We start from the raw sequence: 72089 nt of genomic DNA on the forward strand, positions 1-72089 counted from the left end.
TTTTGTTCCGGTCCCAAAGGCTACTGCAGTATCAATGGACATCCCTGCATACGAGTCTGAGTTTGCATTGCCCAGAACAGGCTTTCATTCCCAGTCAGGAAATGAAGATTTAATTCTCTTCTTGGGAATTATCCGAAGGAAAACTAAATCCTGGTTGCACCCGGAACACACACACGGATCCTGCCAGAACAATTCAGTGATCGATCAGCATCTGTCTGGAAGGACAATGGCAGCAAATATAAGCGAAAGCTATCACGCAATTACCCCTCCAAGGTTTTCACGTTTCCCATTCGAAAATACTTCGCTGCTTCTTCAATGTCACTACTTCTAAATCCTTGCCTCATGGCATCATGCCTCTACCCCGCTACTGAGGACATCCAGAGTTCTGCGGAGTAACTCAAAATCTCAATCTCTCGAGTAATTAGGGATTGACGGTGCATCCCATCACATTGAGCAATGACTTTGTCCCACTAATACGTTTCCAAAAGCTGCAGTTTCTAAGGGAACACTTGCAAGCTGTCGAGAATAAATTGTGTTTCGGAGATGCCGGTGTTGGACTGGGGTGTACCAAGTCAAAAATCACACAACACCAGGTTATAGTCCAACAGGTTTAATTGGAAGCACACTAGCTTTCGGAGCGATGCTCCTTCATCAGGTGTTTGTGGAGGGCTCGATCGTAACACAGAATTTATAGCAAACATTTGCAGTGTGATGTAACTGAAATTATACATTGAAGAATTGATTGTCTGTTAAGCCTTTCAACTGTTGAAAGAAGTGAAACTATCACTGTATTCTATGTGTAAATCACAAAACCCTTTTTATAAAAAGTTGCATTCTCTGGACAGCTGTTAACAATGGTAATAGCGAGACAATATGTTGAAGGTGTTACCCCCCCTGAGTTATGTATCTATGACCTTATGCTTATATTGATTCCAATCCAATAAGTGAGATAACAGAGTTTTACATAATTTAATGCAGTTTTTGAGCTCAGAGTTCTACATGAATGTATGTGGTTTCTGAGTAAAGTGCAATGTAACCCTGAAAGTACCAAAAAAATTCATCACACAAAATATATGTGTGCATGTGGGTCTTTGTCTGTGTGTGTGTGTCTCCAGCGAAACCAAAAACTGACAACTCATGAACAGAAGCAGAACTGACAAAGAGAACATATTTTCAGACACACGGACTCATGAATGCTGTCTGTGAGGCAGAGCGAGTCGTCTGGGTCATGAGCTGCTCACACAAATTGCAGGGAGGCAATTCCAAATGGTGCTTGCAACGTACTGGCGCCTTAGAGCACCAATACTTCCAGGAAAGTGCTCAAGTAACACGAATCAGAACTGACTAACAATGAACCATGAAAAGTGAAGATTATCAATTACAGTCTCGATTAGATGAGGTTAACAATTGGGCTGATGTCTCCACCGGATCGAGAGGACCAATCACCAGCCTCTCTCATCAGGACAGAAATTAAGGAAACTAGGGATAAGTAACCAAGTTTCATATCGCAATTTCCCTCCTTTTGGTAACAACAACAGAAAACTGCGAGCGAATTCAATGTAGAACCAAATTTCACATCAACAGGGAAATAAATATCTCAATTCACGTGGCCGCGTAGGGATACAAACACAAGCCTTCTTAAGAAGTGGAATCTGAAAACAGAGTCTCAGCTTGCTAAGCCACGCGAGCACACAGGCCCAAACCGGAAACCCAAGAGCATGTACCTGATGATACCCTGCAGCATACTCACACCAACTGTACCAGTTCTGCAGAATAAGCGGTGGGAAGGAATTGCTCTATCTGAGCGGTCGTGCTTGTTGTTCTCATCAGCAAATCTGGCTTTGAATTTGCTAGCCCATATCTGCTGCCATGCTGAAACAGAATGCAATTCCGATTAGTCGCTGTGTGAAACTTTGTTCACTCTCTCTCCTCAGATAACGTGATCACTGGAGATGATGAATTCTGCTCCTGCCAGAAACGCCGACTCTCCTCCTGCTCAGATGAATTGAAAAACTGGTTTATCACTGGAATCCAAGAATGGCAGAACACGTAGCAAGCTTATTCGAAACCCACAGCCAATAAGAGTTCAAACTTTCATTTTATTTTTCCATAATAGTGCATTATCCAGCAGAGCCATGAGCAACTGCCACCTGGCTGCAAGCTGAGTTGGAAACCTATGTGGGAATCAAGGACATGTGACTCACTTATGGTGGGTAGATCAAACAGTTCTCACTTTGAGGTGTGCAAAAATTAGTTTCTATACATATTCAGGGAAGGTCAAAGGCGATCTGAGATGTCAAAGAGGTGGTCACTGTTCGTGATTGTTCTTTGTTCGATTGTGAAAAGGTTTCCCGCTTTAGTCACATTCACGTTTCTTATTGATGACTGAATCAAACAGAAGGTGTTTCACCAGAGCTGCACGTGACTTGCATTCTTCTCCCTCGCTGTCATATTTTCCTGGAACTCTGTGAGAACAAGAAAACAAAACACATACTGTCATTTGGCAGCCTGTCTGTGATTTCCTCATTTTCCATTACAACATGGCTTAGACTTCAGGCCACACGGTAATATTAGGAACAGTATGAGAACAAGAATCGATAGTTCATCTGTGCCTGTAAATCTTTTCATTCTGACTGAACTGTATCCGTGTCTGCTGCTTCGAAACTCGAATATGTGAACTGCTCCAAACTATGATCGAGGATTTCTGGTTTTGGTTGACACACGTTGAGAAACGCCAGACAGCGTTCAAATGAAACTTTCAGAGCACATTTTCGGATGCATTTGACAGAGACTAACATCATGAATCCAGTGTTCGCTGTGACAGGAGGAAATGAATGTTCTCCTTGTTACTGATCCAGGCCACCTTCGCATGTCAAGCAAATGCGGTACTGCTGTTGCAGAAAGGATCAGTGCCCGGTATCTGTGTCCTTAAAGTGGACATGATCGAAAAAATAAAGAATACCATGTTGAAATATCCAGGAAATATTGGCTGAAAAGGCGCAGACAATTTTCCCTGCAGTGCCAAGACAGAGGAACATATGTAACTGCACTCTTAAACAGGATGGCCAGCAGTGATATAAACATCGCCACATATGAAGGATCACTGCGAATAGAAATTTGAAAATGAAATTCACGCAGCAGGTGTTTGGAATTATATTCTTTCCACCGCTACAGTAGTATTGGGCGAGTAAATTCAAAACAAGGCTTGCTGATGAGTATGCAACAAAGCCCCATCGATCATGATATGAAAGACTGTCATCCGTAAAGAGGGAACAACAATGTTTCTTCTAAGCTTAGTACTGGGCCACTTTCGCACAAACTGCTACTGCTACTCTCCAGAAAATATCAGGGCTCGGGGCATGCACTCTTAGAAATGGTGACCATCAGTGCTGGAAACATCCCTGCATATTCAGAACAAGGAAGAATACATATCGAATGAAAGCGTAGACGGCAATTAATTGGACTTGCATTCCCTTTCACCACAGCAGCTAGAATGTGCGGGAATATACAGAGTAAGGTTTACTGACCAGGTCAGAAAGCAATTACCTCCACATATCTTGACACACAAGCCTATCTTTCTTTCTGTCGGTTTTTTTTTGAAGCGCCGATCCTTTCCGTAGGAGATGAAGATGATTACTGCTCCCCCGCAGGATCACAGTGGGGCCAGAGACCCGATCGAGCTGCTCAGAACAGTTCGTGTTTGCCGAGAATCATTGAAACTGAGATTGATGACACGTAGACACGGTGTAACAGCTGCCAACAAATGTGGAGGGTTTTGGGATGGATTAGGAACCACTCTGGGAAAAGAACGATATTAGCCAAATCGAATGGCGGAGCAGACTAGATATTCTGAAAGCGCTAACCGTCCTCCTCTGTCTTCCAATCTCTGGCCATCTGGTATCTAAGGAAATTTTAGAGACTGGGAAAATGTTTGGAGAGGAAGCAATAAATGTGAAGCTGAATATAAAGTTTGAAGTCAGGACAAGTTCAATAAAAAGGAAGTTTGTAGAAAGGCAGAGGAACATGGAGATGGAAAAAGAAGTGTCACCAGTCCCGAAATCTCATTTGGTTTTCATTTTCAAGATGCGACCGGACCTGCTGAGAATTTCCAGCAATTTCATTTGTTGATTCTGAAACAGAAGATGGGAGTGATCCTGGACCAATCAGCTCTCCAATGTTCTAGGAATATTTGACTTACCCGTTCGATCAGATCACGTTTGTCCCACACTGAAACCTCAGAATCCTTCGCAACCACCACCCTCGTTACTGGCAATAAACTGTTCATTACATAAACTTACAGGAGCACACACAAGAACAATTGCAAAACGTTCAGGGAGAACTCCGTTCCGTTCCATCAGCACATTCTGAATCAGTTAATTGTTGTTCAGGACCCATGAGACATTAAGCCGTCTCTGTCAGACCACTAACAAATGGCCATTCGCGTTCTGTGTCTTTGAATACTTTGGAGAGTGCACGGATGTAGTGGAATCTCACGTTTTGAAATGGATATCATTCATAGTATTTTCAACTGCACTGATAAAGTTGACTCTGGCGCTTCCAGTGAAGTGCAGAGAGTTTTCACTCAGAAACCGGCATGTGATCAAAGCAGGAGGACATATGTGTCAATGAAAGCAACAGGAATGCTCCATCAGCGTTGGTTTGCAATTCTGCATGTGGAACGAAGAGCTGGAACTCGATTAAACCGTGAAAACGACTATTATGGGGCTTGGACGCACGACTCTCTGATTAAACACCTCACATTTCATCGAACTGAGGTATGCAGGCTTGGCACACGACGAATTAGTTTGCTGTTTCATTCTGAGCACAATTCACCTGGCACAGCAATTTGCAAAGATCCAGCTCATTCCTCCCAATCACAAAGAATATAATTTACATCTTTCACTTTTGTTATTTCTTCAAAACATTACAATCTATTTAGCACTTGTCCTGGTATTTAAGATTCAACCCGAATATTTTCGTACGAAGTGATTTCCAGTCACTCTGGCGAACAGTAAATCAGTCAGAAAGTTACCTTAGGAAACCCAATCATTTCCGTTTACAGTGTTGGGAATTTCCCATCTGCTGACGAGACAGAGTCCTCACAATCAACATTTTCTTTGTTCTTCATTTTTAAAACGTTTACCACTTCTTATTTTCAAGACAGGAGTTTTGTTTATAACACGTTCCAAATACAGGAACAACCTTCCAATCTCCTGAAGCCGTTTCCAATTTAAAATGGAAGTTTTCTTCCTTTCCCACAGGAAGAGCAGTTAATGAGAAAGGAGTTTCCACGAGCTGTGTCCCAGGGTTTGGCAGGAAGCCCTGATTGAAGCTGCAGTGGCCGCTTTGAGTTGGCATCGGGGGATTGGAGAACATGGTGTCGTATTCTGATGTGTGTAACCGTCTTACTCCCTATGTACTCGGGGTGAATCATGGATGAGTTTTCGGAACAATGCTGCCTTCCAGTCTCTGGCCATCTGCTATCTAAGGAAATAGAAACTATTATTTGTTAGTTCGAAGTCCTGGGCAATGTGAAAGATTGAACAGTTCTGATTCAAAACTGGAGACTGGGAAAATTGTTGGAGAGGAAGTAATAAAAGAGAAGCTGAATATAAAGTTGGAAGTCAGGAGACATTCAATAAAAAGGAAGAGTGTGCAAAAGCAGGTGGAGATGGACATGGAAAAGAAGTGCCACTAGTCCCGAAGTCTTAAATCAATTTATATTTCCAAGATGCTACCAGACCTGCTGAGATTTTCCAGTAATTTCATTTGTTGATTCTGAAACAGAAGATGGCAGTGATCCTGGACCAAACAGCTCTCCAGTGCTCTGGGTATATTTGACTTACTGTGTCTATGTCCCACACCGAAACCTCACGATCCTGTCGCACCTCCATTCTCGTTCCTGACAATATACTGTTCATTACGTTAAACACAAGAAGAACAATTGCAAAACGTTGAGGGAGAGTACCCTTCGGTTTCTATCAGAACAATCTGAATCACTGAAAATTGGTTCAGGACCCATGTGACATTGATCCGTCTCTGTCAGACCCCTCGCAAGTGGCCATTCGCTTTCCGTGCCTTTGAACACTTTGGGTGGTGCTTGGTTGGTTTGGAACCTCACGTTTTCAAACGGACATCATTCATTGTATTTTCGGCTGCATTGATAAAGTTGTCTCTGGCGCCACCAGTTAAATGGAAACAGTGTTCACTCAGAAACCGACGTGTGATCAAAAGCAGGTGGACAGGTGTGTCAATGAAAGCAGCAACAATACTGCACGTGGAACGAAGAGCTGGAATTGTATGAAGCAGTGAAAGCGCCCATTGTGAGGCTTGCACCCACCACCCTCAGATTAAGCATCTCACACTGCACCAACTGAGCTAACCCAGCACGTGCGCTGTGGATTAGTTTGCTATGACATTGTGAGCATCATTCATCAGCAATTTGTTCGAATCCATTTCATTCCTCCTAATCACAAAAATATCATTCTCACCTTTCACTTCAGTTATTCCTTCAGAGCATTACAATCTATTCCCCACTTGTCCCGGGATTTAAGTTTCAACCTTAATATCTTCATATTTTTACCCTCACCTTTCTGTCGCTGATGTGAATTCCAATCTCTCTGGCAGACAGTAAATCAGTCGGGCAATTACCGAAGGAAACCCAATCATTTCCCTTTAAAGTTTGGGGCATTTCCCATCTGCTGACGAGACAGAGTCGTCTGAATGAACACTTTATTTGTTCTTTCTACCTAAAACCTTTACCACTTCTTATTTTCATGTCAGGAGTTTTATTTATAACACGTTCGAAGAACTGGAGCAACATTCCAATATCCTGAAGCCCTTTCCAATTTTAAGTGAAAGTTTTGCTCCTTTCACACGGAAAGAGCTGTTACTAAGGGAGCAGTTTCCACGAGTTGTTTCCCATGGCTTGGCAGAAAGCCGCTGATTGAAGCTGCAGTGGCCGCTTTCTGTTGGCATCGGGAGCTTGGAGAAAGTGATGTTGTATTCTGCTGCGTGTAACTGTCTCGCTCCCTGCGGACTTGGGATGAATCATGGATGAGTTTTCCCGGTTATAATATCAATACATTGTCGGGGTAAATGCTTGTGCCGAAATATTTGAGGCTTATTCCCTGGGTGGGCTCGAACCACCAACATTTCAGCCAAATGCACTGACCATTTGAGATACAGAAACTGGCAACGCAGATATCCAAAAGCAAAGTTATCGACGGGATGTGAGGATCTGTCCGACAGCAGGAACTTGCGTTGTTTTCAGATACGGTCGCTGATTTTATCACCGAGAGGGTAAGCTCACTGAGGAGCTGCAAACACTCAAATTAAAAGGCATCCACACATGCGCAGTTCTCTCACATAGTTGCTCACTGACAATGCTGGTATTTGAAGCCACCATTCGATAGAAACTGAAGCTTAAAATCCAGCATATTAGACGGCTCGACCACGCTATCACGTAAAAGCCAGCAATCAGATTTGTTATGACTAGTGTTTCAGCATGGATTCACTTCAGACACTTAGACCTCGCAAATTTTGTTCTGAAATTGGCGTAATTTGAGAAGAAAGAACAAAAAAAATGTACAGACAAGGAACAGGCCCTTCATCCATTCAAGCCTGAGCCGATCCAAATCTACTGTTTAAACCTGTCACCGAATTCCTAAGCATCTGTATCCCTCTGCTCCCCACCTACTCATGCATCTGTCCAGACGCCTCTTAAATATATCTACCGTGATTACCTCTCCCGTCTCTGCTGGGAACGCGTTCCAGACACCCACCACCCGCTGTGTCAAGTCGTTGCCGCGTGTATCCCTCTTAAACTTATCACGTCTCACCTTGAAAGCGTGACCTGTCGGTATTTAATCCTTCAACCTGGGAAATAAAACTTTTCTCTATCTACCCTGTCTGTACCCTTCATGATTATGTAAACCTCAAAAAGGTCTCCCTCAAACTTTCCTTTTTTCTAATGAAAACAAACCTAATCTACTCAACCTCTCTTCCCAGATTGCACCATCCATATGAGGCAACATCCGCTGAAACCTTTTACACGCCCTCTCCAAAGCGTCCACATCCTTTTGGTAATGTGGCGACCACAAATTTACACAGTATTCTAAGTGTGGTCAGACCAATGTATTGTTCAGTTTTAACATGACTTGTTAGCCATTTTATTCAATACCCCATCCAATGAAGCCAAGCATATTCTATGCCTGCTTGACCACTCTATCCACCTGTGCATCAAACTTCAGTGTATAATGGACCTGCACTCACAGATCTCTCTATCCATCAGTTTTTTTCCCCCAAAGCTGTTCCGTTCATTGTATAACCCCATCTAGAATTAGACTGACCGAAATGCGTCACCTCACATTTGTCTGTTTTGAACCCCAGCTGCTACTTTTCTGCCCAACTTTCCAGTATATCTATATCCTCCTGTATTCTTTAATAGTCACTTATAATTTCTGCTAGTCCAGAAATCTTCGTGTCATCTGCAAACTTTCTGATTATTGCAACAGTGCTCTCTTCCAGATCATTTAAGTATATCACAAACAGCAGTAACCACAACACTGACCCGTGTGGAGCACTACTGGTCATCTTTCTCCATTTCCAGAAACTCCATTCAACTGCCACTCTGTCTCCTATTGCTCAACTAATTCTTTATCCACCTGTCTAGAACACCCTGCACACCATGTTACTTTACGTTCTGTATTTGGTTACCATGGGGAACCTTATCTAACTCCTTACTGCAGTGCATGTATATGACATCAGCAGCCTTTCCTTCATCTATCAACTTAGGCACTTCCCCGAAAAACTCAATGCCTCTCACTGAATTGCACATTATTTTCTAAATATGAATAGATCCTGTCACTCAGTACCTTCTCCAGCAACTTTCCCAACACTGATGTTCGGCCCATTGTTCTGTAGTTATCCGGAATATCCCTATTATCCTTCTTTTACAGGGGACAATATGAGCAACGTCCCAGTCGGCCAGAACCTCACCTGTGCTGAAGGATGCCACGAAGATATCTGTCAGGGCCCCAGCTATTTCCTCTCTCACATCACTCAGGAACCAGGAATAGATCCCATCCCTTCCTGGGGATTTGTCCACATTAATTACTCCTAGCCTGCCCAATACAGCTTCCCTACTTATGTCAACATGATCCAGATTAATCAAATGTCTTCCTCTAGACTCAACATTCATCATGTTCCTCTCCTCAGTGAACACTGATGCAAAATAATCATTCAGAATCATACCCACTCTCTCAGATTTGACATACAGCCTTCCTTAATTTTCCTTTAGTGTACCAATCCTTTCTCTGGTTACCTGCTTGCTTCTTATATATGAATAATAGGCTTTAGGATTCTCCTTAATTGTGCTAGCGTGAGGTTGTTTCATGACCCCTTTTAACACCCTTGATTCCTCGTTTAAGACTTGTCCTACTCTTCTCATGTTCCTACAGGGACCATTATGTTGTTAGCTGGCGAGGCGTTATGTGTGCTTCCTTTTTCCTCTTGGCGAGTCGTACAATTGTCCTGTCATCAACAGTTCTCAAATCCTTTGCCTTCAACGGGACATGCCTATCCTGCACTATATTTAACCTAGCTTTGAAAGCCTGACACATATGAACTGTGGACTTTCCTACAAATAGCTGTGTCCAATCCACATTTCCGACCTCCTGCATAATTTTGATATAATTAGCTTTGGCCCAGTTTCGTACTCTTTCCTTAGGACCACCCTCATCTTTGTCAATGAGTATTCTAAAACTTATAGAATATTGGACACTTCCCAAAGAAATCACCCACGGCAACTGCTATCACCAGCCCCGGCTTATTCCCCAATATCAGTTCCAATATGGCCTATTCCCTCGTCTGACTATTGATATACCGCTCCAGAAAATTCACCTGGAGGCTTCTTACAAATGGCATCCCATCCAGACCTCTGAAGCGAAGAGTATCACGGTCAATGTTGGGAAAACGCAAATCTCCAATCAACACTAAATTATTGCCTCTACGTCTTTCCATGATCTGTTTAACTACTCTTTCTTACACCTCACGCTCACTGTAATACAGCCCCAAAAATCTAACCTCACCCTTCTTATTTCACTGCTCCATCTCACGACAAAAGCCCTACATGGTGTCCTCCTATCGCACAGCCATGATATCATCCCTGACCAGCAATGCAACTCATTCCCCTTTTACTTCCCTCCCTGTCCCGTCTGAAGCGTCTATATCCTAGAACATTTGGTTGCCAACCATGCCCTTCCGTCAACTAAATCTCTGTGATCGCAATAACGTCATATTCCCAGGCACCAATCTAAACCCTAAGTTCATCTGTCTATACTCGACGCATTAAAGTAGATGCATTTCAGGCCACCAGTTCTTTTGCATTCATCTGCTCTCTGCCTACTCTTCCCATTATTAATGCTGGCTTCCTGATTCTTGGCGTTTCCAGTTTCCACCTCACCTACCGACCTGTTTAATCTTGTGCTTCCCAGCCCCCTGCCACATTAGTATAAAACCTCCCCAACAGCAGTAGCAAAAACTACCGAAAGGACATACGATCCCGTATGGTTCAGATGTAGATCGTCAATTTTCTTATAGTCCCACATTCCCCAGAATTGGTCACAAAATCCAACAAATCTGAAACCCGCCCTGCAGCACCATTCCTCAACTCACGTGTTCATCGTGCCATTTTTAAAAATTCATTTCTACGCTGGCAGTCACACAGCACCGGCAGTAATCCTGAGATTACTAGCTTTGTGGTCCTCCTCTTTAATTTCTATCCGAGCTCCCTGAATTCTCCCTGCAGGTCCTCATCTCGTTTTTGTTTTCGTCAGTGCCTGTATGCACCAAGACAACTGGCTGTTCACGATCCCCTTTTCGAATGCTCTTCAGCCGATGGGCGACATCCCTGGCCTGAGCACCTGGGAGGCAACATAACTCTCCAGAATTGCTGACACTCCACAGTGAGTCCAACCACAGCTCCAGAGTGGCCACGCGGTCAAACAAGTGCTGCAGCTGGACACACTTCTTGCAAGTGTAAGTTTAGAAAACCTTTGCAAGGATTTGCAAGGTTTGCCGTGCTTGGACATGAGAACGAAACTGAATAGGCTTCGTCAGATTCCCAGGAGCTTCAGGGCTTAGATATGACCTCACAGAAGCTTATAAAATCATGAGGAAGACAGACAGAGTAAATAGTCAGGGAGCACTTCTTCACAAGACACGCGAGTTCAAATCTACATAGTAAATGTTAAATGTGAGAGAGGAAAGATTTAAAAGGGATGTGAGGGACACATGTTTTTCACACAGAACCTTTGTGTGTGTGGAATGAATCGCCACATTTAGTGGCAGAGTCTGGTGCACTCACAACATTTCAAAGGCATCTGAATAGACAGGAAGACCTCGGAGAGAAAAGGCACAAATATTGGCAGAAATGTATGGATTAATTTCGGTTATCTATTCAGCAAGGGCAAGTTGGATTGCGGGATTTGTTTCCATGCTCGACAAGTCTGAGATGCTCCAGCCACCGGCACCGGTTTGAATACACCATTTGCAAAAAACCGCATGATGTTTGTTACTCAGTCAGCGAGCTTGGCTATTTTGTTTGGAGGGTGGATGAGCCTAACCGATCCAGAGATGATGGTTTTCCGGATATTTCCTGCCAATGACCATTCTTCTTGACACTTTCCCAAGTTCACCATCAAAGATTTTGGCTGAAGAAAAATACCTCACATATCGCATTATCCACTTTGCTCTCCAGCGAATCCAAAAACTGACAGCTCTTATCGAGGAACAGAATCAAAACTGAAAAGGCAGTACCATGATCAGACACACCGAAGCTGAAGTGCTGTCTGTGAGGCACTGTGAGTCGTCTCTGACATGAACTGCTCGCACAAATAACAGCGAGGCAATTCCAAACCAACTGGAGATTTAGTGTATTGCCAAGTCCCAGAAAGTGCTCAAGTATCATAAAACAAAACACAACAACGAACCATTAAAAGTGAACATTTCCAAGTATATCCGTGATTAAATTCGGCCATTAATGCGCCGGTGCCCCCATCTGATCGAGAGAGCCAATCACCTTTCTCCCTCACCTGGACAGTAATGAAAGAAATGAAAGCATAGCAACGGTTCACATCGCGATTGCCCACCTTTTCGCCACAACATCAAAAAACGGCGAACAGATTCAATGCAGGATCTTCTTTCGAAATAACGGTGAAATAACTATGTCTATTCACTTTCAGAGTAAACAGGGAACAACGCAAGTTGTCTGGAATATGAATAACCAACATAGACTACTTTGGTCCCAGATTCTACTGATGCACAGACTTTCATATGAAAAGGTACCTTGGGTGATTGCCCTACACCCAGAAATCTTCTGGCTGCCTTCTGTTTGCCCTGTCAGATTAACCTTGTGCTGCTCTAATCGAATTTGTAGTTCTTGCCATTTGTCCGTATTGCTACTAGGGATAGCTGGTCGTGGAAACTCGTGAATGCCACACAAATTCTTTGCCAAAATTGGATAGTCCCACAACGTGATTCGCAGTGCACAAACTTTGCAATGAGTATATGCCACACGGCAAGTTAAAACGCACGCTTCCATTTATTAAAGTAAGTTTCTAGGAACTGACAGCCAGATTCCTCCTTACACTCGGAATTATGACAACACATAAACCAACAGCCTCTCTCAGAGACAAGTGACCAATGCCCATCTTGTGCCGGACAAACGTAGTTGACAAGATTGCACGCAGGGACTGCACAGAAAACTATAGAGGAGAAGCAGACAGACGACTATCGAGCCTCATTCATGCAGTTCAGTTACCCTGTAAACCCCATGCACAGCTTTTCCTTGCAGGGACACACAGGGATCTGAGTGTCTCTGACTCCAGGACTTGGATCTCGGATTATATGACCGTCTGCAGCACTGGTTACTTTCTTGTGTGAGGTACCTCCCGATGGAACATATGTAACACACGATAGTTTATTGAGAAATACATCCAAAATAGTACCCAAGAGACGTATTTCTGTTGTGTTTCTCGTCCTGTTCCGGAAATGACATCCAGCATTGCACTTATTGTGTGCTTCCTGACGGTTTGGTGCATGCTTCCGTGATCGCATTGTGTGCAGTAACCTTCGTTTTAGCTGCAATTACGTGTGTTTGAAACCCAGGATCACCGGCCTCTATTTTGTTTTCCTCTTCTCGTGCGCAATTGCAATACAGTAAACGATCAATTAATATTGGAAAATGACATACACAGGCGTGTGAAAAGCCCAGTTTCCGTGGAAATTATGCAATGGTTAGAGATTACTTTGATTCAGGAGATAAGGATGGAAAGTGTGTTTGGGTAGAGATGAGGAACATTGAGGAAAGAGTAAACCAGCCGGTGTGGCTGACAAGAACACTAACAGTAAACACAGTGTTAAAAAAAAGTAGAGGTAAAAAAACCGCCTGTGAATGATAAAAGAAGGCAAGAATTATGGGAGACATTCATTTCCCTTCTTCCTCTCCTGTTTGAATTGGAAGAAACTTTGAAGAAAAACAATCAAAAAGTCATATTTGCCCATCGAACAACGTGCGCTGTACCTTGGTCATTGATTACTGTAGATTAGAATACTTACAATGTGCAAACAGGCCCTTCGGCCCAGCAACTCCACACCGACCCGCCCGAGACCAAATGCATTCCTCTCCTTTAACCCCGTCAATTTAGCACGGCGATTTCAACTAACCGGTACATTTTTGGACCGTGGGACAAAACCAGAGCAAGCGCACGCAACCACGGGGACAACGTGCAAACTCCACACATTAAGTTCCTTGAGGCGGAAATTGACCCTGACTCTGTGGCATTGTGAAACAGCAGCGCTTACGATGGTGTCAGCGTGAGATGGGACTTATTTTCCTCTTTAATTGGGAAAAATCTCTGTCATTGTGAGCATCTGGAAAGATCGGTTCCTTCGCCAGAAAAAGAAATGAATATGAAATTAAACTTTGTTTGTTTCATATGAGCGTGTCTCTTGGGCCAGTGGCGTAATGGATAACGCGTCGAAATTCGGATCCGAAGTTTGCAGGTTCGAGTCCTACCTGGCTCGAAGGGGCATGTCTGACTTTAATCGTGATCCACGTTGACGCTCCCCTGTGAAGTCCTGCTGGGCCTTTGCATCTGTACGTCCACATTTGGAACTTGCATTTGTCCTATTATCCATTTCAAATTCCAGCTCACCACAACGAGACCTCTGTCGCTTTGGGGGTATCTTTCTGTGTGTCTCCCTTTGTGGGTGAAAATGAGCATGAGTTCCTCAAAAGAGTTCCAAGTCGTTGTGCAAGTGTCATACATTTACCCCATTATTGTGCCATTTAAGAACACAGGATAAAGTCATTGACATTTGCCCTGGGAACATTAGAACACACGAGACTTTGGGCCAAAGTTGGAAACTGCGACTGGAATGATTGGCTCTCTGATTAGCCGCGATGCACAGAGGTGGAATGGCCTTTTCCCATTTTGTAAATTTACGAAGACAAGTTGAAAATAATCTGCAACGAAAATGTTCATAAAGGGTGTTTTATTTTCACCAAATACGATAGTATCTATCGCCTAGTCTTGTTATTTACTTGTGAGGATTCCATACTCTCAGAACCGTGGCCCGGATCGTATTCCGGCTCATGGAATGCTGGTATTGTTCAGCTAACATGTCGGTGTCCCAGTACTTCTGCCGATTTTCCGATGCTAGCATGTCATTGGTTTTGTCCAAAACATTATGAATGTTAACATAATACGAATAGCTGCAGTTGCTGGAAATCTGAGCCAAAAACGAAAATTGTTTGCGGAACGCAGAAAGACTGGCAACAGAAACATCGACTTTCCTGCTCCTCGGATGCTGCTGTGCTTTTCCAAAATTTTCTGATCTAAAATCAGGTTTCCAGCATCTGCAGTCCTCACTTTTGCCTAGTTCCTTCAGTGTCGCTGGTTCCCAATTCAAGAACTCCATCTCTAGCGGTTTCATGTCTGTACCTCCATGCTGTCGAGTTGAAGAGTGAAGAAAAGTAACTCACCCCCTCCATCTCTGGGGTAATTAGGGGCTGAAAGTGAATCGTATCGCATTGAAGTGTATCTACAAGCGACTTAATCTCTGTCTTTTATTGGGAACCATCTCTTTCATTGTAACCATCAGGAAAGACCATTTCGTTCGCTAAAAAGAGAAATGAATATGTCACTAACCTTTGTTTGTTTCATGGCCAAGAATACTCAGATCAATAGCTCCCTTGATTACCTCTGCTGGTCATGTTCGCAAAGAGGTCTAGCAAATTGCCAAGTGTGATTTTCCTTTCAATAAATAATGTTGAATCAATTTTGCTGCAAATATCTTGTCCTAACTTTGTGCTTTTCTTCTTTTACATTGGTGTCTCGCACCTTACAAATGACAGCAAAGGTATGAATGGAGATGGAAACATGTAACTCAAGTCAGCGGCAGCTTTCAATGAAATCACGGCTGATTTGGTCAATGCTCAGGGGGCGGTGCTCTCTGTAGTCATGGCCGAGTGGTTAAGGCGATGGATTAGAAATCCATTGGGGTTTCCCCACGTAGGTTCGAATCCTGCTGACTACGTTATGAACGGTTCCCTGCTGGAACTATTCAAAGTTCAGTACGCCTGTTTTGCAAACCAGGCCTGTAATTTGATTAGACTTGAGAAACTCGAGTTCTTCATCAGAAATGCTCCACATTTAAAACATGATCTCTGTTTCTCTTTCCAGATACACTGCTCGACACATCGGGTTTCTGCAGTTGTTATTGAACGCCCTGAGCAGAAGTGCTGCTTTTCATTAGATTCCTTTCATCCCTTGTCCTCTGTTCTCTGACTCTGGTCATTGGCAACACTTCCTCCTGCTCGTCAGAGTGCTCATTCCCCACCGCTCCCTCTCCCATCATTACAAACGACCGCAGGAAATTGCCACTTAACCATCTTTGTTCCAAAGTGAAACTCACCAGCCTAGGAACTCTCTCCACCAAACGGGACTTCTCATCCCTGGACATGGTGCAAGCCAGAGGATTGTGAAGAGTTACTGTGAAAATATAGTCAGTTGGCAGTTGGAAAAATGATTAGGAAGCAAACCATATAATTTAGGCCTCAGCTTTGGAAATCTTGAGAAACCCTTTGGGAAATGGAATCATAGGAGATTGAAGAAGTGTAAATTGTCAGTCCGAGTAGAGGAAGGGACATTGACTCTGTTCTTCTCGGCACAGGAACTGATCTGAGACTTTGAAAGAATTCTCGCTCCCGTACGCGAGGAATACAAACTTCATCTGGACTGTGGGATAATGAAAAACTCTGGAACACTCAAGACAATATCCAAATATTGACTGAGATCACTACAGTACGAGTACTATAGATGGGTCAGTTTTTGTCCACTGTGTGCGGGAGGGCTTCCTGACACAGTATGTAGACATGCCTTCAAGGGAAGAAGCCACTTTCGATTTAGTACTGGGTAACGAGCCTGGCCAGGTTTTAGATTTGGAAGTAGGTGAGCACTGTGGAGACAGCGATCACAATTCTCTCAGGTTTACTTTCGTGATGGAGAGGGATAGGTGTACTCCACGGAGCAAGAGTTTCAGCTGGTGGAAGGGAAATCACGATGCAATGAGGTAAGATTTGTGAATCGTAGAGTGGGGTAGGAAACTGTAGGGGGTGATCACATTAAAAATGTGGAGCTTATTCAAGGAAAAGCTCCTGTGTGTCCTAGATAAGTATGTACCTGTCAGGGAGGGTGTAAGATATAGAACGTGTCAGCCGTACTTTACTAAGGAAGTGGAAACCCTGGTCAAGAAGAACAAGAAGTCTTATGTTAGGAGAAAACGTGAAAACTCAGTTCGAGCGCTCGAGGGTTCCAACGATATCAGGAAAGACCTAAAAAGAGAGCTGAGAAGAACCAGGAGGAGACATGAGAAGTTGTTGGCAGATAGGATCAGGGTTAACCCTAAGGCTTTCCATAGGTATGTGAGCACTAAAAGAATGACGAGAGTTAAATTTGGGACAATCAAGGATAATAGTGGGAAGTCGTATGTGGAGTCAGTGGAGATAGAGGAAGCACTAAATAAATATTTTTCGACAGAGTTCGCTATAGATAATGAAACTGTTGGCGAGGAAGATAGAGAGATACTTGCGTCTAGACTAGAAGAGATTGAGTTTCACATGGAAGAGATATTAGAAATACTGCAGAGTGTGAAAATAGATAAGTCAGCTGGGCCGGACGGGATCTATCTGATGTTGTTCAGCAAATGCACGACAGGAAGGTACAAATCAAGCTGATGCTAACAACGGCTCGTTCTGAGCCGCTAATTTGCAGTGAAGTGGCGGCGCCAATAAAAGGTGTCACGCAGCTCGTCTAATTCCACATCCTGAGCTCGAAATGACCCGATGTCTCTCGCAGAGTTTCGGCAGGGTCTTGCTTACACGACACCATGACACGTTTTCACTGGAGTGGGTCATGAATTCGCGTCGGGACTGCGAATAAAACGATGGAAACTTCCAGCAGAGAAGGAGGCGACCCCGAAGCAGGCAGCTGAGGACAATTGTTTCTCCTTTGCCAGTGAAAGTCACTGCTTCACAAATTGGAAACTTCGAAGTGAAGCAGTGTTGGTGATTTTCTTCGCTGCTTGTTCACCTTTTTAATTCTGATTCCGTGAAAGTCATTGGCATTACATATTGACATTCTGCCAGCGATGCGCGTGTCTGTTGGGCCAGTGGCGTAATGGATAACGCGTCTGACTTCGGATCAGAAGATTGTACGTTCGAGTCCTACCTGGCTCGAGGAGAATGTCTGACTTTAACCGTACCCCACGTTGACGCTCCCCTGGGACGTCGCTTCTGTGCTTCCACATTTGAAACTTGCATTTGTCCTATTATCCATTTCAAATTCCTGCTCACCACAACGGAGACCTCTGTCGCTTTGGGGGTATCTTTCTGTGTATCTCCCTTTGTGGGTGAAAATGAGGATAAGTTCCTCAAAAGAGTTACAAGTCGCTGTGCAAAGGTCACACATCTGCCCCATTTTTGTGCCATTTAAGAACACAGGATAAAGTCATTGACATTTGCACTGGGAACATTAGAACACACGAGACTTTGGGCCAAAGTAGGAAACTGCGACTGGAATGATTGGCTCTCTGATTAGCCGCGATGCACACAGGTGGAATGGCCTTTTCCCACTTTGTAAATCTACGAAGACAAGTTGAAAATAATCTGCAAGGAAAATGTTCATAAAGGGTGTTTTATTTACACCAAATACGACAGTATCTATCGCCTTGTCTTGTTATTTACTTGTGAGGATTCGATACTCCCAGAACCGTGGCCCGGATCGTATTCCCGCTCATGGAATGCTGGGATTGTTCAGCTAACATGTCGGTGTCCCAGTACTTCTGCCGATTTTCCGATGCTAGCATGTCATTGGTTTTGTCCAAAACATGATGAATGTTAACATAATACGAATAGCTGCAGTTGCTGGAAATCTGAGCCAAAAACGAAAATTGTTTGCGGAACGCAGAAAGACTGGCAACAGAAACATCGACTTTCCTGCTCCTCGGATTCTGCTGTGCTTTTCCAAAATTTTCTGATCTAAAATCAGGTTTCCAGCATCTGCAGTCCTCACTGTTGCCTAGTTCCTTCAGTGTCGCTGGTTCCCAATTCAAGAACTCCATCTCTAGCGGTTTCATGTCTGTACCTCCATGCTGTCGAGTTGAAGAGTGAAGAAAAGTAACTCACCCCATCCAACTCTGGGGTAATTAGAGGCTGAAAGTGAATCGTATCACATTGAAGTGTATCTACAAGCGACTTAATCTCTGTCTTTTATTGGGAACCATCTCTTTCATTGTAACCATCAGGAAAGACCATTTCGTTCGCTAAAAAGAGAAATGAATATGTCACTAACCTTTGTTTGTTTCATGGCCAAGAATACTCAGATCAATAGCTCCCTTGATGACCTCTGCTGGTCATGTTCGCAAAGAGGTCTAGCAAATTGCCAAGTGTGATTTTCCTTTCAATAAATAATGTTGAACCAATTTTGCTGAAAATATCTTGTCCTAACTTTGTGCTTTTCTTCTTTTACATTGGTGTCTCGCACCTTACAAATGACAGCAAAGGTATGAATGGAGATGGAAACATGTAACTCAAGTCAGCGGCAGCTTTCAATGAGATCACGGCTGATTTGGTCAATGCTCAGGGGGCGGTGCTCTCTGTAGTCATGGCCGAGTGGTTAAGGCGATGGATTAGAAATCCATTGGGGTTTCCCCACGTAGGTTCGAATCCTGCTGACTACGTTATGAACGCTTTCCTGCTGGAACTATTCAAAGTTCAGTACGCCTGTTTTGCAAACCAGGCCTGTAATTTGATTAGACTTGAGAAACTCGAGTTCTTCATCAGAAATGCTCCACATTTAAAACATGATCTCTGTTTCTCTTTCCAGATAAACTGCTCGACACATCGGGTTTCTGCAGTTGTTATTGAACGCCCTGAGCAGAAGTGCTGCTTTTCATTAGATTCCTTTCATCCCTTGTCCTCTGTTCTCTGACTCTGGTCATTGGCAACACTTCCTCCTGCTCGTCAGAGTGCTCATTCCCCACCGCTCCCTCTCCCATCATTACAAACGACCGCAGGAAATTGCCACTTAACCATCTTTGTTCCAAAGTGAAACTCACCAGCCTAGGAACTCTCTCCACCAAACGGGACTTCTCATCCCTGGACATGGTGCAAGCCAGAGGATTGTGAAGAGTTACTGTGAAAATATTGTCAGTTGGCAGTTGGAAAAATGATTAGGAAGCAAACCATATAATTTAGGCTCCAGCTTTGGAAATCTTGAGAAACCCTTTGGGAAATGGAATCATAGGAGATTGAAGAAGTGTAAATTGTCAGTCCGAGTAGAGGAAGGGACATTGACTCTGATCTTCTCGGCACAGGAACTGATCTGAGACATTGAAAGAATTCTCGCTCCCGTACGCGAGGAATACAAACTTCATCTGGACTGTGGGATAATGAAAAACTCTCGAACACTCAAGACAGTATCCAAATATTGACTGAGATCACTACAGTACGAGTACTATAGATGGGTCAGTTTTTGTCCACTGTGTGCGGGAGGGCTTCCTGACACAGTATGTAGACATGCCTTCAAGGGAAGAAGCCACTTTCGATTTAGTACTGGGTAACGAGCCTGGCCAGGTTTTAGATTTGGATGTAGGTGAGCACTGTGGAGACAGCGATCACAATTCTCTCAGGTTTACTTTCGTGATGGAAAGGGATAGGTGTACTCCACGGAGCAAGAGTTTCAGCTGGTGGAAGGGAAATCACGATGCAATGAGGTAAGATTTAGGAATCGTAGAGTGGGGTAGGAAACTGTAGGGGGTGAGCACATTAAAAATGTGAAGGTTATTCAAGGAAAAGCTCCTGTGTGTCCTAGATAAGTATGTACCTGTCAGGGAGGGAGTAAGATATAGAACGCGTGAGCCGTACTTTACTAAGGAAGTGGAAACCCTGGTCAAGAAGAACAAGAAGTCTTATGTTAGGAGAAAACGTGAAAACTCAGTTCGAGCGCTCGAGGGTTCCAACGATATCAGGAAAGACCTAAAAAGAGAGCTGCGAAGAACCAGGAGGAGACATGAGAAGTTGTTGGCAGATAGGATCAGGGTTAACCCTAAGGCTTTCCATAGGTATGTGAGCACTAAAAGAATGACGAGAGTTAAACTTGGGACAATCAAGGATAATAGTGGGAAGTCGTATGTGGAGTCAGTGGAGATAGAGGAAGCACTAAATAAATATTTTTCGACAGAGTTCGCTATAGATAATGAAAATGTTGGCGAGGAAGATAGAGAGATACTTGCGTCTAGACTAGAAGAGATTGAGTTTCACATGGAAGAGATATTAGAAATGCTGCAGAGTGTGAAAATAGATAAGTCAGCTGGGCCGGACGGGATCTATCTGATGTTGTTCAGCAAATGCCCGACAGGAAGGTACAAATCAAGCTGATGCTAACAACGGCTCGTTTTGAGCCGCTAATTTGCAGTGAAGTGGCGGCGCCAATAAAAGGTGTCACGCAGCTCGTCTAATTCCACATCCTGAGCTCGAAATGACCAGATGTCTCTCGCAGAGTTTCGGCAGGGTCTTGCTTACACGACACCATGACACGTTTTCACTGGAGTGGATCATTAAATCGCGTCGGGACTGCGAATAATACGATGGAAACTTCCAGCAGAGAAGGAGGCGACCCCGAAGCAGGCAACTGAGAACAAATGTTTCTCCTTTGCCAGTGAAAGTCACTGCTTCACAAATTGGAAACTTCGAAGTGAAGCAGTGTTGGTGATTTTCTTCGCTGCTTGTTCACCTTTTTAATTCTGATTCCGTGAAAGTCAATGGCATTACATATTGACATTCTGCCAGCGCTGAGCGTGTCTGTTGGGCCAGTGGCGTAATGGATAACGCGTCTGACTTCGGATCAGGAGATTGTAGGTTCGAGTCCTACCTGGCTCGAGGGGAATGTCTGACTTTAACCGTGCCCCACGTTGACGCTCCCCTGTGATGTCCTGCCGGGACGTCGCTTTTGTGCTTCCACATTTGAAGCTTGCATTTGTCCTATTAACCATTTCAAATTCCAGCTCCCCACAACGGAGACCTCTGTCGCTTTGGGGGTATCTTCCTGTGTGTCTCCCTTTGTGGGTGAAAATGAGCATAAGTTCCTCAAAAGAGTTACAAGTCGCTGTGCAAATGTCACACATCTGCCCCATTATTGTGCCATTTAAGAACACAGGATAAAGTCATTGACATTTGCACTGGGAACATTAGAACACACGAGACTTTGGGCCAAAGTTGGAAACTGCGACTGGAATGATTGGCTCTCTGATTAGCCGCGATGCACACAGGTGGAATGGCCTTTTCCCACTTTGTAAATCTACGAAGACAAGTTGAAAATAATCTGCAAGGAAAATGTTCATAAAGGGTGTTTTATTTACACCAAATACGACAGTATCTATCGCCTTGTCTTGTTATTTACTTGTGAGGATTCCATACTCTCAGAACCGTGGCCCGGATCGTATTCCGGCTCATGGAATGCTGGGATTGTTCAGCTAACATGTCGGTGTCCCAGTACTTCTGCCGATTTTCCGATGCTAGCAGGTCATTGGTTTTGTCCAAAACATGATGAATGTTCACATAATACGAATAGCTGCAGTTGCTGGAAATCTGAGCCAAAAACGAAAATTGTTTGCGGAACGCAGAAAGACTGGCAACAGAAACATCGACTTTCCTGCTCCTCGGATGCTGCTGTGCTTTTCCAAAATTTTCTGATCTAAAATCAGGTTTCCAGCATCTGCAGTCCTCACTTTTGCCTCGTTCCTTCAGTGTCGCTGGTTCCCAATTCAAGAACTCCATCTCTAGCGGTTTCATGTCTGTACCTCCATGCTGTCGAGTTGAAGAGTGAAGAAAAGTAACTCACCCCCTCCATCTCTGGGGTAATTAGGGGCTGAAAGTGAATCGTATCACATTGAAGTGTATCTACAAGCGACTTAATCTCTGTCTTTTATTGGGAACCATCTCTTTCATTGTAACCATCAGGAAAGACCATTTCGTTCGCTAAAAAGAGAAATGAATATGTCACTAACCTTTGTTTGTTTCATGGCCAAGAATACTCAGATCAATAGCTCCCTTGATTACCTCTGCTGGTCATGTTCGCAAAGAGGTCTAGCAAATTGCCAAGTGTGATTTTCCTTTCAATAAATAATGTTGAACCAATTTTGCTGAAAATATCTTGTCCTAACTTTGTGCTTTTCTTCTTTTACATTGGTGTCTCGCACCTTACAAATGACAGCAAAGGTATGAATGGAGATGGAAACTTGTAACTCAAGTCAGCGGCAGCTTTCAATGAGATCACGGCTGATTTGGTCAATGCTCAGGGAGCGGGGCTGTCTGTAGTCATGGCCGAGTGGTTAAGGCGATGGATTAAAAATCCATTGGGGTTTCCCCACGTCGATTCGAATCCTGCTGACTACGTTATGAACGCTTTCCTGCTGGAACTATTCAAAGTTCAGAAAGCCTGTTTTGCAAACCAGGCCTGTAATATGATTAGACTTGAGAAACTCGAGTTCTTCATCAGTAATGCTCCACATTTAAAACATGATCTCTGTTTCTCTTTCCAGATACACTGCTCGACACATCGGGTTTCTGCAGTTGTTATTGAACGCCCTGAGCAGAAGTGCTGCTTTTCATCAGATTCCTTTCATCCCTTGTCCTCTGTTCTCTGACTCTGGTCATTGGCAACACTTCCTCCTGCTCGTCAGAGTGCTCATTCCCCACCGCTCCCTCTCCCATCATTACAAACGACCGCAGGAAATTGCTACTTAACCATCTTTGTTCCAAAGTGAAACTCATCAGCCTAGGAACTCTCTCCACCAAACGGGACTTCTCATCCCTGGACATGGTGCAAGCCAGAGGATTGTGAAGAGTTACTGTGAAAATATTGTCAGTTGGCAGTTGGAAAAATGATTAGGAAGCAAACCATATAATTTAGACTCCAGCTTTGGAAATCTTGAGAAACCCTTTGGGAAATGGAATCATAGGAGATACAAGAAGTGTAAATTGTCAGTCCGAGTAGAGGAAGGGACATTGACTCTGATCTTCTCGGCACAGGAACTGATCTGAGACATTGAAAGAATTCTCGCTCCCGTACGCGAGGAATACAAACTTCATCTGGACTGTGGGATAATGAAAAACTCTGGAACACTCAAGACAGTATCCAAATATTGACTGAGATCACTACAGTACGAGTACTATAGATGGGTCAGTTTTTGTAGACTGTGTGCGGGAGGGCTTCCTGACACAGTATGTAGACATGCCTTCAAGGGAAGAAGCCACTTTCGATTTAGTACTGGGTAACGAGCCTGGCCAGGTTTTAGATTTGGAAGGAGGTGAGCACTGTGGAGACAGCGATCACAATTCTCTCAAGTTTACTTTCGTCATGGAAAGGGATAGGTGTACTCCACGGAGCAAGAGTTTCAGCTGGTGGAAGGGAAATCACGATGCAATGAGGTAAGATTTAGCAAGCGTAGAGTGGGGTAGGAAACTGTAGGGGGTGAGCACATTAAAAATGTGGAGCTTATTCAAGGAAAAGCTCCTGTGTGTCCTAGATAAGTATGTACCTGTCAGGGAGGGAGTAAGATATAGAACGCGTGAGCCGTGCTTTACTAAGCTAGTGGAAACCCTGGTCAAGAAGAACAAGAAGTCTTATGTTAGGAGAAAACGTGAAAACTCAGTTCGAGCGCTCGAGGGTTCCAACGATATCAGGAAAGACCTAAAAAGAGAGCTGAGAAGAACCAGGAGGAGACATGAGAAGTTGTTGGCAGATAGGATCAGGGTTAACCCTAAGGCTTTCCATAGGTATGTGAGCACTAAAAGAATGACGAGAGTTAAATTTGGGACAATCAAGGATAATAGTGGGAAGTCGTATGTGGAGTCAGTGGAGATAGAGGAAGCACTAAATAAATATTTTTCGACAGAGTTCGCTATAGATAATGAAAATGTTGGCGAGGAAGATAGAGAGATACTTGCGTCTAGACTAGAAGAGATTGAGGTTCACATGGAAGAGATATTAGAAATACTGCAGAGTGTGAAAATAGATAAGTCAGCTGGGCCGGACGGGATCTATCTGATGTTGTTCAGCGAATGCACGACAGGAAGGTGCAAATCAAGCTGATGCTAACAACGGCTCGTTTTGAGCCGCTAATTTGCAGTGAAGTGGCGGCGCCAATAAAAGGTGTCACGCAGCTCGTCTAATTCCACATCCTGAGCTCGAAATGACCAGATGTCTCTCGCAGAGTTTCGGCAGGGTCTTGCTTAGACGACACCATGACACGTTTTCACTGGAGTGGGTCATGAATTCGCGTCGGGACTGCGAATAAAACGATGGAAACTTCCAGCAGAGAAGGAGGCGACCCCGAAGCAGGCAGCTGAGGACAAATGTTTCTCCTTTGCCAGTGAAAGTCACTGCTTCACAAATTGGAAACTTCGAAGTGAAGCAGTATTGGTGATTTTCTTCGCTGCTTGTTCACCTTTTTAATTCTGATTCCGTGAAAGTCAATGACATTACATATCGACATTCTGCCAGCGATGAGCGTGTCTGTTGGGCCAGTGGCGCAATGGATAACGCGTCTGACTTCGGATCAGAAGATTGTAGGTTCGAGTCCTACCTGGCTCGAGGGGAATGTCTGATTTTAACCGTGCCCCACGTTGACGCTCCCCTGTGATGTCCTGCCGGGACGTCGCTTCTGTGCTTCCACATTTGAAGCTTGCATTTGTCCTATTATCCATTTCAAATTCCAGCTCACCACAACGGAGACCTCTGTCGCTTTGGGGGTATCTTCCTGTGTGTCTCCCTTTGTGGGTGAAAATGAGCATAAGTTCCTCAAAAGAGTTACAAGTCGCTGTGCAAATGTCACACATCTGCCCCATTATTGTGCCATTTAAGAACACAGGATAAAGTCATTGACATTTGCACTGGGAACATTAGAACACACGAGACTTTGGGCCAAAGTTGGAAACTGCGACTGGAATGATTGGCTCTCTGATTAGCCGCGATGCACACAGGTGGAATGGCCTTTTCCCACTTTGTAAATCTACGAAGACAAGTTGAAAATAATCTGCAAGGAAAATGTTCATAAAGGGTGTTTTATTTACACCAAATACGACAGTATCTATCGCCTTGTCTTGTTATTTACTTGTGAGGATTCCATACTCTCAGAACCGTGGCCCGGATCGTATTCCGGCTCATGGAATGCTGGTATTGTTCAGCTAACATGTCGGTGTCCCAGTACTTCTGCCGATTTCCCGATGCTAGCAGGTCATTGGGTTTGTCCAAAACATTATGAATGTTAACATAATACGAATAGCTGCAGTTGCTGGAAATCTGAGCCTAAAACGAAAATTGTTTGCGGAACGCAGAAAGACTGGCAACAGAAACATCGACTTTCCTGCTCCTCGGATTCTGCTGTGCTTTTCCAGCATTTTCTGATCTAAAATCAGGTTTCTAGCATCTGCAGTCCTCACTATTGCCTAGTTCCTTCAGTGTCGCTGGTTCCCAATTCAAGAACTCCATCTCTAGCGGTTTCATGTCTGTACCTCCATGCTGTCGAGTTGAAGAGTGAAGAAAAGTAACACACCCCCTCCATCTCTGGGGTAATTAGGGGCTGAAAGTGAATCGTATCACATTGAAGTGTATCTACAAGCGACTTAATCTCTGTCTTTTATTGGGAACCATCTCTTTCATTGTAACCATCAGGAAAGACCATTTCGTTCGCCAGAAAAAGAAATGAATATGTCACTAACCTTTGTTTGTTTCATGGCCAAGAATACTCAGATCAATAGATCCCTTGATTACCTCTGCTGGTCACGTTCGCAAAGAGGTCTAGCAAATTGCCAAGTGTGATTTTCCTTTCAATAAATAATGTTGAATCAATTTTGCTGCAAATATCTTGTCCTGACTTTGTGCTTTTCTTCTTTTACATTGGTGTCTCGCACCTTACAAATGACAGCAAAGGTATGAATGGAGATGGAAACATGTAACTCAAGTCAGCGGCAGCTTACAATGAGATCACGGCTGATTTGGTCACTGCTCAACGTTGCAGCTTTGTCTGTAGTCATGGCCGCGTGGTTAAGCTGAATGATTAGAAGTCCTTTGGGGTTTCCCCACGTAGGTTCGTGTCCTGCTGACGTACGTTATGAATGCTTTCCCGCTGGAACAATTTCTTCTCGAAGTTCAGAAAGCTTATCTTGCAAACCAGGCCTGTAATTTGATTAGACTTGGGAAACTCGAGTTCTTCATCAGAAATGTTCTGAATTTAAAGCATTATCTCTAAGAATGACGAGAGTTAAATTTGGGACAATCAAGGATAATAGTGTGAAGTTTTGTGTGGAGTCAGAGGAGATAGGGGAAGCACTAAATTAATATTTTTCGACAGTGTTCGCTATAGAAAATGAAAACGTTGGCGAGGAAGATACAGAGATACTTGCGTCTAGTGTAGTAGAGATTGAGGTTCACAAGGATTAGGTAATAGAAATACTGAAGATTGTGAAAACAGACAAGTCCCCTGGGCCGGATGGGATCTGTCCAAGGAATCTTCTGGGAAGCAAGGGAAGACATTGATGAGCCTTTGGAATTGATCGTCAAATCATCGTTGTCTACAGGAATAGAGCCCGTGGAATGGAGCATAGCATATGTTGTTCTCTTGTGCAAAAAGTTTCGTAGAGACAACCCTGGTAATTACAGACCAGTGAATTCACTGCAGTTGTTGGTAACGTGTTGGAAAAGGTTATTATAGATAGGATTTATGACCATCTCGCAAAGAATAATCTGATCAGGGACAGTCAGCACAGTTTTGTGATGGTTAGGCCTTGCCTAACGAATCTCGTTGACTTTTTTGACAAAGTGACCAAACAGGGAGATGACAGTAACCCGGTTGATGTGTTGTATATGGGTTTCAGCAAGTTGTTCGATAAGTTTCCCCACAATAGGCTATTATACAAAATGCGGAGGAATGGAATTATGGGAGAGTTTCCAGCTTTGATCAGTAATTGGCTTGCCAATAGAAAACAGTGTTGTCGTTGATGGAACATGTTCTTCTTGGTGTTTAGGTCCTGGCGCCGTAACACAAGGGTTGGTGTTAGGTCCACTGCTGTTACATGAGATCTAACCTTGCCAATCAGTCTCCCATGGGAAACATTCTTGAACACCTTACTGAAGACCGTATGGATCACATTTACTGCTCTGCCCTCATCAATCTTCTTTGTTACTTCTTCAAAAAAATTATCAAGTTTGTGAGACATGATTTCCCACGCACAAAGCCATGTTAATAATCCCGAATCAGTCCTTGCCTTTCCAAATACATGTACATTCTGTTCCTCAGGATTCCCTCCAACAATTCGAATATTCTTGGCAGATGCAGTTTCATGTAGGGAATGCGAGGTCATATACTTTGTTGGGAAGAATCAAAAGACACACTAGTGTTAAAATCGATAGAAAAAAAAAGAAGTGCGGTGCAGAGGAGTCTCAGTGTCCTTATACATGAAACGAACAAAGGTTAATCACATATTTATTTCTTGATGGCAAAACAAAGCCTTTTCTGATGCTCACAATTAAAGAGATGGTTTGCAAGAAAATAGGAAAATTAAGTCACTAGTAGAGTAATCAATTACCAAGATACCCCTCGTGATGTTTTATGGGACATGTGGGATTTTTTTTTGATTTTGGTTCTCCAAACGTTTTTACAATAGAACCGAGAGTTTTAGATGGGAAGTGAAGATCACGCATGACTACTGCCATTTTTGTCACTCACACGCATTTTTCCCCTTGTACGATTTATTTCACTTTGTGGTTACTGCTAGTGGGCTTGTAAACTACACATGCTTGTGAGTCCATTCCTCACTGTTCCTCAACTCCAGCCAAACAGACTTTACATCCTTATTTCCTGAATCAAGGTAATTCTCTAACCATTGCATAAATGTCATTAAAACTTCGGTATTTCACACGCCTCTGTATATCATCTTTCAATATCAATTGATCTTTTACTGTATTGCAGTTGTGCATAAGAAGAGAAAAATGAAATGGAGAATGGTGGACCTACGCTTCATACACCCGTTATTGAAGCGAAAATGCAGATTTCTGCCTATAAAACGATCGTGGAACCATGTGCTGAACCCTCAGGAAACACAGATTAAGTGCAGTGCCACAGGGCATGTCAAGTACAGCACTAGAAGGACAACAGAAATGCTGCTCTAAGCTCCTATTTTGGATGTATTTCTCAATGAGCAATCGAGTGTGACATGTGTTCCATCAGGAGTTACCTCACACAAGGAAGTAACCAGTGCTGCAGACTGTCATATCATCCGAATTCCAAGCCCTGGAATAAGAGACATTCAATATTCTGTGCATAACTGCAAGGAACAGCTGTCCAAGGCGTTTTTACAGTCCAGATGAAATTATGAATGCAGCTCTCTAGTTGTCAGCTTCTTTCTCCTATGTCGTGTTTCGTGCAGTCCATGCGTGGAATCTCGTCAACCACGTTTGAACTGCACATGATGGGGTATTGGGCCTTGTTTTCTCGTGAGTTGTTGTCTGAGTGAGTCCCTCGGTTTCTGTGCTGTCATATGTCCGAGTGTTCGGAGGAATCTGGATATCATTTTCCAGAAGTTGTTTTTAACACAGGGAAGCATGATTTAAAAATTACCTCATAGCAAATCCACGTTGCAAACTTTGTATGCCATGCATTTGCGAATGAAGGTGGGTGGATATTGGTTCTTGGCAAAGACTTTGTGTTGGCGTCAGTCCAGCAGTCCCTAGTAGCAATACGTACAAACGGCAGGGGCCACACATTCGGCTAGAATAGCACAACAAGAATAGGACAGGGCAAGCAGAAGACAGGCAGACAATTCATGGAAGCAGGGCACTCTTCCACGGATTCCATCCGTTGGACCCAATCTGCAATCCCAACAAACGGCAGCAGCAGGAATGAAACCAAATGCATTCGGACCAAAACATGAGAGCAGCGCTTCACAGGAACCTCTGCAGCGCTGAGAATGTCACCCAGAAAGGGACGAAAAGTCTGCAAACCATCTTCCTAGCGTCACCGAACTTTTCAACAAGAACTCCAGAAGCATCCGAACTTCACATCTTTCTGCTCCAAAACACTCCGCTTTTCCACAACAGAGAATTGCACACTCAACTACCGCGTGTAAGATGAGAATTGCAGCCCCTACACGACCAAGGGCGGCAGTAAGAGCGAGGGGAAACAGCTGCCACTGTCATTCCACAGCTCCAAACGCTCTCTTTGAAAGGTACATTATCGTATGAATGTCGGGGCAGCATAGAATACGGGAACTCAACAGCGTGCGCTGTGTATTCATATTCTGGATAATGTGAGTTGTTCACAGTTTTCCCTGAAAGTGAGTGGACGTCGTTATTTCACCGCTGTTGTGAAGCCAGATCCTGCACTGAGTCTGCTCCCTCGTTTTTTGTTGTTGTGGCTAAAAGGTGGGCAATTGCAACGTGAAACTTTGTTATATTTCTCTCATTTCCTTCATTACTGTCCTGGTGATGGAGGCTGGAGATTGGCTCGCTCGATCAGTTGGAGGCACCAGCGCATTGTTGACCTAATTTAATCGAGAATGTAATTGGTCATATTCACTTTGCATGGTACATTTTTCTGTTTTGTTTAATGTTACTTGAGCACTTTCTGTTACTTGGCAATGCACTAAATCTCCAGTGAGTCGGGAAGCTCAGTTTGGAATTGCTTCGGTGTTATTTGTGAGAGCAGCTCCTGACATACACGTCTCGCACTGCCCCACAGACGGAAGTAATGAGTTTGTGTGTCTGATAATGACTCTGCCTTTTGAGTTTTGCACCTGGTCCACGTTAAGAGCTGTCAGTTTTTGGATTCACTGGAGAGTTAAGGGGATAACACGATTTGTGAGGTTTTTTTTAGTCAACGAAATTATTTGATGGAGAACTTGGGAATGTATCAAGGAGAATGGTCATTGTCTGTAAATGTCTGGAAAACATTCCTCTCTGTGTCATTTCAAAACATTACGCCTCAAGAAAAAAATAAAATTCAAGCACGCTGACTTAGTAACAAACAGCATGCGTTTTTGCAAGTGATCTATTCAAACTGTTGTCAGGTACTGGAGTGTCACAGAATTACCGAGCACGGAAGCAAACCTTCCTATCCACCTTGCACCTGTTGAACAGATGACCGTAACTAATCTAAACATATTTGTCAATATTTGTCCCTTATCTCTCCGAACAATTCCTGTCTGCATACCCATTTAGATGCCTTTGAAGTGTTGTGCGTGCACCAAACTCTGCCACTAAATGTTGCAATTTATTCCACACGCACAAAAATGTCTGTATTAAAAACAAGTGTCGCTCACGTCCCTTTCAAATTGTACGGCTCTCATATTAAACCTATGCTATCTCACTGTAAATTCATGTGACTTCTGAAAAAATGTAGATTGACTATGTTCTCTGTTCGTCTACCTCATGATTTTGTAAACTTTTCCAAGAACATCCCTCAGGCCTGAAGCTCCGGGGAAAACTGTCGAAGAATATTCAGCTTCTCAATAATGTCCACACCGTCCAAACATTTCAAATCGTTGTAAATATTTTTTTTAATAATGCTAAGGTATATATAGAAAGTGCCAGGGGAAATTGCCTGAAGTGAAGCGATGCTGAAACATTAGTCTTGAAAGGTTTGGCGCTTAATTATCGTCAGGGAGCGTCGCTGAGTGGTTTAATGTAGGTAAAAGCAACAAATGCAGATGCTGGAGACCAGATTCAGGATTAGTGGTGCTGAAGAGCGCAGCAGTACAGGCAGCATCCGAGGAGCAGTAAAATCGACGTTTCGGGCGAAAACCTGTATTCCTGATGAAGGGCTTTTGCCTGAAACGTCGAGTTTACTGCTCCTCGGATGCTGCCTGAACTGCTGTGCTCTTCCAGCACGATTAATCCAGAGAGGTTTAATGTGCTGCGTTTAGGATTCAGTCTCTATTGCGTCGTGGGTTTGAAACCCAACTTTGCAATAGAACAACTGCAGGCAGCTTTTTATGACAGAGCTACGCAGGTCCTGATATTGCTTTATGGGTGTGTTTGTTACTCCTCGGGTCTCTCACCCTCTCTGCGATAAACACGGGAACATGAGCAACTGATTCTTAAAATAATGAGAACTACTGCTGTCCACATCCTCTCGATCACTGTGCGTTTGGATGTGTACACGCACAATTTTGCTGCCAGTTGCTGTGTCTCAAATGGTCAGAGCATTTGGCTGAAATGTTGGTTGTCCTCGCCCAAAAAGAGCACAGAACATCAAATATTTCACATCAAGTATTGAGAGCGACCATGTGCTGACAATACAACCACGAGAACGCATCCATGATTGACCCTGAGTCCGCAATGAGTGAGACGGTCACGTGCAGCAAAATGTGACCCCACTCTCTACAAGCCCCTGCTGCCAACAGAAAGGGGCCACTGCAGTTTCAATCAGCGGCTTCCTGCCCAGCCCTGGGACACAGCTCATGGAAACTCCTTCCTCAGGAACGGCTGTTACCGTGTGAAAGGGTAAAACATTCTAATTCAAACTGGAAATGGCTTCAGAAGATTGTTCCTGTTTTTAAAACATTTTATACTCAGAATTCCTTTCTCGAATATTAGAAGTGGTAAACTTTGTAGGCAAGTCGAACAAAGAAAGTGTTGATTGTGAGGACTATGTCTCTTCAGCAGATGGGATTCCCTTCACTCTAATCAGAAATGATTTGGTTTCCTGAGGTATTTTCCCGATTGATTTGCAGTCTGCCAGAGTGTCTGGGAATCACTTCGGTGACCTAAGGATCAGGCTCAAAATTTGAAAATATTAACAGAGAATCGTAAATCCAGGGGCAAGGCCTAAATGGATTGTCATGGTCTGAAGGAATAAATCTGAGAATTGAAAGACTTGGATAATGTTATTTGCAATGGGGAGGAATGAACGAGATTTTTGAAAATTGTCGTGTCAGCTGAATGAAACTCAGTATGAAATGATAAATTAACCAACACCAATCCTATCCTGGTACGCTCAGTCGGTAGAGCTTGAGACCTTTAATCTCAATGGTGTGGGGTCGAGACCCACGCAGGGCGCTGTTGTTTGTTAATAGGTTTGCCGCTCTCCTTTAATGTTGCAAGAGCAAAATCGCTCGCTGAAGCTTGTTTTGTTTACACATTTTTTCCTCCGTTTTTGATCATCTCTTGGTTTCTGAGTGAAAACTGTCTCCACTGTACTGCAGGTGCAAGAGACAAGGTTATCAGTTCAGCTGAATATGCTATAAACGATGTCCCTTCCAAAACGTGAGGTTCCATTCCAAACGTGCCCCAACCAAAATGTCCAGAGACGTCGAATGCGAATGGCCACATGACAGTGACAGCTGCATGTCAAATGGTGCTGCAATAGAATTAAGTGAATTAGAATGCTCTGATGGAAACCGAATGGAAATCTCCCTGAAATTTTCCCAGTTCACTCGGTAAATGATGCTGTTGTGTACCCACATGTGTTTACGTAATGGACAGCTTATTGTCAGTAACAGGGGTGGGGGTGATGTGCAGGATAGTGAGGTTTCTGTGTGAGTTAGAAGTGATTTGTTCGAACAGGGAATTCAAACGTCCACAGAGCAGACATAGCTGATTGGTCCAGGATCAGACTTTTCCCTTCTGTTTCAGTACCAACAAAAGAAATTGCGGGAAAATCTCAGCAGGTCTGGTAGAATCTTGGAATGGAAAACCGAGTTAAGTCTTCAAGACCAGTGACACTTATTACTCCATGTCCATCTCCGTCTACCTTTTCATTGAATATCTCCTGACTCTCAACTTTATACTCAGTTTCTCTTTTATTATTCCATCTCCAAACATTCTTCCAGTCTCAAAATTTAATAGCAGAACTGTTCCATCTCTCACCTCGCCGGGTTATGAGAGGAGGATTTCGAAATGCACGATTAACTCTGTTTCTATTTCCTAAGATACTGGATGGTCGGAGACCAGAAGGCATCGGAGGACTGTTAGAGCTTTCAGCCTGTCTGGTCTGCCCGCCATTCGGTCATGACTCATATCGTTCCCAAACCAATTTTCAGCCTTCTATTTGTGACACTTAGCTCCCCTGAATTTAGGATCCAGTCTTTTTGCCAGAGTGTGAATGAAACTGTCCCAACCGTCTCCACATCTGCTGGCAGCTGTTACACCGTATCTGTGTGTGATCGAGCTCAATTTCAGTCCCACACAGCAAACACGTCTGTTCTGAGCAATGCAATCCCCGCTGCATGTTCAGATCGATCGGGTCTCTGACCCCACGGTTTTTCTGCGAGGCAGTAGTTAGCTCCCTCACCACCCACGGCAAGGACCGGTGCTTCAAAATGTGGGGACAAAGGACGATAGGCACAAGAGTTTGTACAGGTTAGGTCGAAAGGGTTATTGTCAACTTCAGTGGAGTCCCTGCTTCAGAGTATGTGTTTGAATCGCCCAGGCCTGGATAAAATTCCAAGTCAGGAAATGAAGATTTATTTCTCTTCTTGTGGCTAATCTGAATGAAAACCATTTTCTGCTTCAACAGAGAGCACAGACCCGGTTCTGCCAGAAGGAATCCAGTGATTGATTGCAAACAACTGGAATCATAGAGTCATAGAGATGTACTGCAGGGAAACAGACCCTTCGTTCAAACCTGTCCATGCTGACCGGAAATCCCAACCCAATTTGGTCCCTCTTACCAGCATATGGCCCATATCCCTCCAAACCCTTCCTACTCATATACAATTTCAAATGCCTCTTAAATGTTCCAATTGTACGAGCCTCCACCACATCCTCTGGCAGCCATGGCAGCACATACACGAATAAATCGTCACTGCAAATCCCCTCTAAGGGTCTCGCCTTTCTAAGCTGAAACTATCTCGCTGTTCATTCAATGGCGCTACGTCTAATTCTTGGAACTCCCTCCCTATCGACATCATGGCTGTATCACTGTGTTGAGCACTTCGAGGACTATGTAACGTAACTTACCATCTCAATCTCTTGAGTAATTATGGTTGGGCAGTGAAGCCTATCCCAAAGAGTGACGTGCATTCTCCAGAATTGCGTTTGAAAAAACTGCAGTTTCCAAGTGGACATCCGAAAGTGGTCGGGAACAAAAGTAAAGTATCGAAGGGAAAGTAGGATAAACTGAAAGTCAATGATGACTGAGATGAATGAGGCTGAAAGTGAGTGAGGAGCTGTTGGTACAAGGATCAATGTCAGTGCTAATGGTTTAGCCCTTACTGCCCACTGTTAACACCAATTCACAGACCACTCCTGGTAAATTCACCACAGTTACCCTGGTCTCTTGGTATGAGTTTCCCTCTGTGCATATTCAGGGGTAAATCGGCCCCGAGAGGATGAACGCATACTGTTTATCCTGTCAGGTTAAAGAGGTGAAAGCATCAGTTTGAAATCAAAGCAAGAAGAGATTGCCTCTTCCTGTACATTTTCAGTGGACAGTCACCAGCTGTTAACTTCTTTCCTGCACAAGCGGACGTTGATATAAATTATCATCGAGCAGCTTTATTACAGAAAGGTGGTCCGAATAACTGTGATCAAATATTTCATTAAATGCCCTTATTGATTTGAAGAACCGTGTCTGTGGTTTCGTCAGTTAAATCATATGGTAATAAACAGACGTTAATGGTGTCAAATGTTCTGTACATTGAAAGTTCATTGTTTAAACTTCTTGTTAAAGCCGTATTGTTTTTCTAACATCACGAAAGTAACGGCTCACCATGCTTCTTGTGTTTGATCTCAGACCGTTTTTATTTCGTGCTACCAAGCCCTACCTCCTGATGTGGACCCATTAGTCTATGTTCTATCCTGCTAATTCAACGCAGAGTTCTTTTTACTCTGTTCGACAAGGATTTGTCTATCTCTTCTACTATTATTCTCCGTCCGTCTTTTCAAGTTTTTTGGGAATAATGAAGAGACGCAGGAGACACTGCAGACTTGCAGGACAATGTTGTAGTGATAACGCATCCAATGAGATAATAACTCTTATTGTCCGCTGTTACCATTCATTGATTTTTGGCAAACGGCAATGGCATCATAGAAATCCTATAATTGGAGTGAAACTGCTTTTTTTTCTGGTCTATTATCAATACTATTTAGAATTGTAAAAGCTAATAACGTTTTGAGTGAACAAATGTCACCTGATCTCAGACCTAAGTAACACAGACATTATTTGGAGTCTGTGAGCCCAGTTCTACACACTCTGGCCGGGGGTCGGAGAAAGCCACGGAACAGCCTCCGATTTTAACACTTTTCCAAGAGTAGAAATGAAAAATGAGGGATATTGACAGAGGAAATCCCCCATTGCTACAGCAGTGAGACCACTGAGTCCTGAAAAGTAGACTTCCACGGAAAGTGAAGTATGGTGCTGTATGTTTTTTTCATTTGTGATCATTTTAGCTGCACATTCAGTTTATTTCTTTCTTCCATTTCTGTCAGCTTGGAAAATGCCTTTCCGCCCATCTGCAGTGCGGGTCATTGGACATTCATCTTTTCGAGTCCAGGAGCTACTATTTCTTGGAGGACATTCGCACTGCATCTCGGGTGGGGTGGGTGCGAGGCTGTACCACTATATTCACCTATCTATAGATATCGGAGAAGGGTCTATCTATTCCACACCACCAGGCTTCCTCGTCGCTCTTCTGAATCTTGGTTATTATTACCCTTGCCAAGGCACCTCCTTCTTTGATAACAGGAAACCGAGATCCCGTGTCAGGCGTACCTGTAGCCGTGATGGATACTACTCAATGCCAGTAACTGGGTACACAAGGATCTCTGTGTAAATATTAATTACCTTATTTATAGTCGTCCTGGTTACCAAACGGGCATGGGTGGCATGTAAAGGTCAACTTAACATCCTTGGTTAAGATTACCGTCTGCTGTTGTATCCCAGACACCCCTGCCTTCACGACTCGTCCTGCCATGCAGTCCCATATTTCTATGAGTCTTCTAATCATTACTTACACTTATTTGGATCCAGTGTTGTCCGATGTCTCCTCAAGGTCAACTACACGTTTGCAACGGCTGGCGTGTATCAACGTGGCTCTTTCGGCGATCTTAACAGCTGTCTGTGTTGTAGGGAGACCTTGGAACGGTCCCAGCCAGCTCTTCGCCTTCATGCTTTTGCTCCTGAAGTCTTTCACCACTATCCAGGCTTCAGGTTCTAGATTGTGCATCTTCCCTTCTGCTGATTGGGGTAGTTCTGCCCTTCTTTTGATTCTGTATTTGAGACAGAATGTGGAGAGATTTATACCGTAACATAATATTTCGTCCTCACAGTGGGTTGTTATCTGTTTTACAATCGGTCTTGGCCAATTCCTGCATTGGGCCACCTTCCAAACAAAATCTCAAACGTCCTAATATTTCCTCTTCCTCTCCTTCATATATATTAGCACAATTGGAAATGCCTTTGTCCATGTCACCTCTAGTTCCTCACAACATTTTGCCAATTAATTTTTAAGGATAGTTTTCTCTCTTTCCACGGCCCCACCGCTCGCTCGGTGGTAAGCACAATGTTGCCTCACCTTTATTCCCAAGTAATCACTGATCTGCTGTAGGGAAATATTTATAAATGGCTTTCCATTGTCGCTGCTTCGCCTTTCAGGATGCCACATCTCGGAATTATTTCAGTTAGCAAAGCCTTGGCTACTGCACTGGCATCCTGTTTAGACATGGGAGCAATTCCACCCCATGGGAAAACATCAAATATTACCAGACAATGCCTTTTCCCTTCGCTGGGTGTTAGTTGGGATTGGGGGTGTTCTGCCTGATTCATTTGTATTCCCCTGCCCACATTATTAGTGGCACAGATAACACATTATTCACCTTATTTTTATGAGTAATGAGTAAATTCCTTTCTGTACCAGCATGCTGAAATATTGTCGTACATCCCCACTTTTGACACATGGTCCTTACCGTGTGTTACTTTGGCATAGAAAGGGAATAAAGATCGTGGTAGACAGGGTTTCCCACTGGGGCCACACCACACCCATTCCCTCATTCTGCACCCTGCCCTTGTCCATTCACGCTTCTCCTTCGATGTGGCCTGAGACTGTAACTCCCATAAGTCTGCATTGGATTACAAATATGTGACATACACATGTCAAACTCATCACTTGGCGGCTGATTGGCTGCTGTGTCCTTGCCGCTCAGTCTACATTTTCATTGCCTTGAGAACTTGAATCATAATTATTCCTGTGGGCTTCACATGTACATACAGTGATTGATTTAGGCAATCGGACTGCTTTGAGGAGGTCAGAGATCAGGCCATATTATGTGATTGGCTTTCCAGTGGAGGTCAGGAAGCCCTTGTTTTTCCACAGGGATCCAAAATTATGTACAACCCCGAATGCATATCTGCTGTCGATGTAAATATTCACTGTTCTTCCTTCGGCCAATTTACATGCCTCAATCAAGGCAATCAGCTCTGCTGCTTGCGCTAACAGATGAGAAGGAAGTGATCCCGCTTTGACTACCTCGTGGGTAGTTGCTACAACATACCAGACACTGGCCTATCTCTTTGCTTGTGATTTCTGACCTATCCACAATAAAACCCCGTATCCAGATTCTAAACTGGTGAATCCTGCACGTCTGCTCTCGGGCTTCAAATGTCATTAATTACAGCGACACAATCATGTGGGTCTCCGTCTCCTTCTGTGGGGAGAAGTCAAGCAGCATGAAGGACGTTACATCGCTTTATTGTCAGGTTAGGCTTCTCCAATAGCATAACATTGTATGTGAGCCAACGTGCAGCCGACATGTGTGCTGTGTTTTGCTCAGAAAGCAGTAAGGATACTGCATGTGGGACCAGTCAGTTTAATTCAACAAAGCCGACTATATCCCTGGAAGCTACAACAGCCTTTTCAAATGCAGGCACGACACAGAGGCATTTATGCAATCCTGCCGTTACGGGATCTAAGTTGAGGTGAAAAATAAGCTACTGGCCTCAATTTTCTACACACAATTCTGCATCAGCACAAATGTCATGCAGGCACACTATTCATCCACTGTTTGTACAAAAGGCTTGTTTGGATTTGGAATCCCAGTGTCGGTGGAGTTTGGAGTGCCATTTCAATTCAACAAAGGCACTCTAGGCCTCAGGGGTCACTGCAACGGACTCTAGCTCTGCAAATCTGAACCATGAACTATGACACTTTGAGGCGCCTAAAGGTTTGCGTAATGCAGGTTAAACATTCTAAGTTGGATCACATGACCAAAAAGGATAACAATTGTTTCTTCATGTGAGGATTTGAATTTTGCTGGTTTGCTTGAACTCTGTCTTGACCAATGGCCTTTCCTTGTTCAGATATTAAGTGACCTAAGAACTTCAACCGTTGTTCCACAAGTTGTAGGTTTGCGAGACGAGATGGCAGAGCATCGTAAGCCTACCTTTCTCGCATTGTTTCTCTGTTGATGCTGCAATTAAGCATTCGTTTACATACTGCAGAAGCGCTGATATCCCCGCCCCCCCCCCCCCCTTCCCCGGTTAAAACAAGAGTCTCCAGACTCCTGTGGAGAGCCTCGTTAATTATGGTGGGGACTCACAGTAATCTAGAAAATGTCACGTGAAAGTATACCATTTGCCTTTGAATGGAAAAGTGAACTAGAATTGACTGTCGGCGTGTAACGGTACACAAAACAAGGCATTTGCTAAATCCACAATAGACAGCAATTTACATCCAGCGGAATTTGAGCCAATATAATATAGGGGTTGGGAACATTTGGGGTGTGCGGAACAACAGCGTTCTTGATAGCCTGCTGGTCATGAACAAACCTCCCGATTCCCCCGATTCAGCTGGAATGTTTGCCTTTTTGAACGAAAAAAATGGGTGTTCTCACCAGTGATTATTCACGGGGGATTATCACTCCAGCCTATAAGAGAGATTCAAAGACTGGAGTAATTCCTTGCACAGCCTCGGGCTTTAACGGCTCTTTTGCTTTGCCAGGACTATACTCAGACTTCGGGGTTATTCTTAAGGATTCGTTTGAGCCACACATCGTGTTTGCCTTTTGCCCTGAAATCATTTGGGACCCTTCTTAATCTTGGGTCCGAGACATCTACCATAGGTAAACGCCAGACGACACTCCTGCCGGGGATTACCTGGACTGCCCTGTCTGCCTGAGTTAGCCAATTTAGTTTCTTCCTATACGTCCTTATAACTGCATTGAATCAGACACCCACACCGATCCTGAAGATACAATCTTGCGTTTTTTTGTGCCTTTAGTACCCATGGTCCCAAATTCTGACACCTGTCGCTGGATGCCTTCGCCAATGATCCGTGAGGAAAAGAGCCTTCCACATGAAAAAAAAGGGTCTACTTACCGTCACAGATACTTAAAAAAGCTTAAAGTGACAGCACATCTGTGATCATTCCAATAAAATTCGCACAATAACAACTGATCTGGTTTCACCAATCTCCTGAACCAATCCTTCTCTTATGATTTGTCAGGACCATCGCGGTGTATGTTTGCTGTGCAGTGCAGCATAGCTCCAGCAAGAAAATCTGTGTTAATGGGATTAACATGGCTACTTGCTTCCTGGGTGAGTGAATCGCTCACGGAAACTATCGCTCTCTGACATGCATCAGGGGTCGTGATTCGTATTTTCCAGCCTGCACTGTTAAATCTTCTTTTTGTATTACCTGCAAGCCCGTCGGGGAACTGTGCAAATCGGACCCCAGTCTCACTATGAGATCCCGAGACATCAGATTTAAAGTACAGAATTCCGATAACAGAAATGAGAATTGGAATGTTTCCCCATTACTGGTTTTGCACAATAGGGGTGAGGTAAATCTCTCACGTGGCACGACTCCTGATGCGCCCATTAAGTTCAGGAAGCTTCCGTTCATCTTTATTTGCGTTGACTCTCTGAACTGCCTTGATTTATGAACTGAATATGTTGCCCTTGTATCTTCCAAAAAAGTAAGAGGTGCACCTTCCACATATAACATAGATGTAAGCATTGATTTATATGCATCATCGTTGTACTGAAAATATAGTCCATGCTTCGCAAACTCAGTGCTCAGTATAGAAGTGGGACATGTTTCAGTGCCCATAAGGTTAGTAGTAGAGATGAGCATAAGCGAGTATTCGTTGCAAAGCCTACAGCAAAGAGGTTTACCTGTAACTTTGGGCCTGCCCACCACCTCAGCCTTCCTCCATTCGTCACCTTGCTGCCCAGCCTCCAGGGCAGATTGAGGCTCTCTGGGCGTGCGCTGCCTCACTCAGTGGTCCAATGCTCTGCAAACAAAGCACCCGCCAGATTTACCTCTGCCAGCCCTTCTTTTCACGCAGCACCTCCTCCCAGCTGCTGGGCGACCATTTGCATCATAGTAAGCTGAGCTTTAAATGTTTGCTGTTCCATCTTTAATTTCCGTTTTTCCTTCTCTTGGACAAGAAAGTTTTCAGCATGGAGCGCGTGGAGTTCCATCAAATTCAGGTTTTCCGTGTCCCAGCTAATACATTGGCAAGACGCCTCATGTAATGGGCGCCTGATAGCTTTTGCATATTCCCTTTAAAGTACAATTCGCTTCTTCTTATCAACACTTCAAGGTCAGTGGCCTGAAACATTCGAGTTCCTTTCCAGATATGGAGTTGTTTTTTTCTAATTCCTTCGCTGTTGATATGGTAGTTTGCTGGCCTTGTAAGTCTGCTATTAGTTCGGTTTAAATATACATCGATTTTCTTTCTGTCTGCAACACTTGCCCTCTGCAAAGTCAGGCCCTTACTTTTTTTGTTTCCCTGTGCTTTTATTGGTTTCAAAAGAAATATTAATTTTCCATTGCAATGGACATCACATTATTTTCACAGGTCGGTGCAACATCGAGGGTCGAAGTGTCTGTACTGCACCGCAATGTTCTATGTTGTGAGATACATTTCCTGCTGATTTCTGATGTCTCTCCTCACTGTGGAAACTTCCAGACACATCTTCCAGTGATTCGTGTGCACTTCATTCAATCCAGAAAACTGTAGTTCCTGCTGAGAATGTGATCACTCTACAATGGAGAGAGGAAAACAGAGTCGGTGACAAAGCTGAGATCACTTTAGTTCTGTCCAGAATCAACAAAAATTACCCCAGTCTTCCAGTGTCATGCCACTTTAAGATTGCATTGTGTACCCAAGCCATCATACCAGTCTCTGGTCTGCTGCAGATCTTCTTCATGGCACAGCGCAAGGTGGAAGATCGGGCAACTCATTTTCTACTGAAAGACCATGCAGATTTCAGGACCCAACATCGAGTTCAATCATTTTGGATCCTGTCCGCCCTCTTCCACATTTTTCACCCACCCATACATCCCATCAGTTCCGAACACGAATCATTGGACTCAAAGTGTTCACAGTCCTTTCTCATCATAGATGGACAAGAGCTGCTGAATTTGGTCAGACATTTTGGCATTTCTTCAAAGAGCATTTCTTTTTCCGATGTAATCGCAAGACCGCAGGAACCGTCTGATTGCAGGAGGAGAAGTTCACAGGAGATGAAAATAATGCCAAAGGCTGGACCATTCCCATTGTGAAGGCAGATGAGCTAAGCTGGGACTGTGTAATTAAGCACAGAGAAGGCTGAGTGAGAAACTGATTAACATGCACATATTATGAAGAGGATAGATATGTATGACAGGAATAAGGCTTTTCGGGAAGGAATAATAACCAATGACATAGATGAAAAGCAGGAGAAAAGCGCTTTCGAGGAGGTTTAGGGAGAACGCTTTCACCCATAGAGTGCTGTTCATCTGGAATTTCTTATTTGAACTTGTGGTCATGCTAAGTGTGATGAGGACATTTCAGCGGTATGGAGCCGAACACTTAAAGATCCAGAGCACACGTGGATAAGGACCAGATACTGGAAAGTGTGACGAAGTCAGACAGACGTGAGATGGGTGTCCCAAACGAAATGGTTCTAAGGCAAACTATTGTCGTGAAACCTGGGTGAGGCCGCGACTCTGTGGTACTTTGGAAAGCGCGTTGAATTTCTAAGTCTTTCTTAAGACTGCCATTCAAAAGTTGTGGATGCAAATCTCATCAGAGTCGAGTTTTAGTTTATGGTTTAAAAGGTGTTCAGACCAGACTCGGCTGCTCATCTGCAAAACCTATAACATTCATGCAGAAACCCAACTGTCTCGAAGTGCAACATTTTCCTCACAGCGATGAATAACTTGGATGTCTATTTATGATAGAGATCGATAAATATGTGTTAGCCACTTGGCAAAACGATGATATTGATACGCTGGAAAAAGACATAAAAGTGCTGTGTGAGCTATGATGGTACAGAATGGTGTGGCGGGGCAGGAGCGGTGTTAAGAATGGCCTACTTCTGCTCCTTTCTGCTTGAGTCTTTTCTGGCCCAGGTTTTTAAACAACCACAATGAGAATAATGTGAATCTACACCAAGTAATATTTTCTGTCTCACCTCCAATCTGGAATAGATAGCTCCTGTTTCAGCTTTAGATCAGACAGTGGAGGATTCTCACAAGTTCTCTGTCAGGCTGAACATCCCTTCATATAGGTTTCCAAGTGGACACATGGAGCAAACGATTGCATGGATGTTGGGAATTGAAGGACAGGTTTCCCTCTTGCTCGGCTAGAATTCTGGCCAAGGTAATGAACGTGAATTTCTGACGTTTTGAAACTTACTCTGGATTCTTGCGACTTTACTAATTAAACTAAAATTCAATTTGCCCTTGCATAACATGATTAATTTTTCACTATTTATAAAAAAAACCATGCCACATGCCCTTGGATGTAGTGATGTAGAAGATTGTTGACGTTGTGTACAGTGTGGGTCATTGTGCCGTATGAACATTCCAAAGGATGCTGGTGAAGTACCGGTGAATCGAATTCTCTGATGAAGTGATACCGATAGAAGGAAAATCCCAGCACAGTAGCGACATAACATTGCCTGTGATCAACGCAGGAAGCCACGGTAAACGAACACAGAATTCAATTCTGCCTATTTTCATCACATTTTACTATTAATTTTCCTAAACCTGATGCTCCATAATCGATGATCCATCATCAGTATAACCTCCTCTGCGCTGTGTTTCATTTCAGATCTTCAGTAAAAAAGGAGTAATTGGTTTGAGGGGCCCAGTGGTAAGATCAGTAGCCATTGGTCATCAGTACACGGCAGCTTCAGTGGTGTAATTCGTCAGTTTGATGTAATTGCACGACAGACTGGAAGTGTGTAAGGTGCCAAAGTTGCACATTTGGTTCTCGCCAGGTGTTGGTTTTACTGATAGTGACCAGAGATGATTGCAACTTCAAGCTGAAGAACAGTTCAAACACCGAATATTACACCGCAATAAAGTTCATTTTGGCCCTAACGTTGTATTGACCTGTGATACCAATCTGACTAGTATTTTACCATCATAATCCGCAAGTTTATACAATGACCATTTCATTGCCCTGAAAGTTGTTGAGTCTACGAGTGTTGAAGGCAAGGCGTTCAGCACCCTTACAACTCACTGATAAAGGAAGCTATCTCGGTATCTATCACCCTCAATTTACATCGATGTGCCCTTGTGACAAAATTACCATTTGAAGAAAAATGCCTTCACTGTCCACCTTATGGCAACCTCTGATTATCTTCTATGTCTCTCTAAATTCACCCCTCAAACTTCTTATCGCTATCAAAAACCGCCTCAAGTCCCTCAAACCTTCCTCGTAAGACCATCTGCCCATAGAAGGCAACATTTTAGAAAATGTCCTCTGCACCCTTTCCAATGCTTTCACATCCATCGTATAATGTGTTGACCAGAAATGCTCGCAACTCTACGAGTGCGGCCACCCCAGTTAATTCCTGGAGCTGCAAAGTGATAATTTCACTCTGAAACTGAAACACTCTCCCAAGAAAAACTAACACACCGTACTCCTTGCAAACGAACCTGTCTACGTGGGTGGTAACTTTCCGAATTTTATATACATGGGCACCGAGATCGCTCTGCACGTCTACACTTCCAAGAATATAACAATTAGTCAAGAAATCTTTATTCTTGTTGCTCCTTCCGAAGTAAATTATCTCACACTTTTCCACATTAAGATCCATTTGCCACTTCTGAGGTCAGCTCGGCAGATTGTCCATGTCCCTCTGTGACCGTGAGCAGATATTGGCACTATTGACAACATTGTTAATCTTAATGTCATCTGCAAACTTATGAATCCATCATTCCATGCCCGAATGCAGGTCATTTATAAATATGACAAACAACAGCGGACACAAAATGGAACCTTGTAGTACACCATCAGTTACTGAACTCCAGGATTATCATTTCCTATGAACTGCCACACTCTTTCTTCTTTCAGCGAGCCAATTTCTGATCCAAACTGCTAAACCGTCCTCAATCCCATGACTCTGTATTTCATGCAACAGCCGACAGTGCCTTACTGAAAACCATATCCACCACATCAACCACTTTACTCTCATCCACCTGTTTGCTCACCTTCTCAAAGACCTCAACAGGATTTGTGAGGCACAACCTGTTATTCATAAAATCGTACTCACTATCCCGAATCAACGTCTTCCTTTTTCGATGATCATAAATCCTGTCTCTCATAATCTGTTCCAAAAAGTTAGCTGCAAGAAAGCTAAGGATCACTGTTCTATAATTACCAGCATTCTCCCTACTCCACTTCCTGAAGAAGGGGACAATATTTGCTAAACTCGGGTCTTCTAGCACAAATGACAAAAACACTGACGAAATAAAGCTTATAGTCAAAAGTTCTGCAATCTCCTCCCACGATTCGCAGAGAATCCTCGGATACATCCCATCAAGTCCAGGGGACAAACCTATTTTTGACTTTCATGAATTGCTAAAAACTCCTCTTTATAAATGTCAATTTCGTTTATTCTAATAGGTTGCATCGCAATACTCTCTTCGACAACATTGTCTTTTTCATTTTTGATATGATAAAAAAAATACATTCAGCGTCTCTGCTATCCTTGAACTCCGCTGACAACTTTGTACTTCTGTTCTTGACAGCCCATAATCATATGCTAGACATTCTTTTATTCTTGAACTATCAATTGAAAGCTTCAGGATTGTTCCTGCCAGACAAAGACCTCTCCTGCCTCCTTTTCTCTCGATGTAGCTCTCTCTTTAGGCCCTTCCTGGTTAGCTTTTAATTTCCAAGCGTCCTACCTCAGCCTTCATATCTCATGTTTACATACGCCTCCTTCTCCTTCTTCTCAAGAGATTCAACTTCTTCAGTAAGCCCAGCTCCCTGTGTCGACCTCATATTTCCTGCATGACGCATACATACTTACCAAGGACATGCAGTAGCTTTTCCCTGAACAAGCTCCATATTTCAGGTGTGCACAATCCTTGAAGTTACTTTCCACAGGCGGTGCATCTTAACTCTTGCCTAATCGCATCATAATGGCCTTTCTCCCCGCGATACCTCATGTCTGCAATAAATATCTATGCCTATCCATCACTAAATAAACAGAACCGAATTGTTGTCACTATCAACAAAGTGCTCACATACCTCCAAAGAGAACAGCTTTCTGATTTCATTACACATAAGCAAATCTCATGTAGCTTTGCGTCTTGTTGGCCTGTCTACATGCTGCGTCAGGAAACCCTCCTGCACACATTGGACAAAAACTGACCGATCCGAGGTGCTGAACCGATAACATTTCCAATCAATATTAGGAAAGTTAAAGCTACCCATAACAACTACCCTGCCACTTTTGTTCCTATCCAGAATCATCTTTGCAATCTTTTCCTCCATAAATCTAGAACATTTTTGTGGTGATCTCTCCATTACTGCTTCTAATCTCAGTACATTCTACCTCAGCAGATTCAGTCGCGTCCTCACCAATATCCTTTTTGCTACCATATTACTGTCCTTGACGAATAATGCCACATCTCCCCCTCTGAAACGACCCTCCTGTTCTGACTGAAAAATCGAAACTGTGGTACCAGGAACAACCATTCTCTTCAGTCCTCCGTTCATGTCTCTGAAATGGCCACAACATCGAAGTCCCAGGTAACAACCCATGACACCTCCCTTATCCCAGATGCTTCTGGCGTTGAAGCAAACACACTTCAACCCACCTACATCCTTGCCAGTACACTCTTGTAAACCTGAAACGCTATTTATGACAAAACCACTCACAACCACCTGCAAACTGGAGGTACAATTCAGCTTCCCACTTCGCGGCTGAATTCGTTCAAACTCTCATGAAGAGCTTTGGCAAATTATCCCCTCAGGGTATTGTTACTGTTCTAGTTCAGGTGAAGACCATCCTGTTTGTAAAGGTTCATCGACTCCAGTATGAGCCCCAACTATCCAGGTATTGGAATCTCTCCCTCCCGCACCATCCTTCCTACAACATTTTCAAATGCTCTCTCCCTACACTTCACCTCACTACGACGTAGAATGGGCAACAAATCACAGAGAACAAATCTGTTTGTTCTAGATTTAAGATGTCACCCTCGATCCCTGAAATTCTACCATACATTCACATCAATTTTATTACCGATGCTGGTGCATATGTGGACAATGACTTGGGGTTGCCCACCCTCTCCCTTAAGGATCCTGAAAACACGATGTGAGATATCACAAACCCTGGTAGCTGGGAGACAACACACCAATCATGAGTCTGCCCGATATCCACAGAATCTCAATCTGTTCCGATCGATATGGAGTCCCATTAACAAATGCTCTCCTCCTCTCTTCCTGACCCTTCCGAGAAAAAGGGCAAACTCTGTCCCAAACACCTATACCCAATGGCTTTCCCCTCGGAAGTCATCCCACCAAAAATAACAAATATGGTATACATGTTACTGAGGGCCACGACCACAGCAGATGCCTGCACTGTCTGTCTGTTAGCGTTTCGGTTCCCAACTGTATCCCATCTATCGATTTCTTGTACCTGAAGTGTTACTGCCTCCATATAACTTCGCTCAATTCCACTTAGTCTCCAAATGATCTGACATCAAGCTACAGTTCCCGAACGCAGTTGCCGAGGAGAAGGAGTTGGGTGCACTTCCCGCAGATGTGGATATCTGGGACATTATTGAAGACCCTAACCTCTCACATTCTACAGAAAGAAATTTCAATTGTCCGGCAATCCATTCCTGATATTGCAAACATATATACATGTATATAAAAATTTGTGTGCACTTGCATGTATGCGTGGGCACATATATAAAAGTTGCAAAAGGAAGTTGATTGAAATGGCATTTGTTTTTTAAAAAATGATTTTGTGGAGTGTTCTGTCCTTAGGAAATACCTCAGTTACTTACAACCAGCAGAAATGCTCCCTGAGTGAATATCCATCTCTCAATAGAGATACAGAGGTGAGGTTTGAAGATGTTGACGTTTCTAACATCGCTGATCCTGTGCTGTTTTAAATTCTGGAAAGGACGTTTGTTTGGTTCATGTTACTTATTTTGTTGCAACCTTGCACAGGCCATTAAAACAATCCAAAAATTATTAGATTTATCTCCTTGGACAATGTTGTCGGCAAAACTGGAACAGAAATGATAAAGATTTTTGAAGTACTGCTTTAAAGATAATAGGATTCAAACAGGAACATTTTTCGAGTCTTGTCACTGGACACTTTGGGGGAGATGGGTGAGCAGCAAATGGTCTCACTCCCTTCACTGTGATTGCAGCCAAATGTCCAAGGCAATAGATGAAACAAAAAGGTGCATTACATCGACAGGTCAGTTCCCACTCACTGTAGTGTAATTTCGCTTTGATTGTCGCCATCGTATAAAGGGTTAGGTGAGTGGGGAGCTCGTGATTCTGATGGTAAGCTGAGACATTGCGATAATTAATCCCACACTGTTGGCATCACTTTATATCATAAACCAATTATGCAGCAGACTGAGCTTACCGACTTCCCTTTAATGCTGAGCTAACAGAAACAGCTCAGTTCTTTTACAATTTATGGAAGTTCACGTAGAACAAGCTTTTAAAACCTTTCTTCAAAACCAGCACTTTCTACACTTAGTCGTACTAAGTTGGAGGTGATATGTGGTATATTTCCAATTAACGTTAACCAATTAGAAATTGTGCACCTAACGCTTACCGGACCCGGCCGACCAGGCTCCATGTCTTGGTGAAATTCACTCATTATGTTTCTGCACGCACTTTTACAAATACTTTAGAGTCAGCTTCTGACACATTTTTCCTGAAAAATAATCATTTTCGATTTCAATTAGTGCAGAATGAAAGAAAAGTGCTCCGAACTTTTCCTTATCATTCATCGCTGGTTTTGAAGTTCGAAAGTTTAGTTATAGATCCATCTGAATGAAGGATTTTCCCTCCTGTTTACTCTCAGCAAATTCACATCATCAGGGAAACTGCCATATGGACGCAACTCAGTTTTACCTGGCTTCACGCCACATGATCTATTCATCTGTTCCACCATCCCATGAAACCCCACCTTGTCTTTTCTAATGGCGTTATGCCCCAGTAGTTCGTTGGCTTCCTTTCCATTCTTTTTTGTTTCTCAGCAGACGCTGTCCATTCTTCCTAACTTCTTTTGATTCCAGTCATCGGCATCCATGTCTTTTATCATCTCCTTTATATCCCAGGGAAGTCCATCTTGAGAAAGAATGCTGTTCTGATGCAACACATGAAAACCCGCTCGAATGGTGTATACTGTCATTAGCAGTATAGGGAAGATGGGAGCTAGTTCAGTTAAAGGTGAACCGGTTGGTTGTCTCACAATGGATCAACCACTGACTGGGAAATGGCTGTTTTTCTTCACTTTTCTCCCCTCTCTGAACATGTGCTAAAACAACACAGTAAGTTATCATAGAATGCCGACAGTTAAGAAACTGGCCATTTGATGCAACAAATTCACACCGATCCTCCAGGGATTAACCCCCACAGAACAATTCCTTACCCTATTACTCTTCATTTGTTCCTGAATAAGGCACCTTACTGACAGTCGACCCATTTGGATTCATGCCATGTCTCAGGCTCTGTGAGGCAGCAGTGCTAACCAGTGAGCCACCTTGCGGCCCTGCAGCAATATTTCAATGCACATGCGGAAGCGTGTAAAATGCGTTTCCTGTCAAAGGTGGTACGTTTTTGTTGTTGTCCTTATCAGGAACAATAATCCTGATTCCCTGACCAGGCAATGAAACCAAACCACAGCGGTGATAGTGCTGAATTGTAACCACTAGCTGACATTTAGGACGGCAAGTGCAATTGCATCTTCTCTTAACAGCATAGTTTTTTTTCCTGCGATGAGACGTTTCTTCAAAAATACTATTCGTGACACTGAGCTTTTACAGCACAGAATAATGCATTATGTCAATGCCAGTCCATCAAACATCCATCCATTCTCATTTCCAGCTTCCAGTAGCCCGCAGCCTGACTTCTGAAGTGTTCATCTTAAAGAGACGTTCCCTGCAAAGGTTTAATCTCAAGTGAAGAAGGAATGAGACTGAAGTCAGATACCATTAAATTTGATCATGAGCTCCGGGAGAACTGAACCGCATTTTGAACCAAAGAGGGAAATATACAGACACATCTTGTGAGAATGACAAAGGCCTTAGGAGAGGCCAACATTCAGAAAATGAGGAATTGAACTGTTTGCCTCTTCTTTCTTCACTTCGGGCTTTAAAACCCGATTCTGTTTGCATAAGCAAAGGGGTAAACAGGCAGGCGACTGTCCTTCGAGGACTGGCACAGTCGTGAATAATTGGTACATGGTAATCGTTGAATTCTCCACCTGTTGAGGTAGCCTGGCTAGCCGTGCTCTTCCAGCCTCCTACCTGTTTCATTTGGATTCCAGCAGATTCCTGCCTCTACATAAGGAATGGAAGCATTCAGCCGCTTTGCTGTATGTTTTCCTTCCCCACTATTTCACCGTTACTTTACTGAATCACGTTGGTCTTCCGGCTAAACGAGAGCAATCTTGGCATCAGACGCTTGTCGTCCTTATGTTCCTCGAAGTAGAAACACAGAGGGGGATTTCGAAAGTCAAGCAGACGAGGCCTGGTCCGTGGGGAAAATCACTTCACGATGTTCCCTCAGAAATAATTCCAAGCAGCACGGAAAATGCTTCTGTGAATGTTTGTTGCAACAGTTGTAAACAAATTCAGCAAGGCCCAAGCGAGAGTCGAATACACGACCAATGGTTGATAAGACCTCTGAGCTATGGAGCCACCGGCAAGGAAAGCGTTTTCTCCGACGAACAGAAAATGATGAACTCTAGCACAGCAAATTCCGTCGTCCGAGGTTCGTGATGCAAGCTTCGTTTTCTGTTTTAAAACACAACTTGAAACCCATTTCTTTGGTCACTTGTTTCATATAACACTTTGTCAGCTTCCCAATATCTCATAATGTGACTGGGATCAAAATTTGTTTAAACTCCCTCCAGAGGAACAGCTTTGAAGTTTCCATTATGTGAAAGGCACGAGGTAGTATTGATAGCAATTAATTGCCCTTCATTTCAACAAAGATTACAGTTTTTTCTTCTTCCGTTGTTGACTAATTCGTTTCCTGTAGCATTGTGTGATTTATGTCGTGAAGAGATTTCACAAGTTATGGCCTTGGTTGATGAAGTTGAGGCACCAAACGGGGAACAGTTCAAATCGAACATACTCCGGAGATTGGAATTCCAGGCTATGCAGGTATCTGAGAATGCGTTTTAAAACAAAATCTTGGGTGTCGTATTCACTGGCTGGGTTGGCATTTATTGAACAACACCAATTGCTCTTGAGTGGGCTGGAGGACATGACAGTGATAGACAGAGCGAAGACAGTCAAGAAATTTGCAGAAATGATAAAAACGTTGGTATTTAGCTGCCCGGTAATGGGTGAACAGCCCTTGTTGTTAATACTTCCACGTGCAGCAGAGTTGTTGAAAGATCTCAGGACTCCATCTTTGGATGAATAACCCGCAATCCTTGCCCTTCCATCATGTGGGAGCCCGTGTGGAAAGATAAAGCGGCGAAGGCCGCAGTTCACGTTTGGGAAAATGTGCAGTGGTAAAAATATCATTCAGGTAAGGAACAATGAAACACTGAACAGAACGCAAGTACACCCTTGAATAGAGGCAGAGGGAGTTAGGCCAGAGCAGAGGGGGAATTTGAGAGGACGGATGGAAGTGTGTTACCACCGTTTAATCCAAATGAATGGATGAGAGTTTGAGCTGCAGAAGAGCGGAGACGTGGAAGAGTTAATGATGTTAATGAGATGTAAGTAGGCTGAAATGGTGACGATGGTGATATGTGGTTGAAAGCACAAAACACGGTGAAGGATGTTACTATGGTTATGACGTGACTCGTTCAGACTCAGACAGTTGCGAGGGAGAAGATGGAGTCAGTGGCGAGGCATTTTCTCTTCGCACATGGTCAATGATGCTTTCCAGCTCATCTCATCCATTTGCCGCAACTCCACTCTCAAAACCCATCCCTCCAACAAGAACAGAGCTCCCTTATTCATCACTTTAAATTCCAACAACCTCCGCAGACATCATGTCATTCTCCGACATTTCCACCACCTGAAAATGAACCCCACCAGCTAAGATGTGTTTCCCTTCCCACCCCTATCCGCTTTCTATAAAGATCATTCCCTCTACGACTCCCTTGTCAACTGAACGCCCCTCACCAAACCACCCTCCCCTCCCGCCCCATTCTCATTCCAACACGGGATTTGCAAATACTCCACCCACATCTCCACTCTGTCGCAGGCCCCAAAGGAGCCTTCCACATCCATTAGAATTTTACCTGCACTTCCACACATGTCATTGAATGTATCCATTGCTCCTGATGCAGTCTACCTATATTGCGGAAACAGGATACCTACGAACAGTTCGCTTCAGAAATCACCCCCGGACACCTTTAACAAACAACATCACTGACCCGTGGCTGAACACTTCAACTCTCCCTCTCAATCAGCCAAGTTCATGCAGGTCCTGGGCTTCCATCGCTCTCATGAACAGTCCTATGTATCAATCTTCCTTCCCACCTATCCACTCCGCACCGCTCTGCGACCAATCACCACTACACCCACCTCCATTCACCTATCACACTCTCAGCTACTTTGTCCCAGCCCCATCCACTTCAATTTGTCTCTCTACCCCCTCGGTTTACGATCTTATTTCCTGATGATGGCTCTTGCCCAAAACGTCGATTCCCCTACTCCTTGAATGCTGCCTGCCCTGCTGTGCTTTTCCAGCAGCACACTTTTGACTCAGGAGCGAGTCAGTGGATTTTGATTTCGGGACTGAAGACAGAGGCCTCAGCTTTGCTATGATGAAATTCTAAGAAATGTCTGCTCCAACAGAACTGCACGTCAGACAAGGCAGGACAGCGTTTGACCTGGAAGGAACAGGAAGGTGACCGTGTTTATATGCACCTGCAGATCTATTTGTTCTCTGTGGTGGATGCTATGTGCATGAAAGCTTCTGACGAAATTCTGGTCACATTCTAAGTGTCGAAAATCCCTCACCCTCAGACCACATCTTAGAAAGTATCCAGATTCTTGTGAAAGTTGCTTTCCAACTCTCATTTTTGGATAACATCAATTTTGCAGGATATTAGAAGGGGAAGATTTACAAACCAATCTCTCCACCGTGATCCGATAATGTCGCACATTTTATCACAAGTAGAACTTGATCAGAGAGAGAACATGAAAGGAAAAAAAAAACCCTCTGGTTACAGTGAGAGAGAAATCGTTCTCTTATTGTGTGTGTGGACAATGGTTCTACCCATCATCAGAGCTCACAAACCACAAATGCAGTCACACTAAGGAAAGTCTACGGAAAAGTGCGTATTCATTTCCTTGTCTGATCTGAATTCCCATGGAGGCAAAGATTCCAGGAAAAAGCGATTCACCTGCTAAGAGTGTGGAAAGGGATTCCCTTTGTCTCTGACCTGGTGCAGCACCTGCTCGTTCAAAATGATGAGAAACCATTTCAAAGTCTGGACTGCCGAAAATGCTTTAAAACGTCCAGCACAACGCACATACTAATTAGAAACCTTTCATCTCGCCAGATTTGGAAAATGTTATCAAACCTCTGTGTGCTTCATCTCTGAGAAATATGCTCACATGAATGAGAGACCATTAAGAATTCTGGAGACGTGCCATCTGATCTACGTGCTCACCCGGGAGGAGAGACATCTTCGTTTCCCAATCGATGGGACCTGCTGTAAAAGTCCGAGTGACCGGATGGCTCATCACCTTTCTCACAATGTTAACGTGTCTTTCTAAATGCCCTGACTGCAGGAAGTGCTGCATAAGTTCCTGGAGACGAACATGTCATCAACGTGTTCACACTGTGGAAAGACATTATTCACTCTAAAAGTTCCAGGTGGCAGTTTATCATTAACGTCTTCACATTGAAGAGAGACCTATCAAATGTATAGTCGGTGGGATGTGCTTAACAGTCTCTGTACAACTGATGTCCCTTCGACATTTTCACAATGTGGGAGACGTTTCAAATGTAGTTATTCTAGGAATTGGCTCAAGCGTTCATCTCAACTCTCAGTACGCCAGCAAGTTTGCAGTGGGCAGAAAGCATTTAATTGCTCCATGTGAGAAACACAGTTAGCTCACTCATCGACCCTGCTGAGACAAAAGAGAGATCCCATTAAGGGAAAGAATTCACTCATTCATCGACCCCGCTCAACAGCGATTTAACCTTGTTGTTCATCATATTCAGATCTGTAAGCAAAGTTTTGATATTCTGGATAAAAATCAAATAAATCAGCTTTGTATTAAATTCATTGTCAAATGTCATTGGAAGGATGGGTTTACCGAGTACTTGAAGCATCAGCACAGGTTCTCTAGGGGAAGTAATTCCTGAAAAATATATTAGACATCTGTGAGGAGATAATGAGCAAGTAAGACGAAGTCGACCCTGTAGAGGTGACCAGCTGGAATTTCCAAAAGGCTTTTGGCGAGGTGCAGTATGACAAACTGCTCAATAATGGACAACTTCTACTTTAGACGACGGTGTGTTTGGAGTTTCTACATCCTCTCCATTCCTGCCTGGATTTCCTCCCCAGACGAAAGATGTGTCAGTGACCTTCTTTGGCCATGGGGAATGCAGAGTTACAGGAATTGGGTAGAGGTGTGAGTTTGGGTGTGATGTTCGTTGCAGGATTAAAGGAATCTTCCTGGGCGGAATGGCCTGTTTCCACATTGCAGGTATTTTATTAGGACAAGGTTGATCGCAGGGAATAAGGCTTTTGTCATATGAATTTCTTTTTAAAAAAATGTCATAATTTCCATGTAAACATATGATTTCAATTGAATCTGTTGAATGATATAAGGAGGGGATGGGCATTCTTAAAGAGGACATCATAAAGGTCAAGCGAGAATGTCAGATCACCTACTCACGTAAAGTTAAGGATATAATCTAAAGAGATTCCTCAACTACATTAAGAATTAGAGACGAAATAGGATCACTTTAAGTTGAAAGAGCACTCTTTTGTTTTTAACCTCAGCAGATGGAGAGATATATAATGTTCACTTCGTGGAGAACGAAATGAACCCTGCAAACTAAATATTGATGTTTATAAAGTCGTTTCCATTGTAAAGGGCAAGTGCTTGAGGACTTGGAAAATATGAAGATGGATATTTCTCTGGGATTTGATCTCATGTATCCCAGAACTTTGTGGCAAGTTAGGGAATGAAACTGTTGGGCCTTTCGTAGAAATAATTGTGTCAGCTATTACTATAAGTGAGGCGCCGAAAAAATGGGGAGTTGCTAATTTTGTGCCTTTGTTCAGAAAGGGTTACATGGAGAATCCTGGGAAAGATAGACCTGTGTTTCTGACGGTGGTCTTATGTAAGTTGTTGGATGCAATTATAAACGATTAAATTTAAATGCATTTGGAGATAAAAGGAATAAATAGGAATAACCAGAATATTTTTGCGCGATGGAAGTTGTATCTCACAAACATGACTGAGTTTTCGAGGGCATAACTAATATGATTGATCCGGACAGAGTGATAGATATTGATCACTTGAACTTTAAAAAAACCTCTTTCAAGGCTCGACATGTTTGCCTGATTCAAAAAGTGAGATCACAGAGAGTTCTGTGAGATTTCCATTTCGATATAAAATTAGATTAACAGCAGGAAGCTGGGAATAGCCGTGGAAAGTAGCTTTCAGACTGAAGGACTATTACCGATGTCCCACAAGGATTGATGCTTAGCCCACATTCATATTTTTAAAATTTAAATAAATGATTTAGGTGAGAAGATTAAAAAGCATGGTAAGTAATTCGCAAAATTTGTTGGAAAAGGAACAATAAAAAGCTCATGGAAGATTGTGAAGAGATTTTCTCGTCAGGTCAATTCCTCTCTCTGTCCTCGAGTTTTTAAAGCGTGGGGGAGTGGGGTTGGGGCGGGACAGTGAAGGGCCATCAGTCCATCGTACAGACCAGGTTATCAGACGGCCATCTATTCTCGTCCCAGTTTGCAGCATTTGCCCCATAACTTTGAGTGTTCTGACTTTCCAGGGAAAATGTCAATGAGATTCGCTCTGTGAGCTTAAATGACACAGCAATGGTACTGACGGTTGACTGGGTTGCAACACCTTTGAGGAAAGTATTCACATGTTCAAACACAGAGGCAGACACGCCGGCACATTCCCCGACAGTGACAAAGTCCTCATCATTTTACGCAATCCATGCGCTTTACATCCGCAAGTTTCTCTGGTGAAAGGCGGTTTTAAGTGGAATACAAGCATCTGGAGATAGAGAAACAGAGACAACGATTCGGATCTTCTTCAGGAGTTTCTCAGAACTCTGTTTTTCTCACAGGTTCTTCCATTCCTGCCGAGTTCCTTGAGCAGTTTTTGTTTTTGTCAGAGATTCCCAGCATCCGCAGCACTTTACTAGCCAATTAAACAATAAAGAAACACATTTGTCGTTCCTCACTGGATAGGTTTTCCGATTGGGAGCATATTCCCGAACCTACTAAAGGATTCGGATGGATAAGAACAGCGACCGCTCCATGCGTGGCAACACCCTCGGTTAACAGCCGAACGAGAGAATTAATTGCTCCACAGAGACTGGGGAGTTCCTTGTCGCAAGCCCCTTGCAGGATCTCATAAAGAAGACTGTTAGCGAATTCAAGAATTCGCCTGACCTTCATAGAATGACAATTGCCCTCGATTGGTTTGACGTTTCCAAAATGAATCCTGGGGCATTCGTTGTGGAAAATGGGAACAGTCTGGTCCCACGCCTTGCCGACACAGTCATGTCACCGGGAACCAGCTCTCCTAAAACCGGGACCTACTCCCTTCGTGCCTCATGACGAACATATTCCTGACCACGGTAAAACTCTGGAACTGTGCAGCTGAAGGTAAAAGGATGGTGTGATTGTCGCTCCCTTCCTGGGTCGTGGGAGAACAGCACCTGTTAGTGAACAGCCGAACGCACTGACTAACATCGCCACATAGACTGTTGAGCCAACGGCGTCAATGATCTCCGAATGCAAGCTTTAGTCTGCTCCTCCCCCATAGAAAATACTCCTTAATTGGCTTTACCTTTCGAAAATAAATCTTTGGAAATTCATTCTAAAGACATGGGAATAGTCTGCTCCCACCCTCTAAAGACATAACCATGACACGAGGAACCAGTTCTCCTCCAACCGGGACTGTGACTCTTCCAGCCTTTCAGTGTCTTGTCTGTGACCGTGTTTTCTCATTGTCCCGGAGCTGAAATGAGATTTGACGTCCTGACGTGCAGGAACGAGAAGCTTTTCAATGTCTCAGATCAGTTCATGTCCGGAGAGCATCAGAGTCAAAGCACTGGCCTCTGCAAGCACGGAAAGATTTCTAACCTGACTCTGCACAGTCGACCATTTCATCGTTCATTCGCCTCTGGATCCGTTTCCCAAGGAATATATAAAGATTCAAAAAACTCGAGACTAGGATTTCTGCTTTGCGTCTTGACAGTTTCCCTACCTGCCAATTGGCAAAATTTTCCACGAATCTCTTCACAACCCTCTGCTTTGCACTATGTCCAGAGATAAATGGATCTCACTTTGTGGAGAGACTGCCGACTCTGGGAATGTTTTGTTTGGAGCAAAGAAGTTTAATGGGAGATTTCTTGGGAATTTTTACAATGATGTGGGCGGCAGTGGTGTGGATTGGCCGTTGATGGTCAGGAGGAACTGCTTCCCCTGACCAGGGCAACTGACCAAAGGACGAGGAGTGAAGACGTTTAAGGGAAACAACAACTTGTATCAAATAAACTCAGTGAAACCTACATATACACCATGTGTTTGTTATTATCTGTGGATAGAGGAACAGAGCAAACGTTTTGAGTCAGATCCGTTTCTCGTTCAGAACACTAGTTTCCTTCATGTCAACAATTGAACAGACCTGAGAAAATGTAGAGTTGTTGAGACAGGTTTTCTGGAGTTGCAGGGATAACTCATCCAACAGGAAATCATTCAAAATCAACAGTGAGGGGAACATGTTCTGTATTGCTGAGAGATAGAGTGGATGGGAAAGATCCATTTCCATGAGCAGATAGATTAACAATACGGCAATGGTCGAGTAACAAAGATGTTCTTGTATTTTTACAGCGCCTTTCAGCACCACTTCAGTCACAGACACTGAAGTAACTTTTAAGTAGATGTGTCATTGTCAAAACTAAAGTGCTGATCAGGGCAGTATATTCAACCAGAGGTAAAAAAAGACCACTCAGAACTGGCCCTGGAGACGCCAGTGAGATTATGCTTTACTTTAAGCGTTTGTTCCTCTCTGGTTTATATCCAGAATAGTGCAGGACTGGAGGTTCTAATCTCAGGGAAAGGTGTTACCCACAAAGACACAGATGAGGAGGATGTTCTCACCTTCAGAGGGTAGCAAGTATGTAGAAATATTTACAGCAGATGTCTGCCAAGACTCAGTATATTTAAGCCTTCAATTATCTCTCTATTAATAGCATGGAGCAAGTGGTAGAGTGAAATGTGCACAAATGTGGTGATAATTCACACTCGAGAGAGCGCATATTATGTTGAGAACGTGGCATTTCGCACAGGCATATAGATAGGTTGAATGAATGGGGAATAACTTGTCAGATGCAGTTTCATGTCGGCATTATGAGGTCATGCACTTTGGTCGGAGAAGTCAAAAGAAAGAACACTATTAAAATCGAGAGAAAGTAGAAGAAACGTGTGAGACAGAGGAATCTCATGTCTGACACAAACATGTTTAGTATCATATTCTTTCCCTGACAAAAAGGATGGCTTTCTTTCCGAATGCTCACAATGAAAAAATGGTTTCCAAGGAAAGTAAAAAAACCCTGAAACAAATAGCCTAATCGAAAACAAAGGAATAAATTGAGTCGTTCCAATGGACAACTTTGATGCTTATGGCTCTCTAAAATTTGTTTATAATGGAGCTGGAAGTGGGAATTGGGGGATCTGGGGAGTGAAATTCAGGTCACCCATGTTTACTGTCATCCTTCGTCTGTCTTCCTCATTTTTTTGTATGTTTTATTTCGCATTGTGGTTACTGTGAGTGTGCTTGTAAACCACACCGCTGGTGACTTGTTTCCCAGACAGTTCTTCAACACGAGTCTTAAGAATTCAACGTTCTTTTCTCCTGAATCTAGGTAATTTCTAAACACTGTGCAAATATCACCAGAACCTCGACATTTTCCACGCCTGTCTGCCTTCTTGCAATATCAATTAATTCATCACTGTGCTCCTGTTGTACAAATCAAGAACGAACCAAACCGCATCAATTGCATCTAGACTGCGAACGCAGCTAACTGCAGCCGCTCCCGAGAGTACTGGCAACTGTGTGATCACAGAAGCACACATTGAACAGCCAGAAAACTCAAAATAATTACAGTGCCAGAGGCCGTGCCAGGAACGGCACCTGAGAACCAACAGAAACACACTTTGAGCTACGGACTTGGTTATATTTCTCAATCAGCAATCGAAGTTTACATTGGTTATATCAACTGATCCCTCACTCAAGGAACCAACAACTTCTGCAAATGGAGGAGAAAATGAGGACGTTAGACACTGGACATCAGAGTCTAGAGTGCGGTGCTGGAAAACACAGCAGGTCAGACACTATCTGAGGAGCAGGAGGATCGAAGTTTTGGGCATGTGTCTGATGACTTGCTCATGCCAGAAACGTCCAATTTCCTGCTTCTTGGATGCTGCCTAACCTGCTGTAGTTTTCCAGCAACACCGTCTCCATTGCTGCAGACTGTCATATAATCCAAGCTTCCAGCCGCAGAATCAGCGACACTCAGTGTAATGAGACCTATTGAGGACACTTGGCAGTGGTATTTAGTGTCAAGTAGATCTTCATGAATGTGTGTCGTGAATTGTCTGTCCTGTATAATGTTCCCTGCTCTCACGACGTGCAACATTGTTTGACCATATTTGTATTGTACATGATGGGTATTGGGTCCATTGTTCTGGTGAGCTGTTGTCTAAATGTGGCTTTCGGTTTATATTCTCTCATAGATCCGAGGAGTCAAAGGCTGTCCGTTCCGAGACATTTTTGCTTGATGTGTTGGGTGCCCTACTAACGTTGTTTGTCTGAAAGGAATTTGCGGAATATCTATTGTTGCAAAGGATTTCTGGAGGATCCAGGAAACACAACAGTCAGTTGTTCAGAGTGGCAATGCACAGACATGACGAGGTCAACAAATTCGACCAGAACAACACAACAATAATTGGATAGTAGTGGGCAGCCAGAGATTTTCTAGAATGACGTGACTCATCCAATGACTCCATCAAAGAACATGTTGACCTGGATATAACAGACCGGGACCTGCAAGGAAAGAGAAGAAGCAGCAACTGAAAGCAGTGGGAAGGAAATCACACCAATTCGAAACGCTACAGAACAGCAGAGCTTCATAAGAGTCTTATCAGCCTTGAGGATGTCACCGAGAAAGGGCAGGAAACTGCTGCAAACCAACTTCCCAACACTAACGAACATCCTCACACCATCTGCAAACTTCACTGGAACTACAAGTCTTTACAAAACCTTGAAACCCTGAAACAGTCAGGGCCACCCCAGCGGGAAAATGAACCCTTGCATCCCACATGACAGCTGAACATACGAAACGCCATACTCCAGTGGACGTCAGAGCGAACTGCTCTTGCAAGCTACTTGTGCGTGCTCTTGACAAAATAACTGCTTGATTATCCTCATTAAATTTCTCATCGTTTGAGGTTGTGTGCTTTTAACATTACAAATTGACATCTGAATATCTCTGAATTTTCTGAGCATTTCTGTCGTTCCAACACTTAGAGACAGTGAGTTCCAGATTCCAACCACTCGTTGTCTGATAACGTTTTTTATATGCAGCTACCCAAACCTTTTTACTCTTATCTTAAATCTATGGCTACTTGGTGATTGATCCCTCCATCAAATGTTTCGTTAACTGTACATAATCCATACTGCTCATCATTTCGTACATCTCAATCCCGTCTCATCTCAATTTCCCCTGCTTTCAGAAAATCAACGCATGTCTGTCTAAACTCTTTAATAGTTGAAGTTCTTCAATCCAGATAATATATTGGTAAATCACTTCTGCATCGTTTCCACAGTTGTCATATCATTGTTATAATGTGAATTGTAAAATTATACACAATTATCTAGCAAGAGACAAATGATGACTTGAAATAAATGTGGGGAGACCAGAGACATTGGTCTTTTCCAATAAAGTCATTCCCTCGATACTGTTCTGTGCCATTTTCATGAACCCAATGCTCCAATGATCTCTGATCCATGCAAACAAAACACTATACGTGAGGATTCAAAACCCAACCACATTGTCTGATAGCATTAAGTCGCTTAATGGTCCTGATGGTGATATTGGGTCACGTTCACCTAACAAGAGTGACGGCTGCAGCACAGACTTAACGGTGTCAATGTGAAAGTGAATGTTAATTTTTCCAATGCCCCAGTCACATGGGAGGAGGGATGGAAAGGGGGAATAGTGATTATTAAAGGGAGAAAAATCTCCGAGATTGGGTGCTGAGAGTGGCGGCTTGAAGCATTAAAACCAACACCTGAGTGAGTATTTTCATCTTAAAATTGATTGTGTCCTTTCTGCGTTTGTTTTGCACAGGTTATGTGGAGTAACATGGAACAAATGCTCATTACAGATACTCGGATTTGAATGGAGGTTGCGTGACCACAACGCAGAGGACGGACCACTATTCGATTACATGAAAAAGCACAACACAACAAGCCTTTAATGCAATGGCAGAGATAGTCGAGGAACTGCATCACATGCACAACAGGAAAGCCCACTGAGACTGGATTGAATGGTCACCTTGGATGTCCCCAGTGGCTGTGGAGATTCCATCATTGAGAATGTTGAAGACTGAATTCGATAGATTAAAATAGAAGATTACATGTACAGGCGAGAGTTCACAAATATTGTTGAAATATCGGTTTCAATAAACATGAAGTTTCACATCCTAAAAAGGAAGAAACTATTATTGCACACTCACATCACACCGGTTCCCAGGTCTGGACTCAGTGAAACTGTGTACGCAGTGGCAAAGATCCGATTGGAAATTGAGAGTGGAATGAACGAGTGGATATCTACTTTGCCTGCCAGTGACAAATTCCATGAGCATGCAGTCCTACTGTGAAGGTAGAGAGGCGGGTGAAACACCGAGGCTGCGAGCTCCAAACTCGCTTGGTGAAACTTCTGTTGACATGGCGCAGAGGGCATTGGGTCGTGGGAAAAGATCCTGAGCTATTTTAATCTGTATTGAAATTATTAGATTAGATTCCCTGCAGGATGAAAACAGGCCCTTCGGACCAACATGTTCACTACAACCCTCCGAAGATCAACCCATCCCAACCCTATGTTTGCCCCTGCCTAATGCACCTAACATTATGGACAATTTAGCATGGCCAATTCACGTGATGTGCATATCTTTTAGATTGTGGGGGGCTACCGGAGTACACGGAGGAAACACATACAGACACAGGGAGAACGTGTAAACTCCACAAAGACGGTCGCCCGAGGCTGGAATCAGACCTGGGACCTGGGTGCAATGAGGCAGCCGTGTGAACCAATAAGCCAAGGTGCCACACATTTGCTCATTGAATTGGGGCCCGCAGCCCTCTACAGCAACTATCTCCAAAGAATCACCACTCTCTGACTGAAGATATTCCTCCACGTCTCATTTCCAAATTGTTATCTCTTCACTTTGTCTCTGTGCCCTCGGGTTCGAGTGTGTCATAGTGGGTGAAACATCTTTGCCACATTGGCTCTGCACAGGCCTCTCAGCACTCAGTAAATTTCAAATAAATTGATTCATTGACTCAGACAGCATTGAAACAGATCTCTGTTCCAAACAGTCCATGCTACCATTTACCGAAACTAATGTCGTACCAACGACGTGTACTGGGCCCATATCTCTCTTAACATATCCTATTCATGCACTTATCTAAGTGTCTTTTAAATGTTGTAACTTTATCCACATTCCTCCTTCCTCTCGAACTTTTCACAAGAAGCATACCGTGTAAAATAAAACAGTGAATTTCATGTCTTTTTTTCACTTTGGTCCTCACACCTTTAAAAATACACCCACGAGTCCTGAAATACCCCAAAGAAGAAAAGCACCGTTGCAGTTGAGCTAATCTGTACCCCTCAGGATTTAAAAAAAACATTTATACGGTAAATGTCAACCTCCTATGCACCTTTGAAAGAAGTCCCAGCCTATCCAGCCTCCCCTTACAGCTCAATCCCTTCATTCCTAGCAACATACTGGTAAATCTCTTCTTAGCTCTGTCCAGCTTAACATTCTTCTTTGTCCGACTTGGAAACCAGAACATAGACACAATCCTACAGAAGATGACTCGCCAACATCCTGTACAACCTCAGGATAACGTCCCAACTTCAACACTGAGCAACGCATGAAAGCGTTCTAATAGCATTTTAACGAAGCTGACAATATGTGACACGACTTCCAAAGTCCATTCCATGACCTATTCACGTGTCTATTGCGCAGGACGATTCAAAGCAGTAATTGTAATTGTACAAGTACTACATGCCTTTATAACTCAAAGTGCAGTACGTTACAATTGTTCAAGATAATTTTCCTTTATAATTCATTTAATCATATACCCGAATGATCAATGTCTCTTTTAATCTTCTATAACCTCAGATAACCTTCTTCTCTGTCGACTGTCCCACCATGGAGAGTTGTAGCGTCCCTCAGCACAGAAACAGGTCGTTTGGTGCACACTGCTACATACTGATCATAATGCCGGTCCACATTAACCGTATTTCTCTGCACTTGGACCATATCATTCTAATTCTTTAATATCCATGTATTTGTCCAAAAGCCTTTTTAAATGTTCTTCGTGTACACACAAAGACTTCTGCTGTCATCTCATGAAATTCATGTCGCTCATGTTGGTGTCAACCACAAACTGATGATCCCTGCCTTCCATATTGTCATTTAAAACATTTACATCAGTCACAAACAAAGGAGCCATCACTGATCCCTGTGGAACACTGCCGGTCACAAGCCTCCAGTCTGACAAAACCTCACCCTTTCTCTTGTTGTTAATTGAATTTTGTATCCAATTTGCAAACTCAATGTGAACCACATCTGATCTAACTTTACTCGTTAATCTTCCATGTTGAATCTAGTTAAACGCTTTCCTAAAGCCTAAGTAAGCAAAGATATTTGTTCTTGCCTCATCAATCCTCTTGCCTACTTGATCAAAACCTCAGAAATTTGTGAGACCCAGTTTCCACCTCACTAAACCATGCTGATGATCCCCTATATTTCCTGGACTCTGAAAATGCTATCTTCCAAAACCACCTCAAAAAACTTACGAACCACTAATTTCAAAGTCACAAGCCTGGAGATTCCAGTCTTTTCCCTGTATCCATTCTTCAACAAGGCTCGTCAATGTCCAGTCATTTTAAATCACACCCATATTTAGAGATGACACAATTATTTCAGCAACGAGTCTTGCAATTTCCGCGCTTACCTCCCATAATGCTTTGGGATTCAGTTCAATAACAGGGTAAACCTCGATGCTAATTGAAACCAGAAACACAGAAAAATATTTACCCCGTGCTGTAATCTGTGAAAATTCTGTCAAAACGTTTCGCAAAGGTCACGATTGAAAGGGAAAATATCAGCTTTTTTCCTTATGTCTAACAGAGTATGAAAACTAACAACTATTTACAGCTAGTTTCTCTTAAACCCATCTTTTACCTTCAACTCCGCAATAATATTCCGATTCTAAAAGATTCCCAATAATGATTTAAAAAGTAATCATGGTTCAAAACCACTCAGCTTTTTCAAGTCTCATTTTGTGGATTTTTCTGGGAAGATTCTCTTCAGGTTTTCCTCGATGTTCTGCCATGCAAACACATTTCCAGAAAGGTACATTTGTAGGATCTCTTGAGCTGGACGTCTCTGACGCAGTCCCAGCTTTTGAAAATGTCCTGATGCGGCCGCATCTGGAATATGGTGTGCAGTTTTGGTCGCCATACTATAGGAAGGATGTGGAGGCACTGGAACGGGTGCAGAGGAAGTTTACCAGGATGTTGCCTGGTATGGTAGGAAGATCCTATGAGGAAAGGCTGAGGTACTTGGGGTTGTTTTCATTGGAGAAAAGAAGGTTCAGGGGTGACTTGATAGAGGTGTACAAGATGATTAGGGGGTTAGATAGGGTTGACAGTGAGAACCTTTTTCCACGTATGGAGTCAGCTATTACAAGGGGGCATAGCTTTAAATTAAGGGGAGGTAGATATAGGACTGATGTTAGGGGTAGGTTCTTCACTCAGCGAGTCGTAAGTTCATGGAATGCCCTGCCAGTAGCAGTGGTGGACTCTCCCTCTTTATGGGTATTTAAGCGGGCACTGGATAGGTATATGGAGGATAGTGGGTTAGTGTAGGTTAGGTGGGCTTTGATCGGCGCAACATCGAGGGCCGAAGGGCCTGTACTGCGCTGTATTCTTCTATGTTCTATGTTCTATGTTATACCCCAAAACATCGGATTATTTCATTGGCTTTAATATTATCAAAACGTGAAGTTCAGATCTGATTTTGATTTCGGATCTTGATTCATAATTTAAGCTGATGGCAATCCAGCTCTGCTGGTTGTTTCAAACAAATATCACATTGTTCCCTTGGTCAGAACAGGTTGTTCTGTGTCCTTGCAGCTTTTCAACTCTTTTTTTTCACACCAGGTTCATAACAATACACCAGTCCAGGGTCTGGAGTTTTATACGCTTTTACATTTTCTGAGATGTCCAGCAATTATTTTCCTGTAATATGAATTGTTTATCAGTATGTATTTCCACGATTTCTGTAGCCTCCTTAAGTCTAACATATCCTCGGCGAACAGACTTCCCAAACTGAGCTGTTCCACCTTCCTTGAATCCCTCTAAATACTTTCTCTTCGTCTAACCGTTCAAATGTCTTATAAAATAATGTAACAGCACCTCTACGCACCAGTTGCTCTAGCAGTTGATTCCATGGGCAAGCCATCCTCTGTGTGAAAAGGATGTCTTGTCATTCGGTGTAAATCTTATGAGGTCTGGACTCCCGGATCCAAGGGAAAACGAACTTTGCTGTTTGCCTTATCGGGAGCACTCTTGATTTTATGAATCTCTATAAAGTAATCTTCAACCTCCGATGCTGCAGTACGACAAGGCAAAGCCTACACAGTCTCTGCTCGTTATATTAAACATCCAGTCCTGAGAACATGTAGACTCTTTGTTGCATGAGGCCAGACAGAGTCGAATGTAATCCAGCCGCTAGAAACATCACCGAATCTCAATTTCTTGATGCTTGGTCAAATAGTTTCGGAAAACGTATCGTCCTCTTCACATATGGAGAGTGAACATTTGGTCTCGCTGTCTCCACAATAAAAAATGACGTGAAAAATTCGTTTAATGCCTCTTCCATCTGCTGAGCTCAAAAGCAATGTCAACCTCCTTGATCTTTCAGGTAATATTTCTCGCGTTGTTCTCTTGCCAGATATGTACTTGTAGACCCTCTTTGGATTATCTTCAGCCCTAGCAGATTAAATTATTTCATATCCCCTCTTTCCTTCCTGGTCTGCACTTTATTGAAGTCGCTACAAGAAATTCACTTGAACCCTGTTGTCTGTCTGATGTAGAATACCTTTCGTTTTGATTTGTTCCTCAACACCTTTTTTCAACAATGGTCACGTCTTGTGAGTGTCCAGCCTGACAAATTCAGCTCACATTGACAGCATATCTGCCACTGGCAAAATGTTAGTCTGTGATTAAAGTTGGAATAACAGAGCATTAGAAATGCATTACAGAATAAAATGGATTCCGCATGGCTTTGTGCAGACGAAATCAGACCTAACACGTTTACAAGTATTTTCAGATCGTAACAAGCACAATACATAAAGGGGAATGCAGTAAGTGGAATATATCTGAATTTCTAAAATTATTCAGAACGGTGTTTTATACGATAGCACTTCACAAGCATAGAAGCATGAACCAACACAGTTGGGGGTATGTATTAGTCGAGGATTGGGGAATGAATGGAGAGGCGAGGTAATGAGGGCATTTTCATGACAGTAAATTGTAACTTGCAGATTCCCGCAGCCCAACAATATTGGTGCCACAGCTGTTGACAACATGTACTAATCACCTGTAAAACATAAGTTAATGTACTGTTGCTCAGTTTGGAGATTACACAAAATAGATATGGATGCAAGTAATGAGGGCGGCACAGCAACATTGTGGATGGACAGAATTAGGATAAACAATTGCACAAAAACGTAGCATCATATGACATGCAAAAAAAAAGAGACTTATGCGTTTTGGCAGATATAAATATTAAGTGGGGAAATACACAACACAAAGCATCAGCATACAGAGCACTTCGCTTCCTTGTACATGAAATATGAAAAGTTAGCATCCAGTTTCAGCAGGTCATCGGGAAGTTAAATAATTTTGTTTCACTTTATTTAAACGGAATGGGGACATATGTATTTTTTTTTCAAAATACACATGGCATTAGTCAGATCAGAGCTGGATTAATGTGAACAAATTTTAGGAATAGCAGTTCAGCGAAATTTAACACAAATCATCCTGGATATGGGAGGATATTCTCGGGAGATGAAACTGAGAATATTGCCCCTGTACTCATTGGAGTGTAGAATAATGTAACAAGACTTTACTGAGATGCATTTGATTATGAGGGACATGATAGGATAACTTAGGAGAGAATGATTCGCCTTGTCTGAGAATCGAAGACCAGAGAACATAATCTCAGAGTAAGTAGTAACCTATTTTAGAAAGATGTGGAGGTTTTTTTTCTCTTCGAGCCGACTGAATATGTGAAAGTATTTACTGCAGGCCGCTGTAGAAATTGGCAGCTCAGTGTATCCAAGATTACACTGAGATTAGGGTGGGTGGTAAAAAACGAGGGGGTTGGCGTTGCTAATTAGAAATGGTATAACGGTGGCAGAAAGGCAGTTCGAGGGGGATCTTCCTTTGGAGGTAGTATGGGCTGAAGTCAGAAATAGGAAAGGAACAGTCACCTTGTTGGGTGTTTACTATAGGCCCGCCAATAGCAGCAGAGATGTGGAGAAAACGATTGGGAAACAGATTTTGGAAAAGTACAGAAGCCACAGGGTAGTAGTCATGGGCGATTTCAACTTCCCAAATATTGATTGGAAGATCAAGTAGATTGGACGGGGCGGTTTTTGTGCAGTGTGTCCAGGAAGCTTTTCTAACTCAGTATGTACATCGTCCGACCAGAGGGTAGGCCATATTGGATTTGGTACTCGGTAACGAACCGGAACAAGTGATGGGCTTGTTAGTGGGTGAGCATTTTGTTGATGGTGACCACAATTCTGTGACTTTCACCTTGGTTATGGAGAGAGATAGGTGCGTGCAACAGAGTAGGTTTTACAATTGGGGGAAGGGTAAATACGATGCTGCAAGATAGGATCTGAGGAGCATAAGTTGGGAGCATAGGCTGTCAGGGAAGGATGTCATTGGAATGTGGAACTTTTTCAAGGAACAGGTACGACGTGTCCTTGATATGTATGTACCTGTCAGGCAGGAAAGAGATGGTCGTGTGAGGGAACCTTGGTTGACGAGGGAGGTTGAATAACTAGTAAAGAGGAAAAAGGAGGCTGACATAAGGCTGAGGAAACAAGGTTCAGACAGATCGTTGGAGGGATACAGGGTAGCCAGGAGGGAGATGAAAAAAGGGATTAGGAGAGCTAAGAGAGGGCTTGAAAAATCTCTGGTGGGTAGGATCAAGGATAACCCCAAGGCCTTTTATGCGTATATGAGAAACATGAGAATGACGGGAACGAGTGTAGGTCTGATCAAGGACAGTAGTGGGAGACTTGTATTGAGTCGGAAGAGATAGGAGAGGTCTTGAATCAATACTTTTCTACAGTATTTACAAATGAGAGGGTCCGTATCCAATATGACCTCCCCTCTGGTCGGACAATGTACATACTGAGTTAGAAAAGCTTCCTGGAAGCACTGCACAAACACCGCCCCGTCCAATCTGCTTGATCTAAAGAGCTTCCAATCAATATTTGGGAAGTTGAAATCGCCCATGACTACTATCCTGTGGCTTCTGTACTTTTCCAAAATCTGTTTCCCAATCTGTTTCTCCATATCTCTGCTGCTGTTGTTGAAGAGGAGAGTGTGAAACGGACTGGCAAGCTAGAGGAGATACTTGTTAGGAAGGAAGATGTGTTGGGCATTTTGAAAAACCTGAGAACAGACAAGTCCTCCGGGCCTGACGGGATATATTCTAGGATAAGCAAGAGAGGAAATTGCAGAGCCGTTGGAAATTAGCTTTTCGTCTTCACTGTCAACGGGGATGGTACTAGGGACTGGAGAGTGGCGAATGTTGTGGCCCTGTTCAAAATAGTGAATAGGGATAACCCTGGGAATTACAGGCCAGTTAGTCTTACTTCGGTGTAAGGCAAAGTAATGGAAAGGGTACTGAGGGATAGGATTTATGAGTATCTGGAAAGACACTGCTCGATTAGGGACAGGCAGCACGGATTTGTGAGGGGTAGGTCTTGCTTTACGAGTCTTGTTGAATTCTTCGAGGAGGTGACCAAGCATATGGATGAGGGTAGAGCAGTGGATGTAGTGTACATGGCTTTTAGCAAGGCATTTGAGAAGGTTCCCCATTGTAGGCTTACGCAGAAAGTCAGGAGGCATGGGATAGTGGGAAATTTGGCCAGTTGGATAGAGAACTGGCTAACCGGTCGAAGTCAAAGAGTGGTGGTAGATGGTAAATATTCCGCCTGGAGCCCAGTTACAAGTGGAGTTCCGCAGAGATCAGTTCTGGGTCCTCTGCTGCTTGTAATTTTTATTAATGACTTGGAAGAGGGAGTCGAAAGGTGGGTCACTAAATTTGCAGATGATACAAAGATTGTTGGAGTTGTGGATAGGGAGGAGAGCTGTTGTCGGCTGCAAAGGGACTTAGATATGATGCAGAGCTGGGCTGAGGAGTGGCAGATGGAGTTCAACCCTGTCAAGTATGAGGTTGTCCATTTTGGAAGGACAAATAAGAACGTGGAATACAGGGTTAACTATAGGCTTCTGAGTAAGGTGGAGGACGAGAGGGATATTGGTGTCTGTGTTCATAGCTCTTTGAAAGTTGCCACTCAGGTGAATAGAGCTTGTAAGAAGGCCTCTGGTGTATTAGCGTTCATTAGCAGAGGGATTGACTTCAAGAGTCGTGAGGTGATGTTGCAGCTGTAAATTACCTTTGTAAGGCAACAGTTGGAGTACTGTGTGCAGTTCTGGTCGCTTTACTTTCGGAAAGATGTGGAAGCTTTGGAGAGGGTGCAGAGGAGATTTACCAGGATGTTGCCTGGAATAGAGAATAGGTCGTACGAGGATAGGTTGAGAGTGCTGACCTTTTATCATTGGAAAGGCGATGGATGATGGGTGATTTGATAGAAGTTTATAAGATGATCAGTGGAATAGATAGAATAGATAGTCAGAGACTTTTTCCCCGGGTACAACAGAGTGTTACAAGGGGACATAAATTTAAGGTTAAGGGTGGAAGGTGTAGGGGGGATGTCAGGGGTAGGTTGTTTACCCAGAGAGTGGTGGGGGCATGGAATGCGCTGCCTGTGGGAGTGGCCAAGTCACAATCATTGGTGACCTTTAAGCGGCAATTGGGTAAAAACATGGATAGGTGCTTAAACTAGGACAAATGTTTGGCACAACATTGTGGGCCGAAGGGCCTGTTCTGTGTTGTATTGTTCTATGTTCCATGTTCTAAGACTGTGAGAAACAGATTTTAATCAGCAAGGTATTCAAAGGTTAGGTGCTATTGCAGGAACTTGAATCTGATGACTATCAGATCAGCTGCAATCACACTGAATGGTGAGAGCAGACTGCACAGGTTTAATTGACGACTTCTGCTCTTGCATCTTATTATCTTTCCTTTCTGGGCTTTCAATTGCTTCTGTGTTTCCTTTATCAATGAATTTACCAGGCATTAGAAGAAGAAGGTTTACAGTGCGAGGGCTAAAAACCAAATATCACTTCAGTATCTGATGGTGTTGTCCAGTTGATTGTTGCCTGAATATGATTCGCTTTTGAACATGAAAGGGAAAAGCATCATTCACAGTGTGGAGAAACTGTACACGTGTTGTACGTATGGGCAGGGCTTCACCAGATCATCTGCCGAGTCAGAACATAAATACAGTGAGACGAGGGAAAGGCCATTCGTCTGTTTCGAGTGTGGGACAGAATTCACTTGATCCACTACGTTGTTATAACAACAGCAAGTCCGCATAGCAGAAATGTCTTTTAAATGCCCTGAACGTGGGAAGCGGCTTAAAATCTCTGCAAATCTGTTGACCCATCAATATGTTGACACTGATGAGAAACTTCATTTGCTCCCAAACTGGGCCTGGATTAAAGTGGTTAATTGGACTCTCTGTGCACGTGCCATCTCACTGTGGGGAGAGGCTGTTCACCTGCACTGGTGTGGGAGGAGATTTTATGTGAAATCCAACCTCCTGAAACAACAGCAGGTTCACAAGTGAACAAAGTGCCTGGTTTTTACTGTGCTTCATCGTGTGTCAAAGTCTCAACCAAAAGCTTTGGTTTGAATTCCAGCTTACTGTGGAGCTATTCCATAGAGTTTAATGTATAGGAGAGGATTAGAAGGTTACGGGGCAATGGCAGGGAGATGGGGTTAGTCTGAATGCACATTTTGGTCGGAATGGGCCAGTTTGGACCAAACGGTCTGCCGTTGTGCTTTAGGACTCTATGACTCTAACAACCATTGCTTGTCTCCCACTGAATGTCATATTGTACTTTCCCAATTCACTGGAGCGAACTTGACCCTCCACCCTACAGGCTTCCCTGATGTTTGACAACCATGTTCAACATTCGATATTATATGCAGATGCCGTGTAAAATGCAACATATTAATGTCACATTTCCTCAGAACAAGATTATTAATTAGTCCTTCTGAGCACACATCACCAAATCCAAACTTATCTTGTCTCTAGTTTGGATTACAACACACTC

The 72089-nt window shown here is 43.4% G+C and overlaps 6 non-coding genes across 6 annotated transcripts; all 6 read left to right on the plus strand.

Annotated features, from left to right (window-relative positions):
* The first annotated feature begins 15521 nt into the window (after window positions 1-15521).
* trnas-aga (transfer RNA serine (anticodon AGA)) lies at window positions 15522-15603 on the plus strand. The gene has a single exon. It is a non-coding gene; the product is annotated as a tRNA-Ser (tRNA).
* A 2127-nt stretch (window positions 15604-17730) lies between these two features.
* On the plus strand, window positions 17731-17803 carry trnar-ucg (transfer RNA arginine (anticodon UCG)). The gene has a single exon. It is a non-coding gene; the product is annotated as a tRNA-Arg (tRNA).
* Window positions 17804-19223: 1420 nt separating this feature from the next.
* Window positions 19224-19305, plus strand: trnas-aga (transfer RNA serine (anticodon AGA)). The gene has a single exon. It is a non-coding gene; the product is annotated as a tRNA-Ser (tRNA).
* Window positions 19306-21432: 2127 nt separating this feature from the next.
* On the plus strand, window positions 21433-21505 carry trnar-ucg (transfer RNA arginine (anticodon UCG)). Its single transcript has one exon. It is a non-coding gene; the product is annotated as a tRNA-Arg (tRNA).
* A 1433-nt stretch (window positions 21506-22938) lies between these two features.
* Window positions 22939-23020, plus strand: trnaf-aaa (transfer RNA phenylalanine (anticodon AAA)). The gene has a single exon. It is a non-coding gene; the product is annotated as a tRNA-Phe (tRNA).
* Window positions 23021-25147: 2127 nt separating this feature from the next.
* Window positions 25148-25220, plus strand: trnar-ucg (transfer RNA arginine (anticodon UCG)). The gene has a single exon. It is a non-coding gene; the product is annotated as a tRNA-Arg (tRNA).
* The last annotated feature ends 46869 nt before the right edge of the window (window positions 25221-72089 follow it).

Source organism: Chiloscyllium punctatum, chromosome 29 (assembly GCF_047496795.1).
Source record: "Chiloscyllium punctatum isolate Juve2018m chromosome 29, sChiPun1.3, whole genome shotgun sequence".
Taxonomy (NCBI): domain Eukaryota; kingdom Metazoa; phylum Chordata; class Chondrichthyes; order Orectolobiformes; family Hemiscylliidae; genus Chiloscyllium; species Chiloscyllium punctatum.